At 41.0% G+C, this 72,089-nt stretch overlaps 2 protein-coding genes and 2 pseudogenes across 4 annotated transcripts in view; all 4 read right to left on the reverse strand.

The window, feature by feature from the left end:
- Nucleotides 1-10,228: 10,228 nt before the first annotated feature.
- Nucleotides 10,229-54,783, reverse strand: LOC311011964 (sodium- and chloride-dependent GABA transporter 2-like). The gene is made up of 15 exons (XM_084007218.1): nt 54,575-54,783; nt 54,307-54,441; nt 54,062-54,202; nt 53,833-53,917; nt 53,627-53,759; nt 53,383-53,517; nt 52,957-53,060; nt 52,738-52,862; nt 51,506-51,618; nt 49,575-49,712; nt 49,379-49,481; nt 48,446-48,521; nt 11,283-11,307; nt 10,998-11,168; nt 10,229-10,878 (listed from the first exon to the last, which is right to left on the reverse strand). The coding sequence occupies exons 1-15, from the start codon at nt 54,762-54,764 to the stop codon at nt 10,756-10,758; spliced, it is 1,797 nt and encodes a 598-aa protein (XP_083863344.1). The 5' UTR covers nt 54,765-54,783; the 3' UTR covers nt 10,229-10,755.
- Nucleotides 15,904-17,644, reverse strand: LOC311012472 (sodium- and chloride-dependent GABA transporter 2-like; the record flags this gene model as incomplete). Its single annotated transcript, XM_084007933.1, has 7 exons — nt 17,438-17,644; nt 17,169-17,303; nt 16,924-17,064; nt 16,695-16,779; nt 16,489-16,621; nt 16,245-16,379; nt 15,904-15,909 (listed from the first exon to the last, which is right to left on the reverse strand). Exons 1-7 carry the CDS (start codon nt 17,625-17,627, stop codon nt 15,904-15,906), a joined length of 825 nt encoding a protein of 274 aa, XP_083864059.1. The 5' UTR covers nt 17,628-17,644.
- Nucleotides 23,335-45,550, reverse strand: LOC311012473 (sodium- and chloride-dependent GABA transporter 2-like; annotated as a pseudogene). Its single transcript, XR_014599444.1, has 12 exons — nt 45,463-45,550; nt 30,234-30,318; nt 30,028-30,160; nt 29,784-29,918; nt 29,366-29,461; nt 29,147-29,271; nt 28,537-28,649; nt 25,704-25,841; nt 25,508-25,610; nt 24,768-24,868; nt 24,497-24,667; nt 23,335-23,505 (listed from the first exon to the last, which is right to left on the reverse strand). The product of XR_014599444.1 is annotated as a sodium- and chloride-dependent GABA transporter 2-like (transcript).
- A 16,284-nt stretch (nt 54,784-71,067) lies between the features above and the next one.
- LOC311011756 (sodium- and chloride-dependent GABA transporter 2-like) overlaps nt 71,068-72,089 on the reverse strand; it is a 6,979-nt pseudogene continuing 5,957 nt past the window's right edge. Inside the window, exons 10-11 of the transcript in view lie at nt 71,250-71,350; nt 71,068-71,091 (exon numbers count right to left, since the gene is read on the reverse strand). The product of the transcript in view is annotated as a sodium- and chloride-dependent GABA transporter 2-like (transcript). The remainder of the gene's footprint in view (nt 71,092-71,249; nt 71,351-72,089) is intronic.

Genomic DNA, 72,089 nt, shown 5'->3' on the forward strand with positions numbered 1-72,089 from the left:
GTGAGTGCAGCTGGTTGATGGTCTCCTGAGGGGTCAGTTGGACACGAGGCCTCCCGCTGTTTCCCTGCTGCATCTTGGCTGCAGTGGTGATGGTTTACAAGATGGTAAAATGTAAACTGACTTTTGCCGAGGAACAGATGGACGAGAAGAGCAGACCGGTGGAGACAGCCTGCTCCAGATGTAAAAGTTCTGTCACTATCTGTTTGAACGTAGATGAAACTTCGTTCCTCTCACAAAGTTGTAAAAAGTTCAAAAATTCACTCAATTCACTCTCAATCACTATCTCTCAAAAGGTCTCTCTCTCTCCAAACTCCAATAACTCCACACTGAGTTCTGGTCGCTGCTTGTATTTATACACCACAGTGTTACGTGATGTCACCAGTCATCAAAGACATCAAAGACATCAAAGCACATTGTACATTCCAAAATTGAAAAAAAAGAAAAGAACTTTCAGGTTGCCATGGTAACCACTGCTCTTCTTGTGTTTACATTGGTTTTTCATTGACTTCAGCATCCCAAAAGTTTGCCATACTTTAACTTCCAAACGTGATTAAAAGTTTAAAACGTTCACAAGACTGGACTTTATTGGGTCAAACATTCATGTCGATGGTCCATACGGTTTTCCCGATATCTCAGTTTCAGATGTTATAATGGGTGTGAATGGCACGGAGTCTTCAGCTCGTCTATAATATCCAACTCACTCCCGATGCCAAAATTGTATACAGTATATATTAAAATATTCTTCTCTCGTTGGTACTAGCTGATTTAAGTACGTGCAGTTAAAATTAGGGATGGGACGATACACTTAAACTCATGATACGATGCACCTCGATATGCCAGGGTCACGAAACGATACGTCACGATACGATATCAAAAAACAAAATAACAAACTAACAAAAAAAAATATTACTGCGTAATTACAACTTATTTATTTTTGTTTCAGTTGCACTTAAGGAAACACACGGCCCAACAGTTCAAACACAAACAAGAACACTCCCTTAGTGCTCTAACCCTAGTTTAAGTTATCTCAGCCTCTCTTAAAGGCGCTATATGTAAGAATGTGGCCAAAAACGATACTACACTCAAATTCAAAACACTGCGGCGAGTCGTATCCGTCTCCCCCTCCACCCCCTCCCCTCCAGACTCAAGGTTGCCGGAGCTGTTGGCGTATCCAAACGTGCCGAAGGCGGCCGGACAGCGGAGTAACAACGTTACTCATTTCGATCGTAGAAACAAACGTTAGCAGCACAGCTCGTAACAGGACAGTGCTAATGCTCCTAGCCGGCCGGTCTTTTCTTTGACTTTTATAAAAACAAAATACCACATTCTCCCACAATAATGCAAAAGCTCGCGATGATTTAAAAGATCATCAGTTTAAAAGATTTTCGAGAGCTTGCAGTGTTCTGTTCTGTTCTACTTTCAAATAAATCTGTTAAAATATCTGTTGAAAACATTTTGTATGGATGTTTTCTTATGACTTCTGTTCATATTTATGCTTGGATATAATATATTCCCAGTTAGTTCCCCTAAATTCCCATTAATTCCCATAATTCCCATTATTCCCATGGAAAGTTTCCAAATATGGAATATCTCCAAAATTCCCAAGCTTAAGTTCCCGTGGAAATTTACCGGAAACTTTCCGGAAATTTACCGGGAATTTTCCGCTCCTTTGCAATCCTATTTGTCGCCACAACTTTAAACACTGGAAGTGGAAAGAGAAATAATGTAGGTTCTGTGTGGAGGAATTGTGATATGGAGTTTATGTTACTATGGCAACATCTTCCAGGGACTAGGCCAGTGTGAAGAAAGAGAAAAGCTGGCGAGAAATAGCATTACTTCAGCAACCCGGTGAGTAGGAGTGACATCACACACATTGAAAGACGGCCAGCCGTGATTGGTCAGGGACCAATGTGAACACTCATGTCTCTCGGCCGAGTCACGACGAGACTGTATGACTATAGACACTTGCCCCAGCATGTGACCATCGTTCTGACACAAATATTGTGTAGTCGAAGCAGAAGTCAACCTGCTCTGCCGTGGCTGCTGATGCATCATCGCAAGCTTTTGCATTATTGTGGGAGAATGTGGTATTTTGTTTTTATAAAAGTCAAAGAAAAGACCGGCCGGACATCGGCTGGAGGCTAGCAGCATTAGCACTGTCCTGTTATGAGCTGTGCTGCTAACGTTTGTTTCTACGATCGAAATGAGTAACGTTGTTTCCTTGTGTGCAACTGAAACAAAAATAAATAAGTTGTAATTACGCAGTAATATTTTGTTTTGTTAGTTTGTTATTTTGTTTTTTGATATCGTATCGTGACGTATCGTTTCGTGACCCTGGCATATCGAGGTGCATCGTATCGTGAGTTTAAGTGTATCGTCCCATCCCTAATTTTAACTGCACGTACTTAAATCAGCTAGTACCAACGAGAGAGAAGGTGGTGAGCTAAATCCTCCCGATCTTATGTCATGCCTGTGTTTCCTTGTTTCCTGTTTCACTGGGAAATAAGATTGTCTGTATGCCAGTTAATCAAGTATCTGTATATCTCTAACCCAAAGGAGATTTAGTAATTACCAGAATTGTATTTGTTTTATGTTAATATTTCACACATTTTTTTAATATATACTGTATACAATTTTGGCATCGGGAGCGAGTTGGATATTATAGACGAGCTGAAGACCCCGTGCCATTCACACCCATTATAACATCGGAAACTGCGATATCGGGAAAACCGTATGGACCATCGACATGAATGTTTGACCACAATAAAGTCCACCGTCTTGTGAACGTTTTAAACTTTTAATCACGTTCGGAAGTTAAAGTATGGCAAACTTTTGGGATGCTGAAGTCAATGAAAAAACAATGTAAAAACAACAAGAGCAGTGGTTACCATGGCAACCTGAAAGTTCTTTTCTTTTTTTTTAATTTTGGAATGTACAATGTACTTTGATGTCTTTGATGTCTTTTATGACTGCTGACATCACGTGACACTGGAGTGTATAAATACAAGCAGCGACCAGAACTCAGCGTGGAGTTATTGGAGTTTGGAGAGAGAGAGAGACCTTTTGAGAGATAGTGATTGAGAGTGAATTGAGTGAATTTTTTAACTTTTTACAACTTTGGGAGAGGAACGAAATTTCAACTACGTTCAAACAGATAGTGACAGAACTTTTACATCTGGAGCAGGCTGTCTCCACCAGTCTGCTCTTCTCGTCCATCTGTTCCTCGGCGAAAGCCAGTTTACATTTTACCATCTTGTAAACCATCACCCCTGCAGCCAAGATGCAGCAGGGAAACAGCGGGAGGCCTCGTGTCCAACTGACCCCTCAGGAGACCATCAACCAGCTGCACTCACAGCTGCGTGAGCAGAAGCAAATCAACGCTGAAGAGTACGGCATTAGGATGGGGCTCACTAAGGAACTCAAACGGCAAAAGACCCTGAAGGAAATGCACATTAACCGGGGGAAGGCCGTCCGTGGCGAACTGGAGAGGCTCAAGAGGGCAAGTGAGCCAGAGACCCTGAACAAAATGGAGATCGCCTCTGCAGTCCATAGCACCATCAAGATCAAGAAAAAGAAAGATCTTCAGAGGGAACATGAGGACCTCAAGGTGTCTTATGTCATCCTTCAGCAAAAGATGGAACAGATGGAGAAGGCGATCCAGAGCCTCAGGCAGGAGAACTTCGAACCATTCATCTCCAGGCTGAGGTGAAGGTCGCCCAAGGCCTCAGAGCTGAATTAGTTAAACTCCAAGAAGAGCTCGAGCAGAGTACTCTGCGCCAGGACATCGCTAAAGAGGCCCTGACAAAACAAGCCTCCGCCAACCAGCATTTGGTAAATGAACTCCAGACCGCCACAGAGGACAACAAAGACCTCCAAGCTGAGTTATCTCAAAAGACCCTGGACCAGGAGCTGGCGAAGGAGGCCCTGAGAAAACAGGTCTCCACCAACCAGCAGCTGTCAAATGACCTCCAAACTGCTGAGGAGGACAATAAAGACCTCCGAGCGGAATTAGTTCAGCTAAAGGCAGAACTCCAGCAGAGGACCCTGGACCAGGAGCTGGCGAAAAAGGCCCTGATAAAACAGGTCTCAACCAACCAGCAGCTCTCAAACGACCTCCAGACTGCCGAGGAGGACAACAAGGACCTCCGAGCTGAATTAGCTCAGCTTAAGGCAGAACTCCATCAAAAGACCCTTGACCAGGAGCTGGAGAAGGCATCAGCAGAAATCGAGGTTGTGAATGGTGGTGCTCTTCAGGGAGCTGAGGAGCTGCACCAGATCTCACCCGACCAGCTGGTGACTGAGCTCCAGGTCGAAAGCCTCGAGCAGAGTCTTCCTTGTGTGGAGCCGCCAGGAGGTGCAGCTCTCCAAGAAGAAGAAATCTCTCTTCAAGAGGTTCAGACACAGTATCGGTCTGCGCAAAAGGCGTTGAACTGGTCCTGTGTCCCAATTTGGCCCTAAATTTATAATTCGGAAAATAATGTATGCTGTAAAAAAAAAAAAAAAAAAATACAGCTATATATTATTATAAAAAAAAGGGCGGCACAGTGAATTGTACTGTGTCATGTGGGTTTCCCCCCGGGAGCTCCGGTTTCACATTAAATCTATTTTACTAAGACGAAGTTATTATAACAGGCTACATTAGTTGTGTTGAAATGGATGTTTAAGTTCAATAGATTAATTAATTTCATTCAAATGTCCTGACACTTTTAATTAAGCCAAAATAGATTTGCAAATTCAAATGACGACCCTTAACAGTTCAATCAATTAATAAATCCAAGTCAGTTTAACTGAAACAAAACGTTTACACAACTGACCATTTTAATTAAGATTAAATAGATTTTCAAGTTCAGACAGCTACCCTAAGTTGTTCAATCAATTAACAAATCCAAGTCAACTTAACTGAAACAAAAGGTTTACACAACTGACTATTTTAAGTGAACTGAAATAGATAGCAAGTTTAAACAACTACCTGTAGGAGTTGAATCAATTATGAAATCTAAATCAACCAAACTAACGCAGAGGTTTTCACAACTAGGAATATTTAATCAAGATAACAAATTATTTTATTTCACTTAACTTAGAATTTTGAGGTAGCCCTTTCACTCGTATTTTTAAGTCGAAACAACATGTTAGAATTTACAGTGCAGGCTCCCATTTACATTACATTTATGCTCTCCCTCCTAAATATCTTGACCGCTGTGGTGTTCTCCCACCTCCTCCTGTCCCTGGTCGCCTTGGCCTTGTATTCTATCTCTGTCACCTTTCTGTTGCCCTTCTCTCTCTCCTTCCACCTCGTATTCGTCTTCTCTCTCTCCTTCCACCTCTTTTCTCTCTCCTTCCACCTCGTATTCGTCTTCTCTCTCTCCTTCCACCTCTTCTCTCTTTCCTTCCACCTCTTTTCTCTCTCCTTCCACCTCATCTCCTCCGTCTACCTTGCTCAGTTCATTTTCTATTTTTCTCTCCTTTCTCTTTGGTGAGAAAAAAACGAAATATGCTACCTTTCCTCTTCATTTCTGTAAGAAGTAACTTTATTACAATGTTTTCCTTGACAGACGTTAAATCAATATTAGCTTTCTTAGCCTACTTTACACAGAACTAACGTCAGACCTAGCTAACATTACATGCATGTATAGTTAGCGAAATAACGTTCTTCAACCTGATTTTTATCATCTCAAAATCAGCATCGCAACTATACTAGCACTGTGCTTTTATTATTATTTCATTTTGTGATAGATAGTTACAGTTTTTCTCAATTGTTTACACACAAATACTGGTACTTGAGACACAATGACCACAACATGTAACTCATGCACCAACACCCTGAACTAGCTCTGCTAAACTGCAAGCACAATTCCTGCTTTACACTCAAATTGCAGTATTAAAACACACTTTTTTCAAAACACTACACACAATTCTCTGCATTTGGCACAATTTTCATGAAGAAAATCTCTTGTTTTCACAAGGAACACACTGCCATTCAAATTTTCTAAAGTTAATTTCCCTACTATGCACACTGACTCATCACATGGGAAAACACCTGCAACACAGTTTTACAATTTGCAATCAGAGCATTAGCATAAAAGTGCAACAGGTGAGCTCTTCTGTTTTGGAGCAATGGATGCCAACATTGGCAACAGAGGCAGAGCCAGAGGAGTGAGAGTACGAGGAGGAGCCTAGCATGGATTTGCCATGCTAGGCGATATTTCCCCTGCTGCTCGGCCATCGCTTGCATTGCCTGTGATGTGGATGAGGTGCTGTGGCCAGACCGAAACAGAAGAGAGGATGTGGGATAGTTGTTGTTTTTTTGTTTTATTTGTAACTGTATACAGTCAATTCTTCTGGTTTTGTATGTAGACCACTGTATATGCAACTTTGTGTTGGTTTGGATGAACACTGTGTACATTACAGTATTCTTGTGGGAAAAATAAAATATATAAAAACAATATATAACGTATATATAGTAAAATATTTTACAACACATTTATGTATGTACTGTCTGTAGTGAGTGTAACACTGAACAAAAAAAGCCCTAAGTCATTATGGTAAATGGAGAAGAAGTGTTCATCGTGTTTTACATTGAGCACATCAGTGTTCAACTGGTTCTTATAAATGTCTATTCATATGATGGTTTGTGTTTGTCATTTGACAACAAAATACCATTTTGAGAAGAAATAACATTGTTTTGAATGTAAAGTTTCATTTTGCAGGAGAATTGAGGGGTTTTGCCCATTGTGTGTGTGTTTTTTTTATTTGTGTGTAGAGTTCTGAGAGTATGAGGCATGCTTTCAGAAAATGTGTGTAAACGATCGAGAAAAACTGTAATCCGTTTTTTACCTCTTTCCTCCCGTGCCTCCTTTCCTTGCGACTCCTGGCTCCAGGTACGTGTCCACAGGGGCGATTTTAAACGCGAGTGGACGCGCCTCTTCCCAGTATTGCACGCTTGGTGGGCTGCCACTAGAGGATGATTGACAGGCGCTCTCCTTCATACAATCACGCGTACACTTCATGGCTGCACCTGATTGGACGATCGCTTTCACAGCTGTCCTCTCTGCTCCGGAGTTCACGCTCGCTTGGAAACGTTCTCTTATTTTACAAAAATAGTTCACCGAAAGGTGTTTCTGAAAACATTTTAAGCGAGAAATGAGCTATGCAGCTGCTGAATCTGTCTTTATTTTAGATCGACAACATTCAGTTTAGAAGATTTTCGCGAGCGTTCCCGAGGCGGCGAGTCGAGCCCGGCGCCTCTGATTAGCATAAAGTAGATTCGACTTCAACTTTCTGCAAATGAGGAGCGGCCAACTCGCGCGCCATCTCTCGACATTCGCCGCAACGCTACCAGAATGCATTGCACGGCTTTTCACATAGACAATAGGCAAATTCGACTTGATGTAGCCGCCTGCAGCGCGCTACCTAACGTGATGTATTGTGGGTTGAAAGCGATGCATGATGGCTAGAATTCAGACTGTCCTCCTCGAGAAAACGACCACATAGGTCGTGTGTCAAGCACTGAATTACGACCATATGTTACGTTTCAAAATAGCGCGCCCTCTAGCGGTCAAGTAAATATCGACACTCCGGTGTGTCAGACGATCGCCCCCCCCACACGTCGACCTAAACCTACCCCGATTCCACGACATCTTCCCCCCACCCCCTCCCCACACCCCCCCTACCCCCCCCCCACCCCCATCCCCCCCCCGCGCGCCCCCCGCGCTACCCCCCCCCCCCCCCCCGCGCGCCCCCCGTCAATCACCCCCCGCCCCCCGCGCTACCCCCCCCCCCCCCCCCCCCTAAACCTACCCCCCCCCCCGCGCGTGCATCATCGGCAGTGACCGCCTCCACACGTCGACCTAACCCTAACCTTAACCACTACTATCGTTGCGGAAGAATCTCCGCAATACGCTCCCAGAGGTCGTATTCGAGTGCATGGACCAACGACAACTGTGGTCGTATGAGTTGGAGGACTTGTTGAATTGTGTCCGACTTAGCAGCCGACTGCAAAGACGTCACAGGGTCGCGACCATATTACGTGACCCAAAACATCGCGGGAACAAGTTTTTAAGAGCCGCTTCTTGCAGCGCCTGGCAGCGCGGTCTACGACGGCTGCAACCGGCTTGTCCACACCTCCGCTACGCTGAATGGTTCTCTAAATGATTTGCCTTTTTATTTTGGTCGCTTTGATCTCATGGCTTGATCTAAAGTTCTGTGCATTGTGTTGTGAGTAGGCCTATTATATGTGAGGTCTGGTTAATACAAACATAGAATGATAATACAAATATACTGAAAAAAAAAAGAATGGCTTCCACATGTTGCCTGGCATGTGTGTGTATGTATGTATTTATGTATATACTGTGTGTGTGTGTGTGTGTGTGTGTGTGTGTGTGTGTGTGTGTGTGTGTGTGTGTGTGTATATATATATATATAACATATCTCTTTGGTTTGCTGCTGTGTTCTATCGCTTGAGCACCATAGTCACGTTGACTTTGTTGTCCGACTTGACGGCCTTTGGCTGCCGTCTCTTTTAGAGCCCGCCCCCTCAGACACCTGCAGCTCTCGTCGGCGTGATAAGTCAAGTCAAGTCAAGCCAAGACCATCCTGAACAAGCCTAATGGGACTTGGGGAAACACCGCTGCCTGTGGACACGTACCTTCCCTCGCTTCGCGAATCGCGCCACTCAATTTTTCAAACAAAGCAGCTTCTTGCTGCTCTGACGTAATCTTGTGCTGCATTCACTGCAGTCGGACATTGAAAATTTGTGCTCGTAAATGTCAAATTGGACATAACTTTTCTTTGAATTCGTTGCTGCCAACTGGGGTGGCAAGGCTTTCTTTTAGGGTGGCATTTGATAAAAAAGAAATTCTTCACTTATGAGGATTAGTGGCAGAGGTAATTCAACACTTATGAAGACATATTTATGAATGAAGATATTGATTTTAGCAAATAAGTTACTTAAAATGTTACACACTGTCCCTTTAAGTAGGGTTAAAAGATTCTCTGTCTTAGTGTTCTGTGTTCTTCTATACAGGTTCAAACAGATTCCTTGCCCAGAACACTGCACTTTGATTCTTTATATAACTTTACTGTGACATACACTTTTGAAATTATGGGCCCTAGTTTCGTAGACTAGGCTAGTCAGCGCGCAGCACACCGGTGCCACTTCGACGGGGTGTGTCCACCTGGACTTTGCAAGTTTCGTGCACTGCGCAGGCTCGCGCAGGCACACCTCCCGTCTCGCCCACCCGCGCAAGTGGGAAAAAGGGAGGAGAAGAAGGCGTGAGTGGGAGACGAGGAGGAGACAAGGCGTGGACTGGGATTAATATAGCCGATTCAGATCTTCACCATTCAAATGAGCTCCTCTCCTCACCTTTAATGCGTTAGGGGAGGTTCAGTGCAAGTTCCGTCACTTGACAACCCGATGACAGAAGCAGCGCCGCCGCTCCCACCACGCGCATCACGCGCTGTGCGTGCGTATCATAATAATAACAATGCCCATATTATAAAAAACAGGAGAGAGAGAGGGAGATGTTTTGGTCCGAGAGGCTGAGTTTCCGTCACGCGTGCCATCCGTCTTTGATCTGACGTCAGATGTGACGGGACAATCTATATAGATATAAATTCACGTGTTGATTCAATTAGTTGCATTAAATAGTGTTTGTTGTGATTATTTATTGCATTTAAATGTGCCTGGAACTGTGGAAACCTGCCTGTGAGGTCTTGGTGATGTGTACGCACTGCGCGCCGTCAGCCAAACTTCCACTCCGCCAGCTGTGATTCGCCTTGAATGAATGGACTTAATTTGCGCCGTGCGCCGAGAGTAGACCAGGTTGGAGCTGGCGGGCTTTCAGCGCAGTCTCGGCGAGGCTTTTTGCCACGAAACGTCCGCTAGGCCAAGCTGAATCTGTGACGCCTCCCCCTGCTGCGCCGCCACACCCATCTTGGCGCAGGCGATCCAACTGCCAAACTGACCGTGCGCAAGGCTGCGTGGGTCGAAACTTGCATTACGCCGGCTCCGCCACCCTGCACACGCCACGAAACTAGGGCCCATTATGTTATAACTTTGTTCATTAGTTTTTTCTGAAATACTATACTTTATGCGCTACTATTACTTATGACATGTTTTTGACATAGCAGATATTCACTTTTTTAAGCAATTTTTTTCACCACATACAATACGATGACATACTTTATTATGACTGATTGATTTTATGACATATTATAGTTGACTCTTAATTACCTTCTTATTATAACATAATGATATTTGTGACATTTTTAAATGATATATACTATAACTTTTTCATGACACATTATACCATCTCTTCTTAAGACATTTTGCATGACATAACATACTAATAAACTAACTGTTTATGTAATTTATTTATTTAGTTTTTTCTTTGTTTTTTTGTTTACTGTGGTTTATGAACATGTTCAGGACATAGTATACTGTGGCTTTAATTAAGACATTTTTACCACATGCTATTCAATGACAATTTATATGATTTTCATGACATACCATACCTTTTAAGACATTTCTTGCAAATAATATAGGACTTTTTATGACATACTATACTAGGATTTGCCATGAAACAAATATTCATGACATACCATACTATGACTTCTTGGGACATACTATACAATCATTAAGTATGACATAAAGCATGACATTTTTCATTACACCCATCACTACTTTAAACCATTAAACTTAGGGCATCTAAATGCTGATGTCTCTGATTACAGGTGACACACCTTCAGAACTGACAATTATTGTTCTGTTTCAGTTAAAGCACACAGCACTGTATCACAGAGAGGTGTTTCAGGGTGAAGAGTCTTCTTTGGTGAGGCGTTACACAGGTCAGCTGCTGGAGTGCATAACGTTTTCAGTCTCTGCAAAAAGATAAACAATGTGTTACACTGGTTTATTGAAATAACACAATGCCTTTTTAACTTTCTATCTTTGGCAATAATCATCGTGATAACTGGGGTAGGCTGTGCTAGACACTCACCTGTTTCACTGTTCCCGGTGTCACTGCCATAGCATAGAGAATCCACAGAGGAGTCAGGAGAACTGAAGAGAATGCAAGAGATAGCCCAATGGCGTAGCCCCACCAGGGGTACTGGTAGGTGGTGTTGTATTTCAGTGGGGTGAACTTGACCAGAGAGAATAGCAATATTCCCTGTTAAGAAAGGAGTGACACACACACACACACACACACATATCCATTTCCTGTTACTTTGACTCCTGAGCTTTTCATCGTATAGACACAACAAAACTCCATAAATGTACTTACAACACAGACGGATGGCGTGAGGAACCTCCAACAATATTTCATATACGAAGATGGGTAGAAGCCAATCATTTCCTTTATTTTGTCATAATAACGATCAGCACCTTGCATGCAGGCAGACAGTCATATTAGTAACATTTAGCATGTGATCAAGCACTGCAAATTCATGAGGATATTGGAGTATACAATTTATTACATTATTAGTGTAATGCAGATGAGAAGCAAATTTTGTCAGTCTATGAGCATTTATCAACTCACATTATTGTAATACATCTGCACATGAATGTTGTCCTGTGTTCTGTATTTCTTTATATTGTTTATTCAGCATATGAGTCTGTAGTTATTGATAGAGTTTCTGGTTGTGAATGAAATATATAATAATCCAGATCATAATTGTGTCTTTTGACCTAGAAATGATTTATTCTTATAAATGTTTCTGGGAAATTTGAAATGATGCAAGTCATATCATCGTCATTCAGCCTTGTGTGAATGAATAGAATTGTTCACAAATTATGTCAAATGTGAAAAGAGAAATCTTTCTTATAGGTAATTAAGTTATTTGTGGTCCTTTCGTTGATTGGACATACAATTAATACAGATTGTTGGAGCCATTTCAGTGTGTGACCTGGGTGGTGCTGTAGGTAACCACCAGAACGTATTTAAGTGTGCCAATAATGAGGCCAGGTGCAAACACTGAGGAATATTGTGTTTGACCGGGAGACGGGAGAGATTGTTGTTTTATTTTGTTTTGAGAAAAGTTCTTTGTCTGCTTGAATAAATGGATTATGCCAATCTAAAAGAAGTTACTGTCATTTGTCACATTTGTTTTATAAAACAGAGGAACAAAGATGCCATGGAAGCATGCCATCTAGCCGCACTCATGCACATTAACGACCAAAGGGAAAAGCTGCATCAACACAGATGTTTAGCATGAAAGTGAATTAAAAAAAATCTAATATAAAGTTTGTAGTTATTCACTTGCTCACCAAATATCCATCCCACACAAATGGACTCCAAAATGCCAAAAGCCAGAACTGGCATTCCACTGGAAGCATAGTATTCAAATAGCAGAAATACATAAAGTCCTCCCTGCAGCAGAGAACAGAGAAGAAAGACGTGCACAAAAGTTTTGTTCGAAGGCACATTTTTTGACACAGAAAAAAAGTCTTACTGCCAGACAGGTGCAGTATTTGCATTGAATTTGCAGGTTAAAGATACTCTTACCTCAGTCACCATAAACAGGCCAGTAACCAAGCACACACCACAGATGACAAGCAGGAGCAGTTTACGTCGATGACCAGTCAAAAAGAAGGATGGATGCATGTCTGATATGGATGTCACCAAGGCTTCAAGATACACAAACTACGGGTGAAAGATTATTTAAACATTTACTTTTTCTACATTCATACAACAATGAATTAAATTAGCCACTACACATCTTTGTGGTGGTATGAATTAATGGTTTTAGCTTTTCATAGCCTTGAGCAAACAAGACAACAATTCTGTCTCTGTACCTCCTACCGAAACGTAAACTGATCGATGGCTTTGCTTATTAATTTCTTTGATATAAATTCTGATCATAGTGGAACTTACAAGAAAGACGCATTGACAATAAATTATAGATAATTTACAAGTGCTATGAAGCGATACAATCATTAAACATGAAAGGAAGTTTTGATGATAATTTAAATCACAAGAGAAGAGGGGCCTATAAGGTTACAATGTTGTAACCCTAGGTCTATAAGCACAGGCAGAAACCTCTAATGGATTCTCCTCCAATCACAAGCATGCATCCACCTACTGAACATTTGTATAAGCATAGCAAACCGTATCAACTGGATCGGCATCGACCATGACTCCTGCATATATATGTTCTAGATACCCCACCAAACAATGCTGCATGTAGAGTCAAGTGTGAACAGACCACAAAAGAAGGTTAACTTCCTGCTGGCTTATTGGCTTGGAAGATGCTATCGCAAAGCCATCCCACAAGGCATTTCTTGGACACTATGCCCAAAGCTCACAAATAGCTAGTGCATCTAATGGGGGCTGTGCATTCAATATAACATGCCTGGACAAAGTAGATGTAACCTCCCTGTACCCTGCTTGGAGTAGAGGACTAAAGACTTCCAGCTGTACAAACCTTAACCTGAAATAACTCCTGAAATTCTTGGGATCAGAGTGATTTCTTCTGAGGGAAGCCCCGCTATGATCAAGTTTCCTCTTGTCGAAACATCATAAGGTGGTCTTCTAGTCACAGAATGAGATCCTGAGAGCCTTGTTGGACCATCACATGTATCCCCCATATCAGGGGACCTAATCACTCATCACTGGACTTGGCCATGATGACTATAAGGTTGTTGAGAGAAAAGACCCCATGCCATGGCCATGCATGTATTTGGGTAGGCACGTGCTGATTGACAGGCAATGTTCCAAACATGAGGCGTGTTAATGATTGGAGGAACATCCAGGAGAGGACAGAGCCTGTGTGTACCAAAGTCTGACATCTATTTTAAATAAAAAATAATGTTAATACTTACCTCACTGTCCAGTCCGAGGAAAATTATCATAAGGAAAAAAAAGGCAGCCCAGAGTTGGGGTAAAGGAATCATGGCTATTGCACGAGGGTAGGCAATGAATGCCAGGCCTGGACCTGCAAGAGGTCCAAAATAGATAGAAAAGTAGGTTAGGCAATAATACTCTCGTAGGGTAAAATGTGCTAGTAATAGGTTGGTTTTGAAGTGAGCATTCGACCAAAACTTGCTGAGCTTGTGTCCCGATATGGTGAGTAATTAAAACTGAAACCTTTAATTCTGGCCCCATGTACCCCGGCTGGTTTAGGGGAGGATGCTGCTATAATCTTATTCCTGACTCACTATCTTGTTCACAATCCTGTTGTATACTGTATCTGCACCATACAGTACATCTGATACACTTATACAGAAGACAATAAGAAAGACAGTTAGAAAAGATACTGTGACAGTCCAGATAGAAGGAAAGTGCATGGTGCTATTTAAAGTGCTGTCCTGCAGGTAACTTCTTGTTCAGCAGTGCAATGCTAGTTGGGATGAAAGACCTACTAGCTCTATTTGTTTGGAAAGAGTGTAGCCTGAACCTCCTCCCTGATAGCAACACCTCATATGCCTGGTGTAGGGGATGTGACATGTCTTCACTAACGGCTTGACCTGTCTTGACCATCCTCCTTTCACAAGTCATAGCCATGCTGTTTAGTGTTTGCCCAGCAACCTTTCTGGCCATGTTAACTATCTTACTTAATTTGTTTTTGTTAGTTACTGACAGGGAGAAATACCAGGCAACAGAACAGAAAAGTAAAATGCTCTCAACAAAGGAGTGATAGAAAAGTGACATGATGGGCCCTAGTTTCGTAGACTAGGCGTAGTCAGCGCGCAGCGCACCTGCGACACGCCGACGGGGTGTGTCCGCCTAGATTTTGCAAGTTTCGCGCACCGCGCAGGCTAGCGCAGGCACACCTCCCGTCACTCCCACCCGCGCAAGTGGGAAAGAGGGAGGAGAAGAAGGCGTGAAGGTATAATATTATATAGGTTATAATGCCGATATTATATCACTATAGAAATTGGAGGTCCAAGTTTCAGCTGTGTCAATTCAGTCAGGCTGAGTTTCCGTTACGTGTGCCATCCGCCTTTGATCTGACGTCAGATGTGACGGGACAATCTATATAGATATAAATTCACGTGCTGATTCAATTAGTTGCATTAAATAGTGTTTGTTGTGATTATTTATTGCATTTAAATGTGCCTGGAACTGTGGAAACCTGCCTGTGAGGTCTCGGTGATGTGTACGCACTGCGCACCGTCAGCCAAACTTCCACTCCGCCAGCTGTAATTCGCCTTGAATGAATGGACTTTATTTGCGCCTTGCGCCTTACGCCAAGAGTAGACCAGGTTGGAGCTGGCAAGCTTTCAGCGCAGTCTCGGCGAGGCTTTTTGCCACGAAACTTCCGCTGCACCAAGCTGAATCTCTGACGCCTCCCCCTGCTGCGCCACCACACCCATCTTGGCGCAGGCGATCCACCAAACTGACAAACTGACCGTGCGCAAGGCTGCGCTGGTCGAAACTTGCATTAAGCCGGCTCCGCCACCCTGCGCCACCCTGCGCCACCCTGCGCTACCCTGCGCCACCCTGCGCCACCCTGCGCCACCCTGCGCTGCGCCATGAAACTAGGGCCCTCAGTGTTCAACTCGGATCTCCCCCCATTTTCGAGCCGATATATGACTGAAAATACTGTTGATGACTGTGTAGGACACAGCGGGATTCTGGGTCGGGCTTGGGCCTTCAGACTGGCGGTGTGAGCGGTACCGAAGCGGAACCGGAAAATGCCGCTCTGAGATTAAAAAACAAATTTTGTTGGTCGATACTTATCATTTTCCGTTTTTCATAGTAACACAACAAAGCTAATATACAGTATATACCATAATGTTTACCTACAAACCATCCCGTACCTGATTCAGCTACCATTGAGATGTCAACACCCAACTCATATGACATGAACCCGAGGACAGAGAAGACTGCAAACCCAGCAACAAAGCTGGTTAAAGTGTTCAGTGTGCACAATGCAAAAGTATCCCTGAAAATATAAAAAAGATTAATTCTGCATCACATAAAAAATGTAAGGCATAACACGTATAGAATAATCTTCATTGTCCTTACTTGTAACAGTTGTTGTTGTATTTATTGTAGCTTCCCAAAGATGGCAAACAGCCTGAGCAGACACAGTAAGAAAATAATATCTGGCTCCCAGCATCCAGCCACACCTTAAAGTAGTAAAATGAGTTGTTATGCCTTTAACTTTATTTTTTTGGGAGTTTATACTTATCTCATTTCTGCCCTCTGCCCTTCCCTGGTACCTTGCCATGTTTGGCAGATTCCTAGTGTGCCAGTGTGCCATATATTGTTCTGTAAAAGTGTTCCACACAAACACCTCACCTGAGAATCAGTCAGCCTTGTCAGATCAGGAGAAAGGTAAAATCGGATTCCATCTACAGCTCCTGGCAATGTCAGGCCACGGATCAGCAGCACTATCAACATCACGTAGGGAAACGTTGCCGTGAAGTAGACGACCTGAGACAGAAGCATCAATATCATTGAGTGGAGGTTTTCACAATAATATTTAGGATTTAATCAGTTTGGAGTTCTAACACCATGATGATATCAAGTGCATATTTCTCACCTTTCCTGACGTCTTGACTCCTTTCCATATACAGAAGTAACAGATGATCCAGCTCAGCAGAAGGTATCCAGCCAGGTCCCAGCGCATGCTGCCCATCTCCTCAATTCCTCCAGACAAAGCCAGGACTCTCCTCCTGTATGCAGGAAGAAAATGATTAAACATACATCATGACAACTCTAAATCATGTGGGTGATATGAGTACTTACTGCCAGAATTCTTTAACTGAAGACGTTGCATTTTCATTGATGTGGTCATAAACTGAATGATTCTGATTGTAATCAATGCAGTTCTCTAGCGGTGGAAGAATAAAAAGCAATAATTTAGAACGGATTGGAGTGAATCATTGCAGCATTATATAATACATTTTCATTATTGCCATTGACTGTAATTCTATACTATATAAGGTCATGGCACGATAGTAATGCAGATGTGTACCTGTGTTCCAGGTGTTGTTGCAGCTGGCCCAGGGGAGTACAGTGTGGAAGGAGGAAAAGAGGTAGAGGAAGCCCCAAGCCATGATGACAATATAATACATTGAACTGTAGAGCATTATCATGAGACTGCCGCAGCCTAAACCTATTTACAAAAACATGATCACATTTCAACATAACATACACACAGTAATGTATCAACTAAATACCATGTGCACCATATTGAATATGTAGCTAAGCTAGCAGTACCTTCCAGTAAAGGACATATTTTCCTCCAACATGTGATTCCACCCTGACCAGTTAACTGTCCCAGAGATAACTCCAGAAAGAAGATGGGGATTCCACAGGTGAGCAGGAGCAAAACATAAGGAACCAAGAAAGCTCCTAAAGAGGAAGAATAATAAGTACTTGGTGAGAAAAATACAAAACTAAATGTTAATGATTTCAATTTATTATTCCTGTTTGTTCTCATCAAACATTGTGCTGTACAATACAACAAGACTCCATCATGTTCTTACCTCCTCCATTTTTAAAGCACAGGTATGGAAATCTCCAAACATTGCCCAAACCAATGATTTCTCCAACTACTGCCAAGATGAACTCTGTCTTGTTGGACCACTGGCCTCTCTTGACACACTTGTCTGGAGCATGATTGGGATTGTTGTCATGTTTCATCAGACCCTTCTCTGGATTACTTTCTGGCTCCATTGGGACAATCTACACTGTTGAAATGTAAGTTATGAGAAATTATTTATTCAGATGTTGGGCCCTAGTTTCGTGGCGCAGGGCGGCGCAGGGTGGCGGAGCCGGCGTAATGCAAGTTTCGACCAGCGCAGCCTTGCGCACAGTCACTTTGGCAGTTTGGTGGATCGCCTGCGCCAAGATGGGTGTGGTGGCGCAGCAGGGGGAGGCGTCACAGATTCAGCTTGGCGTAGCGGAAGTTTCGTGGCAAAAAGCCTCGCCGAGACTTCGCCGAAAACCCGCCAGCTCCAACCTAGTCTACTCTTGGCGTAAGGCGCAAAGCGCAAATAAAGTCCATTCATTCAAGGCGAATTACAGCTGGCGCGCAGTGCGTACACATCACCGAGACCTCACAGGCAGGTTTCCACAGTTCCAGGCACATTTAAATGCAATAAATAATCACAACAAACACTATTTAATGCAACTAATTGAATCAGCACGTGAATTTATATCTATATTGATTGTCCCGTCACATCTGACGTCTGATCAAAGGCGGATGGCACGCGTAACGGAAACTCAACCTCTCGGACCAAAACATCTCCCTCTCTCTCTCCTGTTTTTTATAATATCGGCATTGTTATTAGGCGCATTTCCAATCATGCATGCGCATGCATTTGCCTCGCAAAACCAGGCATTCTGGGAAAAAAAACATCAGAAAAGCTGGTGATAACTTCCCTTTGCGACATGTCACATGACTTTAAAAACTTGCGGGATCTCCAAGGTACCTCCCTCCGCATGCTTTTTTTTTATTTTTTATTTTTTATTTAAACATAAGATCATACAGTGTCTCGCAGAGGATGTACAATCATAATGACATAAAAAAAACATAACACGAGGACAGGCAAAACCATACAAATAACACACAGAAAGACTAGGGGGGATTAAGTGGAAGTAATTAAGTATTCTAAACAAAAACTTTTAAATAAAAACACCAAGCATCTTAAATTTACAGGCTGGAGCGTAGACATTAAGGTGCGAATCCAAGGGCATCACTCAAAATAACAACAACCTAGAAAATTCTGCACTTATCTTATTTGCAATTTTGCTGCAATGCATTTTCTTGAGTGATTTAAAAACAACTTAAAATAATTTAGAAACCAATCAAAGGAGGGTTCAGTAGTACGCCATTTACAACAGTGTATATGATATTTGCCCAAAAGCAAAACAATATTAACCAAGTCAGAAACAGAAGCATTCAGATTATCCATGTAAAATAAAACGTGAGAAATATCAAAAATTGGGATGTCAGTAATCTTCAATAATAACCAATGTCTTATGTTTGACCAGAATCTTTGGGACAAAGGACATAAAAAAAATATGTGTTCTAAAGTTTCTTCATTTTCACCACAGAAGGCACATGGGTCCACTTCAAATCTAAATCTTTTATTAAGAAATGCAGCCGTTGGATACATTTTATTAATTATCTTAAAATGGGTTACCTTAACTTTTGGAGAAATGGGCCACCTGATATATTTGGAAAGAGCGTTATCTACAATAGACAAGGTTATTGGCTCTGGGGCCTGTAATTGTACCCTTCTCGAGTAGTCATAAAACACCCTAGATTTCAGAACAATACTAATGAATTTATTATTACATTTCTTATCATATATATTACACTCTTCAATAACTAAATTTGGTAATACTGCCTCAACATTAGCGTACATTAATACATTTCTAATTAGTAAAATCAAAGGTAATGGGACTGCTTTGCAAACCTTTTTGAATTTTTGATAACAACAATTGAAGTTATACTTGACTAGAAAAGCTTCATAATCCAAAAAGTTACCATTACAATCCAACAAATCAATTACAAAAATAAAACCTTTCTCAACCCAATCATTTATAAATAGAGATTTTCTATTTGTTAAGATGACTCTATTGTTCCACAGGGTTGAAGCGTGAGGGGAAAAATTATGAGTGAATATCATTTTCCAAAATTGGAGAATTTTTCTATGAAAGTTAGACATTTTAATGGGAATTTAACTCACCTCAAAATCACATTTTAAAATAAATTCTAGCCCACCTAATTTATGAAACAACGACCTTGGAATGTGAAACCATATTGAATTCTGCTGAAGTAAAAAAGCTTTTATCCAATTTATCCTAAAAGTACCGACTCAAAATCAAGAGCTTTAACACCACCTATGTCATATTCTTTAACCAGCTGCGACTTTTTAATGTAATGCGTTTTGTTCCTCCATATGAACTGGAAAATAACTGAGTTTGCTTTTCTAATATTACTGGGAGAGATAAATAAGGAATGGCATGGGTAAATTAGTTTTGAGACACCTTCCACCTTGGATAGAGGGACTCAACAAAAATAGTAAGATCCCCAGTTAACCAATGACTGAGGGATTTCTCCGCATGCTTTTCTGTGCAGATGGTCTGAAATAAGTGCGGTCATAAGACACTCCCCTCAACGTTGTCCTAGTTGGTTAGAATTACCACGTGGTATTTCCCACGTGAGAAAATTCCTCAGCCTCCATCAACAAGGGGAGTTCAAATGCCTCGGCTCGAATTCGTCAGCATGTATATAATTATTAATAAAGTTTAAAAAAAAAAAAAGTCCGTGAATTGCACCTGTGTCCGACTTGACGTGGTGGGAACTTGACGTGTTTATGACGAGTTCCGTCGGATCCTCTCAAGTCTCGTGCATGCATAGGCGCAAATGCATGCGATCCGAAACGCAGCCACTAATCCCAGTCCACGCCTGGTGTCCTCCTCGTCTCCCACTCACGCCTTCTTCTCCTCCCTCTTTCCCACTTGCACGGGTGGGCGAGACAGGAGGTGTGCCTGCGCTAGCCTGCGCAGTGCACGAAACTTGCAAAGTCCAGGCGGACACACCCCGTCGGCATGGCGCAAGTGCGCTGTACGCTGACTACGCCTAGTCTACGAAACTAGGGCCCGTTAAGTCAATATTTCTATGGAAGAATCAAAAAAACCTACTGGTAAGAAGGAAAAGGAGAGGATATAGTATGTGTAGCAACACCACCATCGTAAAAGGTACTACACTGCATTACATTACCAGTCAAATCCCTACCTTCACAATCACAAATCATACTTAGCTAAAAGCACAAAAGTATGATTAGCTAAAATAATTTCAAGTAATTAATACATTAACCAATACCAGCACTGAATAGATGCCTTGAGCAAATCAATGATTGGATGCAGACTTTTTAGCCCTTAAAAGTTGATCAGAGAGCTGCAGTTAATTCAGAAAGCTGCTGCTTGAGTCCTCACTAAGACCAAAAAAGTAGATCATATTACTATCGTTCTCTGATCTTTACACTGGCTTGCTGTCTGTCAAATAATTTATTTTTAAAATGGTACTGTTGGTTTACAAAAACGTAATGGTTTAGGGCCAAAATACATTTCTGATCTTCTGCTTAGCTATGAACCATCCAGACCTCTCAGATGGTCTGGGACAGGTCTCCTCTCTGTCCCCAGAGTCAGAACCAAACATGGAGAGACAGCATTCAGTTTTTATGCACCACATATTCTGAACAAACTTCCAGAAAGCTGCATGTCTGCTGCAAATCTCAGCTCTTTTAAATCAAGACTGAAGACTTTTCTGTTTGCCGCTGCCTTTCAGTGACAATACTATCTATGAACTTCTTATACTGCACTGTAATTTCTATTCCTTGATATTCTTGTTTTTAGTTTATGAACTACTAACTAAAACAAACAAACAAGCATTGTCGTCAAAAGACTAAATCTAAAATAGTTCATGCACCCGTCACATTCACACTGAAATCATGAAGATAACAATGAGAAGCACCTGTGGTCGAAGCCGCTCTCCCCCCTGAAGTGAACTCTGCCGATCCACTGCTGTGCGGGAAGCTGATGCTGCTGACCGGCGCCCGTATCCCTTCATGCATTTAAGGGCGAGTGAGTCAGGGGCCCCGGCACCGTGCTTCCTTTCATCTGTAGGAAGCTTCAGCATGAGCCAGCCATTGGGGGTGGACAAGGCAGACTAGTTGGCAGGGAGCATGTAAATACCGAAGTTGTCGGTTGCATTACTTTTTATTGCTGTAGGGTAATACATTTACGTCATTTCAAATTAGGTGGTGTTTGCATGAGAAATAAAGAAATACATTGGTCATAATCCAATGAGCATTTCCTTGAAATGATGTTGAAAAAAATGTGCTTTGTCGTCAGTGAAAAGATGCTGAAAAGTGGAAGTTTTTTTCCCTAACTATTTGAAGTTTTCAATTGAATACTCACATTTGATTATTATTATTTTGTTTTCTGGAGATTTTAATGTTTGATATACAAAATAGGAAATTAAAAGCACACTTTTTAAATTACGCTAATCCATGGAATATATGTTAGAGCCATGGATAATATGAGGCTCATGTTTGCATTTTGTGCCTAATATGTTAAGATCTATTTTGCTTTAATTAACAATAATTAATCATAACTGATATTTTGTTTTATCTTACTGTAATTCATGTTTATTCAGTAGAAGTGATTTTATAATGCTCTTATTTAGTCCTGCTGCCACAAATTAATACTGCCGTAAAGCAGAATTTACTGTTGTAAAGTTAAGTAAATTTGCCATGTGCGCACCTGTCGGCATCTAGGCTTTGTAGTTGGCTTGTCGGCGCAGGACGGGAGCAACACTTTTTTCTGACCGCAGCTTAGCGTCATTTAGACATAGAAAACTCATTTTATCCGTTTGTCAGTAAGTTTGAGGTGACGACAGGATACCCAGGATTTTGCTTGGAAACGTTTGTTTTTGTTATATATGTGGAGAATAAACCGCAGCGTTTTTTCCCCTTTTTACATCGGCCTCGTTTCCTTCTTGGATTTTCTTTGGAGTTTATTGCCTTATGACAAGCACGAGTACGGAAACTTTGTGTCCTGCAAGAGTGGCAAATAGGTTGCCATTACAATAACATTTGTATTACTTTATTACTAAATATGCAAATAAAGAGGGAAAAAGCATAAAATAGGAACATCAAAGTACAGTTCAAGATCTGCCTTTCAGCTGTGAAAGTGCTTCAAGGGAACACACAACGTACATTATTGTTGATTTTAACTTGGAGCCGCAGCATGCTCAAATTAAATTTCCAAGGTTGCACTGTATTGGGTGCCAGACCAGAAGTGGTTTGCTAATTGCCTACTTTGCTACAACGTTGTCTACATGCCTATATGCATTGAGTTGCTGCCATGTGATTGGCTGATTAGAAATTTGGGTGAACGAGCAGTTGGACAGGTGTACCTAATAAAGTGGCCGGTGAGTGTATATCACAGGCTCTCTACTGCATATGTACTATTTCCTTTTGGCACCGTCCTCATTGGTACTCTTATTTTGTTTTATGGGTATTTTATTGTTTGTTATACAAAATAGAAAATTAAAAGCACACCATTTAAATTACGCTAATCCAAGTACCACAATATTAAAGTAACATAACATTTGTATTACTTCAATACTAAATATGCAAATATAGAGGGAAAAAGCCTTCCAGCTGTGAAAGTGCTTCAAGGGAACACACAAACCTACAAACAGTGCTTTCCTGCTGGGAAGCCAGAATAATATTCATGAACTTGAATAGGTACAAATCATGTTACAAAATGCTACAACGTTGTTCCCCTTTTCTGCTTTGTAAATAAAATAATGACAAAGTCTCCAGCGAAAGCATTGTTGTCCACTAACATGTGCCGCACCACCTCACTGAACTGTTGAACTGTTGTGGCTCACACATATGCTGTCCACACAGACAGCATTGCTGCTGAGGTGCTGCCTCTCATCTTCACAGTGAAGGATAAGGTCCAGGCCTGGACTGGCCATCTGGAGCACCGAGAAGTTTTCCCGCTGGCCTGCTGCTGGCCTGGCCCGCTGCTTTTTTAGAGAATTAGAGAATGGCTAACTATTGATGCTATCTTGTTTCCACCTGGCCAACCATGCGACAACGAAGTGTCACCATTACCAGTGAAACATGAGGATATCCAGGTGACTCATTCATACAACAGTGATGGTAAACTTTACTTTACCGCAGACAGGCTGATCTTGTGGCACCAGTGACCATAAGAGGACGGGTCCTGTTATGGGAATTACTCTTCCACAGGGACAAAGAACAGAGACTTCCACCCAGGAACTCAGTTTTAATGCAGGCAGAGGTAACACACAGCAAGGCAGTCAGCAATACAAAGGTTACAGGGAATCCAGCAAAAGTCAAAAACCACAACAAGGCAGAAAAACTTACAGTACATAGGCAGTCTCTGAAACAAAAACAGGCAACGGTCATGAACAGGATTGTTACACAAGGAAAGAAGGCTGGAAAGGTCGACCGTCGGGAGCAGAAAAGCTCAATTATTCAGTCCCCAAACAAAATCACCACATCACAGTGATCCAATAACCTCCAATAAACTTAACTTAACCAATAACTGCAATCTTTTCAGGTCTCAGTTAAAGCACAAAGCTCTGTTCCAGAAAGAGGTGTTTCAGGGTGAAGAGCATTCTTTGGTGAAGCGTTGCACAGGTCAGCTGCCGGAGTGCATAACGTTTTCAGTCTCTGTAAAAAAGACCAACATTTGCCAGATCACTTACATTGTAACAAATCTCCCAGCATAAAGTAGTGTCCCACTGAAAACCTCATATTTGGCTTCTGTAATAGTTCATATTTCAGTCAGCTCAAGAAGCAGTTTACAGTCAAAACTCCATGTAACATATAAGCTGCATGTAGGTTCGGCCAGAGAAAGGTCAAGGGATTGACCTTTTACTGCAAAGGCACTGATTTAACTGAAACAACACAATGCTTCATTAACTTTAGCATTGGTAATAAATATTTGTGATGACCGGGGTTCTCTACCCGATCAGCAGTCACACTCACCTGTTTCACTGTTCCCGGTGTGACTGCCATAGCATAGAGAATCCACAGAGGAGTCAGGAGAACTGAAGAGAACGCAAGAGATAGTCCAATGGCATAGCCCCACCAGGGGTACTGGTAGGTGTTGTTTAACTTCAGTGGGGTGAACTTCACCAGACAGAATAGCAATATTCCCTGTTAAGAAAGAAGTGACACACGCACATACACACACACACACATCTTTGACCCTGAGCTTTACGTCTTATAGACAACAATACAACATAAATGTACTTACAACACAGGCGGATGGCGTGAGGAACCTCCAACAATATTTCATATACGAAGATGGGTAGAAGCCGATCATTTCCTTTATTTTGTCATAATAACGATCAGCACCTTGCAGGCAGGCAGACAGTCATATTAGCTACATCATCAAATTATGTAAATGAATATATATTCATCATATGATGAATATATATCCATTTACATTATTTGCAATATTTTGATGAAAACATATTGGCAAAAAAGTAGCATAGTTTAAAGGGGTATCTGTGGGGGTTCATTTTTATTATTATTCAATGTATATATATATATGCATGCTTTAAAAGTATGCATGTATGTTTCTGTCTATGTGAAGCTTGCACAAGAGATCAGTGATTACAGGTTTGATTTGGTACAATATGACACCTTTTCAATAAACACCTTCAGATAAATCTGTGCTTTTATTTCAGTTTGTAGAGTATTCCAACAAATTAGCTATTTAGGCATTTGTTTATTTCCATTGTCTGCATTGAAACACTGTCTAATTGGCACAAGCAAAAGCCAACTGCAGAGTAGCTGTAGGAAAATATTTCCGTTATCTCTGGGTTTAGTGCCCGGATAACCTACTGTATGTGCATTAGAAATGGAAATACAAGATAAAAAAAGATCAGAAGAATAGAGTCAACAGACAACTTAAACCCTGTTTAATATCCCATAATCCACATTATTGAAAACATACCCCCCACCTCTGACTAAAATATTTTTGTTGCTCACCAAATATCCATCCAACACAGATGGACTCCAAAATGCCAAAAACCATGATTGGTATTCCACTGACAGCATAGTAGTCAAACAGCATAAATATATAAAGTCCTCCCTACAGCAGAGAACGGCGAAGAAAGAGACGGGAAGACAGTTGCAGTATCTCTTAACAGTTTTAATTTTGCTAGTTAAACAAACAAATTCTTACCTCAGTCACCATAAACAGACCAATAACTAATGACACACCACAGATGACCAGCAGAAGTAGTTTACGTCGATGACCAGTCAAAAAGAAGGATGGATGCATGTCTGATATGGTTGTTACCAAGGCTTCAAGATACACAAACTGTGGGGGAAATATTAGTTTTACATTTTCTATTTTTTTCAAGTCAGTTGGCCACTACAAGGCCTGTGTGGTGGTATGGATGAATGATTTTAGCTTTTAATTACTTTGAACGACCAATACAGCATACATTCCGTACATTACGATGTCATAATCACACTCTAACGCACAGAGGCTAGGCCCTCTAATGGACTTTCAGGGTAAAGTGGGTGGAGTCCACCTCACCTGGGGCGGACTGGCCATCTGTGTGATCTGGAGAATCACAGAACGGCCGGTACTCCAGGCGGGCCGCACCACCCGCCACGCAGTCATCACCTGTTTTTTTCCCCCTGCTAATCTACTGTTTCACACTCCAGTACGGTAGGTGGCAGCAATGGACATTTAAGTTGGATGCCAGCTGCCCCGAAGAAGAAGAAGTAGTAGCAGAAGCAAAGAATCAAGACTTTCGGGAAAATGACCCGCTCGGTAAGTTTCAGGGCACGCCCTCTCAAATGGCCGTTCACTCGCCGTGTTTCCATTAGCCCGAGAGGGATTTACTAGACCCCGGAGGTGACGTACCACTCTGAATGGGTTTTGATCGCCGATACGATACAACTGCGCGCCGTTCTTCCTCAAAGTGAAAAATACAGAATGGATAACACCGGTAAAAAACGGAAAGAAAAAGGTGGGGCTGAGAAGGCGAGGGGGAAAAAATTGCGACATTTAGATAGCTGTTTTGTATTGGTTCAGCCAGAGGGACTGCACTGTGTTGAGACCTTCATTTATTCAAGTATTCAAGTTAAACTAGAAGAATACTATGCTCTTAACACAACATCTAGTCAACATCAGTGCTATTGCTATAATTTGGATGGTATAGTTTCATGAGCCACAATGAAAGTATTGTGACACTCATGCCAGGCGTTATTGTTGTTGCTGTTGAGTTTCCGCGTACCGGTTGCTTTGGGCCGTGCCTAGTCAAAGTCCAGGGCCGTTTTTAAGTCCCAGTCCGTCCCTGCCTCATACTCATACCAAAAGTATAACCCTCAACCTGAAAGAACTTAAGTTCTTGGGACCAAAGGAGGGATTTGGCCTTGGTGTAGCCGTGCTATGGTTACTTACCACGAAGCAGCAAGCAACTGGGATGCACCAACAGGGCAGTTTGTTACCATAGTCTCTTAGATGAGGTCAGTGCAAGGAGCAAAGCTGTCTCCATTGACAATACCTTCGGTAGTAGTGCTCTAGAGGCTCAAAGGAACCCTTCATCAAGCCCACAAGCACCAATGGGCAGTTCCTATTGGGAGGAGCCACAAATAATCGGGCATTGCCTCCTGACCTCCTGCAAGAACCGTTTCATGAGAGTGTAGTCAAAAACTATTCTGTCAACAAAACCCTCATGGTTTCTGCATACACTTTAATAGTGCCATAAGACAGACAACCCTGTTCTACAGTCTGGTTTCAGAGACAACAGGTGCTCTGTGGTCCAGAACCACACAAAGATTTGTTCCAGCGATGAGACCGGGACATCACGGGCACTAACACATTTCTTGAAGCACCAAGTCCATCCATGGAGATGAGCAGTCAGGGCAGGGCAAAAGTCCCTTAAGTCGAAAAGAGTCCACATGTATTTGTGTAGGCATGTCCTAATTGGCTACTCTTATGCATATTTTCAGTGAGTGACATCAATTATTGGATGGAGCAGAATTTTCTCCAATTAAACAAAGACAAAACTGAAATCATTGTTTTTGGAGCCAAGGAAGAACGGTCAAAAGTTAGCACCCAGCTTCAAACAGTAATGCTAAAAACCACAAACCAGAAATTTAGGTGTAGTCATGGACTCAGACCTGAACTTCAACAGCCACATTAAATCAGTTATGAAGTCAGCCTACTATCACCTAAAGAATATATCAAGGATAAAAGGACTTATGACTCAGTAGGATTTGGAAAAACTTGTCCATGTAGTTATCTTCAGGCTTCACTACGTAACGGTGTCTTTACAGGTCTCCCTAAAAAGTCAATCAGACAGCTGTAGTTAATTCAGAACACTGCTGCTTGAGTCCTCACTAAGACCAAAAAATGTGATCATTTTACTCCAGTTCTCTGATCTTCACACTGGCTTCCTTTCTGCCAAATAATTTATTTCAAAATACTACTGTTGGTTTACAAAGCGCTGAATGGTTTACGGCCATAATACATTTCTGATCTTCTGCTTAGCTACAAACCATCCAATCTCTCAGATGGTCTGGGACAGGTCTGCTCTGTGTCCCCAGAGTCAGAACCAAACATGAAGAGGCAGCCTTCAGTTTTTACGCACCACATATCTGGAACAAACCTCCAGAAAACAGCAGGTCTGCTGCAAATCTCAGCTCTTTTAAATCAAGACTGAAGACTTTTCTGTTTGCCGCTGCCTTTCAGTGACAATACTATCTATGAACTTCTTATACTGTACTGTAATTTCTATTCCTTGATATTCTTGTTTTTATTTATTTACTTTTTAAATGTTTTATTTTATTTGAATGGCTTGTTTTAATGCTTTTTCTGCAATTCTTTTAATGTTTTATGTAAAGCACTTTAAGTTGCCCTGTTGTTGAAAGGTGCTATACAAATAAAATTGCGTGCTCATGTTTGGGGGGTCAAGAAGATCACAGAGCCTGTGAGTAAGAACTGAATTTTATGAAAGTCTGATGTATATTTTAAATACAACTGAATGATAACACTTTACCTCCCCATCCAGTCCGAGGAGGATTATCATGAGGAAAAAGAAGGCAGCCCAGAGTTGGGGTAAAGGCATCAGGGATACTGCCCGAGGGTAGGCTATGAATGCCAGGCCAGGACCTGCAAGAGGTCCAAAGTAGATAACCAAGTATGCTAGGCAACAATACTCTTATAGGTCATAATATATGTTTATAGCTTGTGTGGTGTAAGCATTAAACTTAAATTAAAATTAAAGACATGCTGAGCTTGTTTCCTGAGATGGTGAGTAATTCAAACGGAAACAATTAATTCTGGCCACATGAATCCAAGCTCGTTAAAGGAGGGTGCTGCCATATTCTTAGACTTATTCCTGATTCCCTATGTTCTACACCATCCTATCAGTAAATCATTTTAGAAGCATTTCAAGGACTGTGTTGCTAATCTTAAAATGTGATTACAAAATCTGACTTCCATGTTCCATGTCACTGAGGTTTGTAAGATAATCATGTCAGGTATATTTAGGGTGGAGAAAGCTTGAGGTAACTTCTCACAGCTTCTTCATATGTATACAAAAAAACATGTTGATATATACCTATTATTTATCATTTTTCATAAGAACACAACAAACCATCCCGTACCTGATTCAGCTACCGTTGAGATGTCAACACCCAACTCATATGACATGAATCCAAGGACAGAGAAGACTGCAAAACCAGCAACAAAGCTGGTTAAAGTGTTCAGTGTGAACAATGCAAAAGTGTCTCTGAAGATGAAAAAAAAGAGGAGTATGTTTTAATCCTGCATCACATAAAAAATGTAAGGCATAACACGTATGGAATAATCTTCATTTTCCTTACGTGTAGCAGTTGTTGTTGTATTTATTGTAGCTTCCCAAAGATGCCTGAGCAGACACAGTAAGAGAATAATATCTGGTTCCCAGCATCCATCCACACCTTTAAGCAGTTAAATGAGCTGTGATTGTTATGCCTTAAATATGCATTCATTTATTAGATGTTTATACCTAACTCTCTAATTTCTACCTCTCTGTCCATCCCTTCAGACAAGAATCCAACTTCTCCAAGCCCATGCATTTCTTAGGAATTCTCAAAGAGTTGCCATTCTCCTTCCATCCATTAGAGGTCCACAGACTTTCCCACCAGTCCCAGACACCCATTACAGTATGTATACTATGTCCAGTGTGCCAGTGTTGCAAAGTATTGCCCTGTACAGAATGTCACTCATAGATCACTCATCACTTCCACGCAAACACCTCACCTGAGAATCAGTCAGCCTTGTCAGATCAGGAGAAAGGTAAAATCGGATTCCATCTACAGCTCCTGGCAATGTAAGGCCGCGGATCAGCAGCACTATCAACATCATGTAGGGAAACGTTGCCGTGAAGTAGACGGCCTGAGACAGAAGCATCAATTTCACTGAGTGGAGGTTTTCACAGTAATGTTTAGGATTTAATCAGTTTGGAGTTCTAACACCATGATGATAACAAGTGCATATTTCTCACCTTTCCTGACGTCTTGACTCCTTTCCATATACAGAAGTAACAGATGATCCAGTTCAGCAGAAGGTATCCAGCCAGGTCCCAGCGCATGCTGCCCATCTCCTCAATTCCTCCAGACAAAGCCAGGACTCTCCTCCTGTATGCAGGAAGAAAATGATTAAACATACATTATGACAACTCTAAATCATGTGGGTGATATGAGTACTTACTGCCAGAATTCTTTAACTGAAGACGTTGCATTTTCATTGATGTGGTCATAAACTGAATGATTCTGATTGTAATCAATGCAGTTCTCTGGCGGTGGAAGAATAAAAAGCAATAATTTAGAACGGATTGGAGTGAATCATTGCAGCATTATATAATACATTTTCATTATTGCCATTGACTGTAATTATATACTATATAAAAAAACTACTCAAGTACAGAGTAACTGCCGAGTAACCTCCTTTATTAATCAGGTCAAATAATGTCAAATAATGCACGGAGAATTCCCTTAGACAACTGAAACAGTTTATAATAAACAATAATAAATAAATAACTCCACTTGTTTCGGGAGACACAAATGGCAACGCATAATGTAGCTGTTTTTATTTTTTGCCTGGAGTGTGAACATTTCTTTTATGTGGGGCCAGGGGTGTTGTGCCTCCTCCTCTTCGGCTTCTTCGGAATTGCATGCCGTCTCCATCGTTTTGTTTCTGCGCTCTTTTCCGCCTGTTTGCCGCGGGGAATGTGTGTGCGGTCATGTGATGGCTTAGGCTTTGCCTGATTGGTGAAACGGAGTTAGACGTCGCTAGTGGCTACATTTGATTGGTGAGATGCAGTCATGTGATAGTCACAGAGCCTCTGGGAAGTCCCGATCTTAAATCATTGCTCTGGTCAGTGGCGCCGCCAGGATTCAATTTCAATGTACGCACAGAAACGGCAAAATACAACAACAAATGGAAAAAAAAATTTTAAGACAAAATCGAATGTTTTCAGTATCAGTGAAATCAGTAGCGTATATCATGGTGATCGGCCCGGTGCAAATATTTTTTTTGTGCCCTCCATCCGCGCCCTAAACACAAGCGCACGCTTGTGAGCACTCCACGCACGCACGCACACACACGCTTGGACACACACGCACAGTACGGTATGATAACTCTCCCGGCCCGGGGAGAGAGACGTGCATCGGCTCGGCCCACAGTGCTCAGCAGCAGAGAGGTGACGAGACTAGAGCCGAGCTGTATTGTGTAGTGGAGAGGGGCCAACACGCTATGCGTAATTGCGCACACACGCGCGATCGTCCTCTCAAATGCGGCTGCGTCTCTCCAGGTCAACTGCAGTCAAGCCAGCCTCCACTCGGAAAACCCCGGTCAAGCTAGCCCCCAGTCATTCTGTGGTGCCTGTTTATACTACATATTACGGTAATGCAGTCCAAGAACAGAATTCAGAATAAAAGACCTATGAACGCAATTTGCAATTTCAGTCTGTTCATTAAATGTTTAAGCGATTGAACTATTATTTCATTGATTTATTGATTGATTGATTTATTGATTGATTGATTGATTTTGCATTTAAGGAATTCATTTATTGATTATTTACGTAAATCATTTTACCAGCCTCATTCTGATCACATTTAAGCCTTAGCAGTTGGAGGCAATGGCAATTAATCTGTGTGAATAATTAGTCCAACATAAAAATAAACACAATATCAGGAGCTTCTGATGAGGAATTTCAAAATAAAAGCCAATTTAATGGTCAAATATTTTCAGTATATCCATTTGAATTCAGCTTGACATTACAAAGAAACTACCGGTTTCCACAGATTGATTTCACTTCAGACTGATAGTGGTCGACCTCATAGACTCACTCATATAATATCAGGAAGTTCTGATGTGGTTTTTCAAAATAGAAGTCCTCTGAAATGTCAGATATTGTCAATATTTTCCTCAAATTCAGATTTACATTAAAAGGAAACTTCCTGTTTCCACAGACTGATTTCACTTCAGACTGATAGTGGTCGACCTCAGAGACTCACCCATGTAATATCAGGAAGTTCTGATGTGTTTTTTCACAATTAAAGCCCTCAGAAATGTCAGATATTGTCAATATTTAGATATGAATTCGGATCGATATTAAAAGAAAACTTCCTGTTTCCACAGACTGATTTCACTTCAGACCGATAGTAGTCGACCTCAGAGACTCACTCATGTAATATCAGGAAGTTCTGATGTGGTTTTTCAAAATTAAAGCCCCCTGAAATGTCAAATATTTTCAATATTTCTCTTTGAATTCAGATTGATCTTGGGAGGAAACTTCCTGTTTCCACAGACTGATTACACTTCAGACTGATAGTGGTCGACCTCAGAGACTCACTCATGTAATATCAGGCACTTCTGATGTGGTTTTTCAAAACTAAAGCCCTCAGAAATGTCAGATATTTTCAATATTTAGATATGAATTCAGATCGATAGTTAAAGGAAACTTCCTGTTTCCACAGACTGATTTCAATTTAGACTGATAGTGGTCGACCTCAGAGACTCACCCATGTAATATCAGGCACTACTGATGTGGTTTTTCAAAATTAAAGCCCTCAGAAATGTCAGATATTGTCAATATTTAGATATGAATTCAGATGGATATTAAAAGGAAACTTTCTCTTTCCACAGACTGATTTCAATTCAGACTGGTAGTGGTCGACCTCAGAGACTCACCCATGTAATATCAGGAAGTTCTGATGTGGTTTTTCAAAATTAGAGCCCTCAGAAATGTCAGATATTGTCAATATTTAGATATGAATTCAGATCGATATTTAAAGGAAACTTCCTGTTTCCACAGACTGATTTCACTTCAGACTGATAGTGGTCGACCTCAGAGACTCACCCATGTAATATCAGGAAGTTCTGATGTGTTTTTTCACAATTAAAGCCCTCAGAAATGTCAGATATTGTCAATATTTAGATATGAATTCAGATGGATATTAAAAGGAAACTTCCTCTTTCCACAGACTGATTTCAATTCAGACTGATAGTGGTCGACCTCACAGACTCACTCATATAATATCAGGAAGTTCTGATGTGGTTTTTCAAAATAGAAGTCCTCTGAAATGTCAGATATTGTCAATATTTTCCTCAAATTCAGATTTACATTAAAAGGAAACTTCCTGTTTCCACAGACTGATTTCAATTCAGACTGGTAGTGGTCGACCTCAGAGACTCACCCATGTAATATCAGGAAGTTCTGATGTGGTTTTTCAAAATTAGAGCCCTCAGAAATGTCAGATATTGTCAATATTTAGATATGAATTCAGATCGATATTTAAAGGAAACTTCCTGTTTCCACAGACTGATTTCACTTCAGACTGATAGTGGTCGACCTCAGAGACTCACCCATGTAATATCAGGAAGTTCTGATGTGTTTTTTCACAATTAAAGCCCTCAGAAATGTCAGATATTGTCAATATTTTCCTCAAATTCAGATTTACATTAAAAGGAAACTTCCTGTTTCCACAGACTGATTTCAATTCAGACTGGTAGTGGTCGACCTCAGAGACTCACCCATGTAATATCAGGAAGTTCTGATGTGGTTTTTCAAAATTAGAGCCCTCAGAAATGTCAGATATTGTCAATATTTAGATATGAATTCAGATCGATATTTAAAGGAAACTTCCTGTTTCCACAGACTGATTTCACTTCAGACTGATAGTGGTCGACCTCAGAGACTCACCCATGTAATATCAGGAAGTTCTGATGTGTTTTTTCACAATTAAAGCCCTCAGAAATGTCAGATATTGTCAATATTTAGATATGAATTCAGATGGATATTAAAAGGAAACTTCCTCTTTCCACAGACTGATTTCAATTCAGACTGATAGTGGTCGACCTCACAGACTCACTCATATAATATCAGGAAGTTCTGATGTGGTTTTTCAAAATAGAGGTCCTCTGAAATGTCAGATATTGTCAATATTTTCCTCAAATTCAGATTTACATTAAAAGGAAACTTCCTGTTTCCACAGACTGATTTCACTTCAGACCGATAGTAGTCGACCTCAGAGACTCACTCATGTAATATCAGTAAGTTCTGATGTGGTTTTTCAAAATTAAAGCCCCCTGAAATGTCAAATATTTTCAATATTTCTCTTTGAATTCAGATTGATCTTGGGAGGAAACTTCCTGTTTCCACAGACTGATTTCAATTTAGACTGATAGTGGTCGACCTCAGAGACTCACCCATGTAATATCAGGCACTACTGATGTGGTTTTTCAAAATTAAAGCCCTCAGAAATGTCAGATATTGTCAATATTTAGATATGAATTCAGATGGATATTAAAAGGAAACTTTCTCTTTCCACAGACTGATTTCAATTCAGACTGGTAGTGGTCGACCTCAGAGACTCACCCATGTAATATCAGGAAGTTCTGATGTGGTTTTTCAAAATTAGAGCCCTCAGAAATGTCAGATATTGTCAATATTTAGATATGAATTCAGATCGATATTTAAAGGAAACTTCCTGTTTCCACAGACTGATTTCACTTCAGACTGATAGTGGTCGACCTCAGAGACTCACCCATGTAATATCAGGAAGTTCTGATGTGTTTTTTCACAATTAAAGCCCTCAGAAATGTCAGATATTGTCAATATTTAGATATGAATTCAGATGGATATTAAAAGGAAACTTCCTCTTTCCACAGACTGATTTCAATTCAGACTGATAGTGGTCGACCTCACAGACTCACTCATATAATATCAGGAAGTTCTGATGTGGTTTTTCAAAATAGAAGTCCTCTGAAATGTCAGATATTGTCAATATTTTCCTCAAATTCAGATTTACATTAAAAGGAAACTTCCTGTTTCCACAGACTGATTTCAATTCAGACTGGTAGTGGTCGACCTCAGAGACTCACCCATGTAATATCAGGAAGTTCTGATGTGGTTTTTCAAAATTAAAGCCCTCAGAAATGTCAGATATTGTCAATATTTAGATATGAATTCAGATGGATATTAAAAGGAAACTTTCTCTTTCCACAGACTGATTTCAATTCAGACTGGTAGTGGTCGACCTCAGAGACTCACCCATGTAATATCAGGAAGTTCTGATGTGGTTTTTCAAAATTAGAGCCCTCAGAAATGTCAGATATTGTCAATATTTAGATATGAATTCAGATCGATATTTAAAGGAAACTTCCTGTTTCCACAGACTGATTTCACTTCAGACTGATAGTGGTCGACCTCAGAGACTCACCCATGTAATATCAGGAAGTTCTGATGTGTTTTTTCACAATTAAAGCCCTCAGAAATGTCAGATATTGTCAATATTTAGATATGAATTCAGATGGATATTAAAAGGAAACTTCCTCTTTCCACAGACTGATTTCAATTCAGACTGATAGTGGTCGACCTCACAGACTCACTCATATAATATCAGGAAGTTCTGATGTGCTTTTTCAAAATAGAGGTCCTCTGAAATGTCAGATATTGTCAATATTTTCCTCAAATTCAGATTTACATTAAAAGGAAACTTCCTGTTTCCACAGACTGATTTCAATTCAGACTGGTAGTGGTCGACCTCAGAGACTCACCCATGTAATATCAGGAAGTTCTGATGTGGTTTTTCACAATTAAAGCCCTCAGAAATGTCAGATATTGTCAATATTTAGATATGAATTCAGATCGATATTAAAAGGAAACTTCCTCTTTCCAAAGACTGATTTCAATTCAGACTGGTAGTGGTCGACCTCAGAGACTCACCCATGTAATATCAGGAAGTTCTGATGTGGTTTTTCAAAATTAGAGCCCTCAGAAATGTCAGATATTGTCAATATTTAGATATGAATTCAGATCGATATTTAAAGGAAACTTCCTGTTTCCACAGACTGATTTCACTTCAGACTGATAGTGGTCCACCTCAGAGACTCACCCATGTAATATCAGGAAGTTCTGATGTGGTTTTTCACAATTAAAGCCCTCAAAAATGACAGATATTGTCAGTATTTAGATATGAATTCAGATGGATATTAAAAGGAAACTTCCTGTTTCCACAGACTGATTTCACTTCAGACTGATAGTGGTCGGCCTCAGAGACTCACCCATGTAATATCAGGAAGTTCTGATGTGGTTTTTCAAAATTAAAGCCCTTTGAAATTTGAAATATTTTCAATATTTCTCTTAGAATTCAGATTGATCGTGGGAGGAAACTTCCTGTTTCCACAGACTGATTTCACTTCAGACTGATAGTGGTCGACCTCAGAGACACACCCATGTAATATCAGGAAGTTCTGATGTGGTTTTTCACAATTAAAGCCCTCAGAAATGGGTCACTAACACTTTAGATCACAAGAAGATATTAAAATAGCATTATTATATTAGGAAATTGTATGGGTATTTTGGGGGGACATATAAGTGACACACATCCTATAGGTGGGGGTGTTTTACAACTGCTATTACTAGAAATAGGCTAGTAGTTACAATGTAACTGGTAATAATTGTTTACATTATTATTATTATTATTATTATTATCATTATTATTACTATTATTATTATTATTATTATTATTATTATTATTATCATTATTGTTATTATTATTATTGTAATATGTGATGTAATTCTTGAATACAGCTGAATAGTTAGTAGTCAATGAATAAAACTGAATAAGTCTAACATACGCTGCAAATAATTACATTTTTAATTTGCTTTATGTGTTCCACAGAGGAAGCATCAAAGGCATTTACTCATGACAAAAGAAGACATGAGAAGACCTCTTAAACAATGTTTTAAACTAAAACAAAGCATTTTCCAGTTTGCATTGTAAAGACGCAGATTTTTGTTTGCTTTGTAAACTGTTTTACAGTTTTCGAGTTATATATTAATGTATTCTGTTGTATACACAGAACTAAAAGTCATCTTATAGATATTTCTTCTTTCTTGTCTTTATTTGCATTTGTATTTGGGTAATCCAAAGTAACTTAAAGTAATCAAGTTACATTTCTTTAATATTGTGGTACTTGAATTATGTTACTGACTACATTTTTTAACATGTAATTAGTAACTGTATCTGACATTAAAGTTGACCCACCTGATGCAAAAGCAACGGACTAAAATAGGCAGATATAATACAAAAAGTGTCTATGTGCCTCAACCTAAAACCAAAAGAAAGTCACTTTGAATTGAACATGAAATTTTAACTTACTGACAAGTGGTTGATCGACATGATGTTTCAGTGGCCGAAAGTGATAATGCAGATTTGTAGATATCTAGCATCCGACAGCCAATATTACATTCCAAAATCAAAACATCCGTAATGTCATGTACATTACAATGTGCATGACATTACCAGCTGGGTGGATGAGTTGGTAGTGTGTGTTGTGAGTCCTCAACAGCAGCCATATGTTTGAACACAAATATTTTATTTTCCAGGAGAACTTTCCATCAGACGTGTTGGTTAGAAAGTTAGTTGTTAGTGAGTTTATACTTGTGTGCATCCACCCAATTTAGTTGCCATTCACTACTTCAGTTCAGGAACAAAAATGGGCCTTGTCAGTGTGGTGTTGGCAAATCTGTGTAACTTTATTCATTCAATCATGGTGTAAAAAAAACAATAACAGTATAGCATGACAAACAAAACATTACTAAAACTTAACATCCTGTAAAAATGAAAAATTTCACTTTATGGACAAATCAAAGAGTCAGGTTCACACAAGAGACACATGACACAATCTAAAATTTAACAATACAAACTTTTTTTTAAAGAGCTGATCAGTCATGTACACAATATCAGTTAATTCTAGTAAGAGAGACAATCACTGGGAAAACACTGTAAAACAATACACACACAAGGCAGAAGATTTAATTCTGGCCAACTAGGGGCAGGTGAGGGAGCACATGTGGCTGAAAGACAAGAAGGAAGCACAGTGCGACTGAAATGACAGGACATGTTAGTCGTCCGGGATGGATGGGTTTGTGGAATTGTAATGTAATGTTAATAATGTAAACCTGAATTGGCGGGAGATATCGAGGTCAATATTGACAATATCTGACATTTCTGAGGGCATTAATTTTTTAAAAACCACATCAGAAGTGCCTGATATTACATGGGTGAGTCTCTGAGGTCGACCACTATCAGTCTGAAGTGAAATCAGGCTGTGGAAACAGGAAGTTTCCTCCCACGATCAATCTGAATTCAAAGAGAAATATTGAAAATATTTGACATTTCAGGGGGCTTTAATTTTGAAAAACCACATCAGAACTTCCTGATATTACATGAGTGAGTCTCTGAGGTCGACTACTATCGGTCTGAAGTGAAATCAGTCTGTGGAAACAGGAAGTTTTCTTTTAATATCGATCTGAATTCATATCTAAATATTGACAATATGACATTTCTGAGGGCTTTAATTGTGAAAAAACACATCAGAACTTCCTGATATTACATGGGTGAGTCTCTGAGGTCGACCACTATCAGTCTGAAGTGAAATCAGTCTGTGGAAACAGGAAGTTTCCTTTTAATGTAAATCTGAATTTGAGGAAAATATTGACAATATCTGACATTTCAGAGGACTTCTATTTTGAAAAAACACATCAGAACTTCCTGATATTACATGAGTGAGTCTCTGAGGTCGACCACTATCAGTCTGAATTTAAATCAGTCTGTGGAAAGAGGAAGTTTCCTTTTAATATCCATCTGAATTCATATCTAAATATTGACAATATCTGACATTTCTGAGGGCTTTAATTGTGGAAAACCACATCAGAACTTCCTGATATTACATGGGTGAGTCTCTGAGGTGGACCACTATCAGTCTGAAGTGAAATCAGTCTGTGGAAACAGGAAGTTTTCTTTTAATATCCATCTGAATTCATATCTAAATATTGACAATATCTGACATTTCTGAGGGCTTTAATTTTGAAAAACCACATCAGTAGTGCCTGATATTACATGGGTGAGTCTCTGAGGTCGACCACTATCAGTCTGAATTGAAATCAGTCTGTGGAAACAGGAATTTTCCTTTAAATATCTATCTGAATTCATATCTCAAAATTGAAAATAGCTGACATTTCTGAGGGCTTTAGTTTTGAAAAACCACATCAGAAGTGCCTGATATTACATGAGTGAGTCTCTGAGGTCGACCACTATCAGTCTGAATTGAAATCAGTCTGTGGAAAGAGGAAGTTTCCTTTTAATATCCATCTGAATTCATATCTAAATATTGACAATATCTGACATTTCTGAGGGCTTTAATTGTGAAAAACCACATCAGAACTTCCTGATATTACATGGGTGTGTCTCTGAGGTCGACCACTATCAGTCTGAAGTGAAATCAGTCTGTGGAAACAGGAAGTTTCCTTTTAATATCCATCTGAATTCATATCTAAATACTGACAATATCTGTCATTTCTGAGGGCTTTAATTGTGAAAAACCACATCAGAACTTCCTGATATTACATGGGTGTGTCTCTGAGGTCGACCACTATCAGTCTGAAGTGAAATCAGTCTGTGGAAACAGGAAGTTTCCTCCCACGATCAATCTGAATTCTAAGAGAAATATTGAAAATATTTCAAATTTCAAAGGGCTTTAATTTTGAAAAACCACATCAGAACTTCCTGATATTACATGGGTGAGTCTCTGAGGCCGACCACTATCAGTCTGAAGTGAAATCAGTCTGTGGAAAAAAGAAGTTTCCTTTTAATATCCATCTGAATTCATATCTAAATACTGACAATATCTGTCATTTCTGAGGGCTTTAATTGTGAAAAACCACATCAGAACTTCCTGATATTACATGGGTGTGTCTCTGAGGTCGACCACTATCAGTCTGAAGTGAAATCAGTCTGTGGAAACAGGAAGTTTCCTCCCACGATCAATCTGAATTCTAAGAGAAATATTGAAAATATTTCAAATTTCAAAGGGCTTTAATTTTGAAAAACCACATCAGAACTTCCTGATATCACGTGAGTAAGTCTCTGAGGTCGACCACTATCAGTCTAAAGTGAAATCAGTCTGTGACAACAGGAAGTTTCCTTTTAATGTAAATCTGAATTTGAGGAAAATATTGACAATATCTGACATTTCAGAGGACTTCTATTTTGAAAAACCACATCAGAACTTCCTGATATTATATGAGTGAGTCTGTGAGGTCGACCACTATCAGTCTGAAGTGAAATCAATCTGTGGAAACCGGTAGTTTCTTTGTAATGTCAAGCTGAATTCAAATGGATATATTGAAAATATTTGACCATTAAATTGGCTTTTATTTTGAAATTCCTCATCAGAAGCTCCTGATATTGTGTTTATTTTTATGTTGGACTAATTATTCACACAGATTAATTGCCATGGCCTCCAACTGCTAAGGCTTAAATGTGATCAGAATGAGGCTGGTAAAATGATTTACGTGAATAATCAATAAATTAATTCCTTAAATGCAAAATCAATCAATCAATAAATCAATCAATCAATCAATGAAATAATAGTTCAATCGCTTAAACAATTAATGAACAGACTGAAATTGCAAATTGAGTTCATAGGTCTGTGCTTTTATTCTGAATTCTGTTCTTGGACTGCATTACCGTAATATGTAGTATAAACAGGCACCACAGAATGACTGGGGGCTAGCTTGACCGGGGTTTTCCGAGTGGAGGCTGGCTTGACTGCAGTCCAGGACACTGTGTGAGCGAAAGAAAAGCTCTGACTTGCTTGGGCAGACGTGGTTTGGTGTCACCCGCTGAAATTTAAATATCTAGTCCACCTTCAAAAAAAGTACGCACAGTGCGTACAGGATTCCGGCTGGCGGCGCCACTGGCTCTGGTCCCCACATAAACAAAACAGACCATGCAGCAGACAGATCGATAAAAAAAAAAAGTAGCGAGCAGAATCAGCCCAATGTAACGGAGTAAAAGTAGGCTACCGCTCCTTCTTCACAAATTTACTTAAGTAAAAGTAAAAAGTATGCTGCTTTGAAACTACTCATAGAAGTACAATTTTTCCAAAAAGTTACTCAAGTAAATGTAACGGAGTAAATGTAGCGCGTTACTACCCACCTCTGTCGGTAGTACAGAGTACTTGAGTGACAGCTGAGCTCGGTGACATGTACTGGCACTCAACTGTTTGACAGTACATAGTACCTAGTAGTTCTCAGTACTTGAGCCACAGTAGTACTTGGTAGTACTCAGTACTTGAGTTTCAGTAGTACTGAGTACTTGAGTGACAGCTGAGCTCGGTGACATGTATCATCAAATACACAATCCAACAACTCCAAAACGCTTTTGTGGCTTGTTGTGACCTGCACATTCAGCACGCTATGTGATAATAATGTAACGTTATGAGACGGAGCCATTTTAGAGGTAAATTCATGCAAAACTGCTGATGCGCGTTCCTTTCAGGGACAGTTTTTCAGCAAGTAGTCTCTGTATTTGCCTCTAAAACAACTCTGTCTCATTTGAAATCTCGAAGAATCTCATCATAATGTATATACACTCCGGCAGTAGCCCCCGTGGCCCTTTCAAAATTTTCCGCGGGGGAATTTCCTAGTTGTTATTATACCTATTGGATTAGAATTGGGTGATAATGTTTTGCTTTACAACCAGTAAAACCACAAAAGGGAACAGTAAACTTAAAGGTACAATATGTAAGAAATCTAAAGCAACTGGCTGTAAAATCATCCTAATATGTCATAGAGACTCAGGAATAATGATCATATACACTCAACAAAAATATAAACGCAACACTTTTGTTTTTGCTCCCATTTTTCATGAGATGGACTTAAAGATCTAAAATTCATTCCAGATACACAATATAACCATTTCTCTCAAACATTGTTCACAAATCTGTCTAAATGTGTGATAGTGAGCACTTCTGCTTTGCTGAGATAATCCATCCCACCTCACAGGTGTGCCACATCAAGATGCTGATCTGACATCATGATTAGTGCACAGGTGTGCCTTAGACTGTCCACAATAAAAGGCCACCCTGAAATGTGCATTTTTTTGCTTTATTGGGGGTCTGGGGACTCAGAACCAGTCAGTATCTGGTGTGACCACCATTTGCCTCATGCAGTGCAACACATCTTCTTCGCATAGAGTTTATCAGATTGTCAATTGTGGCCTGTGGAATGTTGGTCCACTACTCTTCAATGGCTGTGCGAAGTTGCTGGATATTAGTGGGAACTGGTACACGCTGTCGTATACGCCGGTCAAGCACATCCCAAACATGCTCAATGGGTGACATGTCCGGTGAGTATGCTGGCCATGCAAGAACTGGGACATTTTCAGCTTCCAAGAATTGTGTACAGATCCTTGCAACATGGGGATGTATGGCACAACAATGGGCCTCAGGATCTCATCACGGTATCTCTGTGCATTCAAAATGCCATCAATAAAATGCACCTGTGTTCTTCAACCATAACAGATGCCTGCCCATACCATAACCCCACCACCACCATGGGCCACTCGATCCACAACATTGACATCAGCAAAGCGCTCACCCACACGACGCCACACACGCTGTCTGCCATCTGCCCTGAACAATGTAAACCGAGATTCATCCGTGAAGAGAACACCTCTCCAACGTGCCAGACGCCATCGAATGTGAGCATTTGCCCACTCAAGTCTGTTACGGCGACGAGCTGGAGTCAGGTCAAGACCCCGATGAGGACGACGAGCATGCAGTTGAGCTTCCCTGAGACGGTTTCTGACAGTTTGTGCAGAAATTGTTTGGTTATGCAATTGTTTCAGCAGCTGTCTGAGTGGCTGGTCTCAGACGATCTTGGAGGTGAACCTGCTGGATGTGGAGGTCCTGGGCTGGTGTGGTTACACGTGGTCTGCGGTTGTGAGGCCGGTTGGATGTACTGCCATATTCTCTGAAACGCCTTTGGAGACGGCTTATGGTGGAGAAATGAACATTCAATGCACGAGCAACAGATCTGGTTGACATTCCTGCTGTCAGCATGCCAATTGCATGCTCCCTCAATGCTTGTGGCATCTGTGGCATTTTGCTGTGAGACAAAACTGCACATTTCAGAGTGGCCTTTTATTGTGGGCAGTATAAGATACACCTGTGCACTAATCATGATGTCAGATCAGCATCTTGATGTGGCACACCTGTGAGGTGGGATGGATTATCTCAGCAAATCAGAAGTGCTCACTATCACACATTTAGACAGATTTGTGAACAATGTTTGAGAGAAATGGTAATATTGTGTATCTGGAATGAATTTTAGATCTTTAAGTCCATCTCATGAAAAATGGGAGCAAAAACAAAAGTGTTGCGTTTATATTTTTGTTGAGTGTAACATACTGAACTCACCAACAACAACAGTACAGCCAAAATATTCGCATTTAAAAAAATCTTTTGCAGACCGCAAATCATGTTTATGTTTTGAAAACATGTTTTGGCATGTGGCGCCACCCACTGGCGTCTACAAATCATTGCAGTCAGTAGAGTCTCAGCTGCCAAGCAACCACGGGTTGCCAGTTTCGACTGAGCTACAATGGCGGATGCAACGAAACCCAAAAGAGCTTGTTATGATTCACAAAAACGCCAAGATAAAAACCGAGGCAAAGCAAGGGTCTATATAGGGGATGCATTTGAACGGTGGAGACAGTTGAAAGCTGAGAGGAATTTGAAATCGGATGCAGAATTGGCTACTCTACTCCTAGACAGGTAAGTTTAGCTTGGCTAACTAAGTTAGCATCATAGCTTGACGGGGATGGACATTTCGAATACTTTGAACTGTCGAGATACAACGTTATTCATTTCGATCATAGAATCAAACGCTAGCAGCATTAGCACTGTCCTGTTACGGGCATCTGGCTCTCCAGCTGGCAGCCGGCCGGACATCAGCTGGACGCTGGCAGCATTAGCACTGTCCTGTTACGGGTATCCGGCTGTCCGGCTGTCCAGCCGCGGCCAGCCGGACAGCACAGCTAACGCTAGCAGCATTAGCATTGTCTTGTTACGAGCTGTGCTGCTAACGTTTGTTTCTATGATCGAAATGAGTAACGTTGTTACTCCGCTGTCAGGCTGCCTTCGGCACGTTTGGATACGCCAACGGCTCTGGCAACCTCGAGTCTGGAGGGGAGGGGGTGGAGGGGGAGGTGGATACGACTCGCCGCAGTGTCTTGAATTTGAGTGTAGTATCGTTTTTTGCCACATTCTTACATATAGCGCCTTTAAACGTAGCAATAGAATACTAGAAATACTACTAGAAAACACAGTGAACTGAAAGAGGTTAGAGTTTTATTAAAAATACTTTTGTCCCCCCCACCTCTGAAATCAAAATTTTGTCCTTGCACACAACATTACGTAAAAACATACATACAGTATGCCTACTGTTCCCCCCCCCCCCCCCCCCTAATTTACACTACAAGAGTAAATATATTTATTATTTATTTTTGGTATATTGCTTAACAAGAATAATTTTATTTTGCTTAGTTGTGACCTGTTGAGGTGCAATAAATATCAAAAGTTCCAAAAGATTTATTGTGTTATTTTTTATCAATCTACTATAAGCATAGTAATTATAATATCTCCAATAAAATTGTTTAGATTTGTGCATTGTGGATTTCTGCTTTTAATGTATTGAGTATCCATTTCATTATAATACTCAGATTTATCATAAATAATTGAACACGCACATGTATTTTAAGTTCCGTCAAAGAGGGATCAGTATTTAAAAATTATTTGAAAGTAACGCAATAGTTACTTTCCAAAGTAACTAGTTACTTTTAGAATTTGTAACTCAGTAACTACTTTAGTTACTTTCCGGGAAAAGTAACTAGTACTTTAACTAGTTACTTTTTTAGAGTAACTTGCCCAACACTGCTGAATAGATGCCTTGAGCAAATCAATGATTGGAGGGAGCAGACTTTTTAGCCCTTAAAAGTTGATCAGAGGGCTGCAGTTAATTCAGAAAGCTGCTGCTTGAGTCCTCACTAAGACCAAAAAAGTAGATCATATTACTACCGTTCTCTATCTTTACACTGGCTTGCTGTCGGTCAAATAATTTATTTTTAAAATAGTACTATAGGCTAACAAAAATGTAATGGTTTAGGGCCAAAATACATTTCTGATCTTCTGCTTAGCTATGAACCATCCAGATCTCTCAGATGGTCTGGGACAGGTCTGTTCTGTGTCCCCAGAGTCAGAACCAAACATGGAGAGACAGCATTCAATTTTTATGCACCACATATCCTGAACAAACCTCCAGAAAGCTGCAGGTCTGCTGCCACTCTCAGCTCTTTTAAATCAAGACTGAAGATGTATCTGTTTGCCGCTGCCTTTCAGTGAACAATACTATCTATGAACTTCTTATACTGCACTGTAATTTCTATTCCTTTGATATTCTTGTTTTTAGTTTATGAACTCCTAACTAAAGCAAACAAGCATTGTCGTCAAAAGACTTAATCTAAAATAGTTCATGCACCCGTCACATGCACACTGAAATCGTGAAAATAACAATGAGAAGCACCTGTGTTCGAAGCCGCTCTCCCCCCTGAAGTGAACTCTGCCGATACACTGCTGTGCGGGAAGCTGATGCTGCTGACCGGCGCCCGCATCCCTTCGTGCATTTAAGGGCGAGTGAGTCAGGGGCCCCCGGCACCGTGCTTCCTTTCATCTCTATGCACCGCCCATGCTGCAAGGGCTCAGACCTGGAGAATTAACAAGCTTCAGCATGAGCCAGCCATTGGGGATGGACAAGGCAGACTAGTTGGCAGGGAGCGTGTAAATACCGAAGGTAATACATTTACATCATTTCAAATTAGGTGGTGATTGCATGAGAAATGAAGAAATAAATTGGTCATAATTCAATGAGCATTTCCCTTGAAATGATGTTGAAAAAAATGTGCTTTGTCGTCAGTGAAAAGATGCTTTCACTGACGATGATGAAAGTGGACGTTTTTTTCCCTGACTATTTGAAGTTTTCAATTGAATGCTCACATTTGATTATTATTATTTTGTTTTCTGGGGATTTAATGGTTTGTTATACAAAATAGAAAATTAAAAGCACACTTTTTAAATTACGCTAATCCAAGTACCACAATATTAAAGTAACATAACTGTTAGAGCCATGGATAAGATGAGGCTTATGTTTGCATTTTGTGCCTAATATGTTAAGATCTATTTTGCTTTAATTAACAATAATTAATCATAACTGATATTTTGTTTTATCTTACTGTAATTAATGTTTATTCAGTAGAAGTGATTTTATAATGCTCTTATTTAGTCCTGCTGCCACAAATTAATACTGCCGTAAAGCAGAATTTACTGTTGTAAAGTGAAGTAAATTTGCCATGTGCGCACCTGTCGGCATCTAGGCTTTGTAGTTGGCTTGTCGGCGCAGGACGGGAGCAACACTTTTTTTCTGACCGTAGCTTAGTGTCATTTAGACATGGAAAACTAATTTTATCCTTTTGTCAGTAAGTTTGAGGTGACAAAAGGATACCCAGGATTTTGCTTGGAAACGTTTGTTTTTGATATGTGGAGAATAAACTGCAGCGTTTTTTCCCCTTTTTACATCAGCCTCGTTTCCTTCTTGGATTTTCTTTGGAGTTTATTGCCTTACGACAAGCACGAGTACGGAAACTTTGCGTCCTGCAAGAGTGGCAAATAGGTTGCCACTACAATAACATTTGTATTACTTCATTACTAAATATGCAAATAAAGAGGGAAAAAGCATAAAATAGGAACATAAGTACAGTTCAAGATCTGCCTTTCAGCTGTGAAAGTGCTTCAAGGGAACACACAACGTACATTATTGTTGATTTTAACTTGGAGCTGCAGCAATGCTCAAATCAAATTTCCAAGGTTGCACTGTATTGGGTGCCAGACCAGAAGTGGTTTGCTAATTGCCTACATTGCTACAACGTTCCCCTATTCTGCTTTGTAAATAAAATAATGGCGAAGTCTCCAGCAAAAGCATTTTTGTCCACTTACATGGGCCACATCGCCTCACTGAACTGTTGAACTGTTGTGGCTCACACATATGCTGTCCACACAGACAGCATTGCTGCTGAGGTGCTGCCTCTTATCCTCAAAGTGAAGGATAAGGTCCAGGTCTGGACTGGCCATCTGGAGCACCGGGAAGTTTTCCCGCTGGCCTGCTGCTGGCCTGGCCCGCTGCTGGCCTGGAGAATTGGAGAATGGCTAACTATTGACGCTATATCGTTTCCACCTGGCCAACCATGCGACAACGAAGTGTCACCATTACCAGTGAAACATGAGGATATCCAGGTGGCTCATTCATACAACGGTGATGGTAAACTTCACTTTACCGCAGACAGGCTGATCTTGTGGCATCAGTAACCATAAGAGGACGGGTCCTGTTATGGGAATTATGCACAGAGAATTGTGACTGGGACACTCCTGTTCCAAGGGACAAAGAACAGAGACTTCCACCCAGGAACTCAGTTTTAATGCAGGCAGAGGTAACACACAGCAAGGCAGTCAGTGATACAAAGGTTACAGGGAATCCAGCAAAAGTCAAAAATCACAACAAGGCAGAAAAACTTACAGTACATAGGCAGTCTCTGAAACAAAAACAGGCATCGTTCATAAACAGGATTGCTACACAAGGAAAGAAGGCTGGAAGCAGACCGTTGGGAGCAGAAAAGCTCAATTACTCAGTCCCCAAACAAAATCACCACATCACAGTGATCCAATAACCTCCAATAAACTTAACTTAACCAATAACTGCAATCTTTTCAGGTCTCAGTTAAAGCACAAAGCTCTGTTCCAGAAAGAGGTGTTTCAGGTTGAAGAGCGTTCTTTGGTGAAGCGTTGCACAGGTCAGCTGCCGGAGTGCATAACGTTTTCAGTCTCTGTAAAAAAGACCAACATTTGCCAGATCACTTACATTGTAACAAATCTCCCAGCATAAAGTAGTGTCCCACTGAAAACCTCATATTTGGCTTCTGTAATAGTTCATATTTCAGTTAGTCAGCTCAAGAAGCAGTTTACAGTCAAAACTCCATGTAACATGTAAGCATGTAGGTTCGGCCAGAGAAAGGTCAAGGGATTGACCTTTTACAGCACTGATTTAACTGAAAAAACACAATGCTTCATTAACTTTAGCATTGGTAATAAATATTTCTGATGACCGGGGTTCTCTACCCGATCCGCAGTCACACTCACCTGTTTCACTGTTCCCGGTGTGACTGCCATAGCATAGAGAATCCACAGAGGAGTCAGGAGAACTGAAGAGAACGCAAGAGATAGTCCAATGGCGTAGCCCCACCAGGGGTACTGGTAGGTGTTGTTTAACTTCAGTGGGGTGAACTTCACCAGACAGAATAGCAATATTCCCTGTTAAATAATAAGTGACACACACACACACACACACACACACACACACACACACACACACACACACATCTTTGACCCTGAGCTTTACGTCATATAGACAATAATACAATATAAATGTACTTACAACACAGGCAGATGGCGTGAGGAACCTCCAACAATATTTCATATACGAAGATGGGTAGAAGCCGATCATTTCCTTTATTTTGTCATAATAACGATCAGCACCTTGCAGGTAGGCAGACAGTCATATTAGCTACATCATCAAATTATGTAAATGTATATATACTTCATATGATGAATATGATGTATGCATTCTTAAAAGTATGCATTTATGTTTATCCATCCGTATCTGTATATTTGTCTATGTGAAGGTGTGCTTGCACAAGAGATCAGTGATTACAGGTTTGATTTGGTACAATATGACACCTTTTCAATAAACACCTTCAGATAAATCTGTGCTTTTGTAGAGTATTCCAACCATGTATAACATTTACAAAAAAATACGACAGACAGTTAGCCGTTCAAAGTGATGTAGTGCTTTGTGCTACTTTACAGTAAACATTGTATTGATCTCCTAGAGGCTTTTCTATTGGTATTTATTTTTGTGACATTTGACAAAGTAGAGCTCAGGCAAGATTGTTCACACATTTCAAAATCAATTTGGTATAAGAAAACTACGACGATGTTTTAGGGTCACTATAGGAAAAAGAAAAACAGAGCCGAGAGAGGTGGGCAATATTCAGAGAAAAAACTAGCAAATTTGCTACTTTATTACAATGCTAACTACCGACCGAGTTACCAGCTATTTAGGCCTTTGTTTATTTCCATTGTCTGCATTGAAACACTGTCTAAGTGGCGCAAGCAAAAGCCAACTGTAAAGTAGCTGTAGGAAAATATTTCCGTTATCTCTGGGTTTAGTGCCCGGATAACCTTCTGTATGTGCATTAGAAATGGAAATACAAGATAAAAAAAAGGTCAGAAGAATAGAGTCAACAGACAACTTAAACCCTGTTTAATATCCCATAATCCACATTATTGAAAACATACCCCCCACCTCTGACTAAAATATTTTTGTTGCTCACCAAATATCCATCCAACAGAGATGGACTCCAAAATGCCAAAAACCATGATTGGTATTCCACTGGCAGCATAGTAGTCAAACAGCAGAAATATATAAAGTCCTCCCTACAGCAGAGAACGGCGAAGAAAGAGACGGGAAGACAGTTGCAGTATCTCTTAACAGTTTTAATTTTGCTGGTTAAACAAACAAATTCTTACCTCAGTCACCATAAACAGACCAATAACTAATGACACACCACAGATGACCAGCAGAAGTAGTTTACGTCGATGACCAGTCAAAAAGAAGGATGGATGCATGTCTGATATGGATGTCACCAAGGCTTCAAGATACACAAACTGTGGGGGAAATATTAGTTTTACATTTTCTAGTTTATTCAAGTCAGTTGGCCACTACAAGGCCTGTGTGGTGGTATGGATGAATGATTTTAGCTTTTAATTACTTTGAACGACCAATACAGCATACATTCCGTACATTACAATGTCATAATCACACTCTAACTCACAGAGGCTAGGCCCTCTACTGGACTTTCAGGGTACTCACGCCAGGCAACAAGGCCACCCACGACGCAATACTGCAAGAAGAGTGTGAGACGGACAATAATGGGAAGTTTTTTCCTGCCTGCCTATAGTCTTACACACATCTTACAAAAAATTATCCAAAAGTATAACCCTCAACCTGAAATAACTCCTTAAGTTCTTGGGACCAAAGGAGGGATTTGGCCTTGGTGTAGCCGTGCTATGGTTACCACGAAGCAGCAAGCAACTGGGATTTACCAGGTCAGGCAGGCCAGTTGCTGCTGAACACCACTCACCACTCTCTACGTAGTCTTTATCATGAGGCACTTGAAGGAGGTGTTGTAAAGATTTGTTCCAGCGATGAGACCGGGACATCACGGGCACTAACACATTTCTTGAAGCAGCAAGTCCATCCATGGAGATGAGCAGTCAGGGCAGGGCAAAAGTCCCGTCAGTCGAAAAGAAAAAGGATGGCAGACAGTGGTGTGCCCATAGTATGGAGTCCACATGTATTTGTGTAGGCATGTCCTAATTGGCTGGCTACGCTTATGCATATTTTCAGTGAGTGAAATCAATTATTGGATGGAGCGGAATTTTCTCCAATTAAACAAAGACAAAACTGAAATCATTGTTTTTGGAGCCAAGGAAGAACGGTCAAAAGTTAGCACCCAGCTTCAAACAGTAATGCTAAAAACCACAAACCAGAAATTTAGGTGTAGTCATGGACTCAGACCTGAACTTCAACAGCCACATTAAATCAGTTATGAAGTCAGCCTACTATCACCTAAAGAATATATCAAGGATAAAAGGACTTATGACTCAGCAGGATTCGGAATAATTTGTCCATGTATTTATCTTCAGGCTTCACTACGTAACGGTGTCTTTACAGGTCTCCCTAAAAAGTCAATCAGACAGCTGTAGTTAATTCAGAACGCTGCTGCTTGAGTCCTCACTAAGACCAAAAAATGTGATCATTTTACTCTGGTTCTCTGATCTTTACACTGGCTTCCTGTCTGCCAAAGAATTTATTTCAAAATACTACTGTTGGTTTACAAAGCGCTGAATGGTTTACGGCCATAATACATTTCTGATCTTCTGCTTAACCAGCCAATCTCTCAGATGGTCTGGGACAGGTCTGCTCTGTGTCCCCAGAGTCAGAACCAAACATGAAGAGGCAGCCTTCAGGTTTTATGCACCACATATCTGGAAGAAACCTCCAGAAAACAGCAGGTCTGCTGCAAATCTCAGCTCTTTTAAATCAAGACTGAAGACTTCTCTGTTTGCTGCTGCCTTCAGTAAACAATACTATCTATGAACTTCTTATACTGCACTGTAATTTATATTCTTTGATATTCTTGTTTTTATTTATTTACTTTTTAAATGTATTAATGTTTTATTTAATTTGAATGGCTTGTTTTAATGCTTTTCTGCAATGCTTTTAATGTTTTATGTAAAGCACTTTGAGTTGCCCTGTTGTTGAAAGGTGCTATACAAATAAAATTGCATGCTCATGATTGGAGGGTCAAGAAGATGACAGAGCATGTATGAGTAAGAAGTGAATTTTATGAAAGTCTGATGTATATTTTAAATACAACTGAATGATAACACTTTACCTCACTGTCCAGTCCGAGGAGGATTATCATGAGGAAAAAGAAGGCAGCCCAGAGTTGGGGTAAAGGCATCAGGGAAACTGCCCGAGGGTAGGCTATGAATGCCAGGCCAGGACCTGCAAGAGGTCCAAAGTAGATAACCAAGTATGCTAGGCAACAATACTCTTATTGGTCATAATATATGTTTATAGCTTGATGTGGTGTTAGCATTAAACTTAAATTAAAATTAAAGACATGCTGAGCTTGTGTCCTGAGATGGTGAGTAATTAAAACGGAAACAATTAATTCTGGCCACATGAATCCAAGCTCGTTAAAGGAGGGTGCTGCCATATTCTTAGACTTATTCCTGACTCCCTATATTCTACACCGTCCTATCAGTAAATCATTTTAGAAGCATTTCAAGGACTGTGTTGCTAATCTTAAAATGTGATTACACCAGAGCAGCAAATTAAAATAACTATTGTTCTTCATCGCAAAGGAACTATGTGACCTAATTACAATGACTTTTGATGTTTTGTGTGCTGTATACAGTATGTATGCTGCTGCACACAATACATCTACACAATATGGGGACAGATATTAGTTCACACCGCTCCAGAAATGTGGTACAGAAATTCAGTCCTCAAATGGTTAACCAGTTATTTTAGCTAAAGGTGCTGCTATCCACGTTTTATATTGTTTCCATTATGTGTATGTAAAAAGGGTCACTTGTTGTGACGAACGCACAGATGATTATCACGCAACTCAGCTCCTCTCAGCTCTATGGATTGTTTTAGCCTCTGTCAGTTCATTATTTTCCCAGAAAGTATCATCAGCACGACTCAATTTATTTAAGTTTTTTGTTTGAGCTCAGATGACAGTCGGCGCACATCCTCTTTTAGGGGAAAAACATCCTTATTTGGCCCCGGAAACAAGAGGCATTAGCCACACATACATCCATTGTCTTTCATAAAGATGAATCTCATATTCAGTGACATTGTCTCTTTTTTTTATGCTGCATTTTGCAGCATAAAAATAGAAACAATAGCAACTTTTCCATGACATTTATTGTTGCTGTAATCTTCTGACTTCCACGTTCCATGTCAGTGAGGTTTGTAAGATAATCATGTCAGGTATATTTAGGGTGGAGAAAAATTGAGGTAACTTCTCACAGCTTCTTCATATGTATACAAAAAACATTTTGATATATATATTATTTATCATTTTTCATAAGAACACAACAAACCATCCCGTACCTGATTCAGCTACCGTTGAGATGTCAACACCCAACTCATATGACATGAACCCAAGGACAGAGAAGACTGCAAAACCAGCAACAAAGCTGGTTAAAGTGTTCAGTGTGCACAATGCAAAAGTGTCTCTGAAGATGAAAAAAAAGAGGAGTATGTTTTAATCCTGCATCACATAAAAAATGTAAGGCATAACACATATAGAATAATCTTAATTTTCCTTACGTGTAGCAGTTGTTGTTGTATTTATTGTAGCTTCCCAAAGATTGCAAACAGCCTGAGCAGACAGCATAGGAGAATAATATCTGGTTCCCAGCATCCATCCACACCTTTAAGCAGTTAAATGAGCTGTGATTGTTATGCCTTAAATATGCATTTATTTATTAGATGTTTATACCTAATTCTCTCATTTCTACCTCTCTGTCCATCCCTTCAGACAAGAATCCCACTTCTCCAAGCCCATGCATTTCTTAGGAATTCTCAAAGAGTTGCCATTCTCCTTCCATCCATAAGAGGTCCACAGACTTTCCCACCAGTCCCAGACACCCATTACAGTATGTATACTATGTCCAGTGTGCCAGTGTTGCAAAGTATTGCCCTGTACAGAATGTCACTCATAGATCACTCATCACTTCCACGCAAACACCTCACCTGAGAATCAGTCAGCCTTGTCAGATCAGGAGAAAGGTAAAATCGGATTCCATCTACAGCTCCTGGCAATGTAAGGCCACGGATCAGCAGCACTATCAACATCACGTAGGGAAACGTTGCCGTGAAGTAGACGGCCTGAGACAGAAGCATCAATTTCACTGAGTGGAGGTTTTCACAGTAATGTTTAGGATTTAATCAGTTTGGAGTTCTAACACCATGATGATAACAAGTGCATACTTCTCACCTTTCCTGACGTCTTGACTCCTTTCCATATACAGAAGTAACAGATGATCCAGCTCAGCAGAAGGTATCCAGCCAGGTCCCAGCGCATGCTGCCCATCTCCTCAATTCCTCCAGACAAAGCCAGGACTCTCCTCCTGTATGCAGGAAGAAAATTATTAAACATACATCATGACAACTCTAAATCATGTGGGTGATATGAGTACTTACTGCCAGAATTCTTTAACTGAAGATGTTGCATTTTCATTGATGTGGTCATAAACTGAATGATTCTGATTGTAATCAATGCAGTTCTCTGGCGGTGGAAGAATTAAAAGCAATAACTTAGAATAGATTGGAGTGAAACAGTGCAGCATTATATGATACATTTTCATTATTGCCATTGACTGTAATTCTATACTTTATAAGGTCATGGCACCATAATAATGCAGATGTGTACCTGTGTTCCAGGTGTTGTTGCAGCTGGCCCAGGGGAGTACAGTGTGGAAGGAGGAAAAGAGGTAGAGGAAGCCCCAAGCCATGATGACAATATAATACATTGAAGTGTAGAGCATTATCATGAGACTGCCGTAACCTAAACCTATTTACAAAAACATGATCACATTTCAACATAACATACACACAGTAATGTATCAACTAAATACCATGTGCACCATATTGAATATGTAGCTAAGCTAGCAGTACCTTCCAGTAAAGGACATATTTTCCTCCAACATGTGATTCCACCCTGACCAGTTAACTGTCCCAGAGATAACTCCAGAAAGAAGATGGGGATTCCACAGGTGAGCAGGATCAAAACATAAGGAACCAAGAAAGCTCCTAAAGAGGAAGAATAATAAGTACTTGGTGAGAAAAATACAAAACTAAATGTTAATGATTTCAATTCATTATTCCCATTGTTTTTATCCAACATTCTGCTGTACAATAAAACAAGACACCATCATGTTCTTACCTCCTCCATTTTTAAAGCACAGGTATGGAAATCTCCAAACATTGCCCAGACCAATGATTTCTCCAACTACTGCCAAGATGAACTCTGTCTTGTTGGACCACTGGCCTCTCTTGACACACTTGTCTGGAGCATGATTGGGATTGTTGTCATGTTTCATCAGACCCTTCTCTGGATTACTTTCTGGCTCCATTGGGACAATCTACACTGTTGAAATGTAAGTTATGAGAAATTATTCATTCAGGTGTTAAGTCAATATTTCTAAGAATCAAAACAAACAACTGGTAAGTAGGAAAAGGAGAAGATATGTGTAGCAACACCACCATTGAAAAAGGTACTACACTGCATTACATTACCAGTCAAATACTTGGCTAATTTCAAGTAATTAATACATTAACCAATACCAACACTGAATAGCAGTGATGGGAATAACGGGGTTATAAGTAGCGGCGTTATTAACAAGTAATCTAATTGATTACTAATCTCATTATTATAACGCCGTTATCGTTACTGCCAAAAATCAAGCGTAGCGTTAGTTCTGGCAGGCCACGACGTCAAGCTCTACATCAGCAGCAACAGCGTAGCTGTCAAAACCGAGGAGATCAGCTGACGGCTCAGCTGACTCCCCGTGCTCGATTCCTATTGGGAAATTGCATTCAGAGCGCGCTATTTAAACTGCTCTAGCCTGACCTCCCTCGTTGCTTCCTCTGGCGGCGTTTTCAACCCACCTCCACCCCAGCTCCTATGGCAAGCCGTTTTAACATTTAATCGAACCACACTGCTATCTGTAATTATATTTTAGATATCCATAATAGCATTTCTCCTAGTCAAAATGTAAATTTGACTAGGAGAAATGGTAATTAAAGACATCCACAATACATTCTTACTAGTAAAAATGATATTTTAAGATATCTACAACTTTGATTGTACTAGTCAAAACTAAATTTAAGATATCTAAAAATCCTTAAAAAGTATAAGTGGCCGTTTTATCATTTAATAGCTAAACTGGATATGTATTGCAGATATCTGTAATTCAATTCTTCCTAGTCAAAAAGAACATTTCAGATATCCACAATGACATTCTTCCTATCCACAATTGTCATTTCAGATATCCACAATGGCATTCTTCCTAGGACAAATGACGTCACTTTTGCCATTCATGTGTATTGGGCTTTCAATTTCAGATATCCACAATTAGATTCTGGATATCTAGAATGAACATTCTGGATATCTGCAATTGAATTCTTACTAGGAAAAACTCCCATTTCAGATATCTTCAATCCACTTGTTACTAGTCATAATTAAAAATTTTTTTTAATGGCGTCCTGTCTACCTGTCAACAGATATCAACAATACATTTTGTGGATATCTGCAATTGTATTGTTCCTAGTCACAATTCTAATTGTAGATATCTGAAATTACATTTCTACTAGTCATAATATGAATTGTGGATATCCATAACGACATTTCTACTAGTCACAATGTATTTTTGGATATTCAAAATTACATTCTGGATATCTGGCATAGTTTTTCATTTTGGATATCTGAAATGAAAATTATGACTAGTAACAATTGGATTGAAGATATCTGAAATGGGAGTTTCTCCTAGTAAGAATTCAATTGCAGATATCCAGAATGTTCATTCTAGATATCCAGAATGTAATTGTGGATATCTGAAATTGAAAGCCCAATACACATGAATGGCAAAAGTGACGTCATTTGTCCTAGGAAGAATGCCATTGTGGATATCTGAAATGACAATTGTGGATAGGAAGAATGTCATTGTGGATATCTGAAATGTTCTTTATGACTAGGAAGAATTGAATTACAGATATCTGCAATACATATTCAGTCTAGCTATTAAATGTTAAAACGGCTTGCCATAAGCTCCTCCCGTCATCTGTTATGTACCTTACCATTGTTCTTGTTGGTTGCTCTGCTCTGTCTGGGGTTTTTCTTTGCTGCTACGCTCCCTGCTTATGCCGTTCATGATGGCTCATGAAGGGCAGGAAGGTGCTCTTCCTGCCCGCAAGCGCGTGGAAGAGCAGGGAGTCCCAGAACAGTACCATACCGCCAAATGAAACTTGTGCAAATAAATAAAGATTCTTTTTGACAAAGTGGTCCTGACTGAAAATGTGTCGTGTTACTTCATTGAAGCCAGAAAAAAACAAATGTTACGCTATATTAAACAGAGACGCGTCAAGCACTAGGACCAGGCGGAAAACGGCCGCTCAAGCTGAAGCCTGTGTGATTGGCCGTCCCCGCCCTCACTCCATCTTGCTTGCACACCGGTCTGCTAGTCTGCGGTCAGGAGTCCTACAGGAGTCCGCTACTGTGCGTTGGGAGTTTGTTCTGCCTGCAGGAGTCCTACAGGAGTCCGCTACTGTGCGTTGGGAGTTTGTTCTGCCTGCTTCACGTCAGCTAGAAGGATTGTGATATCAGAGGTTTCATTTACATTTGCGTTTGAATCGGTGTCCATGTGCATATGTGCGCGCGTGCGTGTGTATGTGTGTTTGGTAATTAGACGCAGCCAGGATGTCTAAAAGAAACGTGGACATAAGAGACTTCTTTAGAAGTCAAAGTGTAAGTTACTCAAAGAAATGCGTTACATCCATCCTGCAACACCTTCACTGGCTCCCAATAAAGCAGCATATCCACTTCAAGATCCTCCTCATCATCTACAAAGCTCTCAATAATCTGATCAATAAAATGTATTATTATTGTTATTGTTATTATAAGTATTGGATTAGAATTGGGTGATACTGTTTTGCTACATGATTTACAACCAGTAAAACCACAAAAGGGAACAGTAAACTTAAACGTAGTAATAGAAAACTAGAAGAACTACTAGAAAAAACAGTGAACTGAAAGAGTTAGTTTTATTAAAAATACATTTGTCCCCTCCACCTCTGAAATCAAAATTGCGTCCTTGCACACAACATAACGTAAAAACATACATACAGTATGTCTACTTTTTTTCCCCCTAATTTACACTACAAGAGTAAATATATTTATTATTTATTTTTGGTACATTGCTTAACAAGAATAATTTTATTTTGCTTAGTTGTGACCTGTTGAGGTGCAATAAATATCAAAAGTTCCAAAATATATATTGTGTTATTTTTATCAATCCACTATAAGCATAGTAATTATAATATCTCCAATAAAATTGTTTAGATTTGTGCACTGTGGATTTCTGCTTTTAATGTATTGAGTATCCATTTCATTATAATACTCAGATTTATCATAAATAATTGAACACGCACATGTATTTTAAGTTCCGTCAAAGAGGGATGGAGATGGGGTCCAAATTATTTGACACATCAGTATTTAAAAATTATTTGAAAGTAACGCAATAGTTACTTTCCAAAGTAACCAGTTACTTTTAGAATTTGTAACTCAGTAACTACTTTAGTTAATTTCTGGGAGAAGTAACTAGTACTTTAACTAGTTACTTTTTTAGAGTAACTTGCCCAACACTGCTGAATAGATGCCTTGAGCAAATCAATGATTGGATGGAGCAGACTTTTTAGCCCTTAAAAGTTGATCAGAGAGCTGCAGTTAATTCAGAAAGCTGCTGCTTGAGTCCTCACTAAGACCAAAAAAGTAGATCATATTACTACCGTTCTCTGATCTTTACACTGGCTTGCTGTCTGTCAAATAATTTATTTTTAAAATAGTACTGTAGGCTAACAAAAACGTAATGGTTTAGGGCCAAAATACATTTCTGATCTTCGTCTTAGCTATGAACCATCCAGACCTCTCAGATGGTCTGGGACAGGTCTGTTCTGTGTCCCCAGAGTCAGAACCAAACATGGAGAGACAGCATTCAATTTTTAAGCACCACATATCCTGAACAAACCTCCAGAAAGCTGCAGGTCTGCTGCAAATCTCAGCTCTTTTAAATCAAGACTGAAGATGTATCTGTTTGCCGCTGCCTTTCAGTGAACAATACTATCTATGAACTTCTTATACTGCACTGTAATTTCTATTCCTTTGATATTCTTGTTTTTATTTTATGAACTACGAACTAAAACAAACGAGCATTGTCGTAAAAAAGACTAAATCTAAAATAGTTCATGCACCCGTCAAATGCACACTGAAATCGTGAAGATAACAATCAGAAGCACCTGTGATCGAAGCCGCTCTCCCCCCTGAAGTGAACTCTGCCGATCCACTGCTGTGCGGGAAGCTGATGCTGCTGGCCGGCGCCCGCATCCCTTCGTGCATTTAAGGGCGAGTGAGTCAGGGGCCCCGGCACCGTGCTTCCTTTCCTCTCTATGCACCGCCCATGCTGCAAGGGCTCAGACCTGGAGAATTAACAAGCTTCAGCATGAGCCAGCCATTGGGGACAGACTAGTTGGCAGGGAGCGTGTAAATACCGAAGATGTCGGTTGCATTACTTTTATTGCTGTAGGCTAATACATTTACGTAATTTCAAATTAGGTGGTGATTGCATGAGAAATAAAGAAATAAATTGGTCATAATCCAATGAGCATTTCCCTTGAAATGATGTTGGAAAAAATGTGCTTTGTCGTCAGTGAAAAGATGCTGAAAAGTGGAAGTTTTTTTCCCTGACTATTTGAAGTTTTCAATTGAATGCTCACATTTGATTATTATTATTTTGTTTTCTGGTGATTTTGTTGTTTGTTATACAAAATGGAAAATTAAAAGCACACTTTTTAAATGACGCTAATCCAAGTACCACAATATTAAAGTAACATAACTGTTAGAGCCATGGATAAGATGAGGCTTATGTTTGCATTTTGTGCCTAATATGTTAAGATCTATTTTGCTTTAATTAACAATAATTAATCATAACTGATATTTTGTTTTATCTTACTGTAATTAATGTTTATTCAGTAGAAGTGATTTTATAATGCTCTTATTTAGTCCTGCTGCCACAAATTAATACTGCCGTAAAGCAGAATTTACTGTTGTACAGTGAAGTAAATTAGCCATGTGCGCACCTGTCGGCATCTAGGCTTTGTAGTTGGCTTGTCGGCGCAGGACGGGAGCAACACTTTTTTCTGACGGCAGCTTAGCGTCATTTAGACATAGAAAACTAATTTTATCCGTTTGTCAGCAAGTTTGAGGTGACGACAGGATACCCAGGATTTTGCTTGGAAAACGTTTGTTTTTGTTATATATGTGGACAGGGGCGGATCTACCGGGGTGGCATAGGGAGGCAAATGCCACCCTAAAAGAAAGCCTTGCCACCCCTGCTGCCACCCCAGTTGGCAGCAACGAATTCAAAGAAAAGTTATGTCCAATTTGACATTTACGAGCGCGAATTTCCAATGTCCGACTGCAGTGAATGCAGCACGAGATTACGTCAGAGCAGCAAGACGCTGCTTTGTTTGAAAAATTGAGTGGCGCGATTCGCGAAGTGAGGGAAGTTACGTGTCCACAGGCAGCGGTGTTTCCCCAAGTCCCATTAGGCTTGTTCAGGATGGTCTTGGCTTGACTTGACTTGACTTATCACGGCGACGAGAGCTGCAGGTGTCTGAGGGGGCGGGCTCTAAAAGAGACGGCAGCCAAACGCCGTCAAGTCGGACAACAAAGTCAACGTGACTATGGTGCTCAAGCGATAGAACACAGCAGCAAACCAAAGAGATATGTTATATATATATACACACACACACACACACACACATACAGTATATACATAAATACATACATACACACACATGCAAGGCAACATGTGGAAGGCATTCTTTTTTTTTTTCAGTATATTTGTATTATCATTCTATGTTTGTATTAACCAGACCTCACATATAATAGGCCTACTCACAACACAATGCACAGAACTTTGGATCAAGCCATGAGATCAAAGCGACCAAAATAAAAAGGCAAATCATTTCACCACAAGGTGGCCGCCGAGTGCGGACCTGAACACACGTCATTGAACTTTTAACAAATAGAGAACCATTCCGCGTAGCGGAGGTGTGGACAAGCCGGCGCTGCCAGGCGCTGCAAGAAGCGGCTCTTAAAAACTTGTTCCCGCGATGTTTTGGGTCATGTGATATGGTCGCGAACCTGTGACGTCTTTGCAGTCGGCTGCTAAGTCGGACACAATTCTAGCCATCATGCATCGCTTTCAACCCACAATACATCATGTTAGGTAGCACGCTGCAGGCGGCTACATCAAGTCGAATTCGCCTATTGTCTATGTGAAAAGCCGTGCAATGCATTCTGGTAGCGTCGCGGCGAATGTCGAGAGATGGCGCGCGAGTTGGCCGCTCCTCATTTGCATAAAGTTGAAGTCGAATCTACTTTATGCTAATCAGAGGCGCCGGGCTCGACTCGCCGCCTCGGGAACGCTCGCGAAAATCTTCTAAACTGAATGTTGTCGATCTAAAATAAAGACAGATTCAGCAGCTGCATAGCTCATTTCTCACTTAAAATTTTTTCAGAAACACCTTTCGGTGAACTATTTTCGTAAAATAAGAGAACGTTTCCAAGCGAGCTGCCATGTTGGTCTGCGTGAACTCCGGAGCAGAGAGGACAGCTGTGAAAGCGATCGTCCAATCAGGTGCAGCCATGAAGTGTACGCGTGATTGTATGAAGGAGAGCGCCTGTCAATCATTCTCTAGTGGCAGCCCACCAAGCGTGCAATACTGGGAAGCGGTGCGTCCACTCGCGTTTAAAATCGCCCCTCTGAACACGTACCTGGAGCCAGGAGACTCAAGGAAAGGAGGCACGGGAGGAAAGAGGTAAAAAACTGATTAACTATCTATCACAAAATGAAATAATAATGAAAGCACAGTGCTAGTATAGTTGCGATGCTGATTTTGAGATGATAAAAATCAGGTTGAAGAACGTTATTTCGCTAACTATACATGCATGTAATGTTAGCTAGGTCTGACGTTAGCTCTGTGTAAAGTAGGCTAAGAAAGCTAATATTGATTCAACGTCTGTCAAGGAAAACATTGTACTAAAGTTACTTCTTACAGAAATGAAGAGGAAAGGTAGCATATTTAGTTTTTTCTCACCAAAGAGAAAGGAGAGAAAAATAGAAAATGAACTGAGCAAGGTAGACGGAGGAGATGAGGTGGAAGGAGAGAGAAAAGAGGTGGAAGGAGAGAGAGAAGACGAATACGAGGTGGAAGGAGAGAGAGAAGGGCAACAGAAAGGTGAAAGAGATATAATACAAGGCCAAGGGGACCAGGGACAGGAGGAGGTGGGAGAACACCACAGCGGTCAAGATATGGAGGAGGGAGAGCATAAATGTAATTTAAATGGCAGCCAGGCCTTGGGCGACCTTCACCTCAGCCTGGAGATGAATGGTTTTCTCCAGGATGATTGAGGCCTGTAGTTTCACGTTCTCCAATTCCTCATCCTTTTCGAAGTTCTCCTGCCTGAGGCTCTGGATCGCCTTCTCCATCTGTTCCATCTTTTGCTGAAGGATGACATAAGACACCTTGAGGTCCTCATGTTCCCTCTGAAGATCTTTCTTTTTCTTGATCTTGATGGTGCTATGGACTGCAGAGGCGATCTCCATTTTGTTCAGGGTCTCTGGCTCACTTGTCCTCTTGAGCCTCTCCAGTTCGCCACAGACGGCCTTCCCCCGGTTAATGTGCATTTCCTTCAGGGTCTTTTGCCGTTTGAGTTCCTCAGTGAGCCCCATCCTAATGCCGTACTCTTCGGCGTTGATTTGCTTCTGCTCACGCAGCTGTGAGTGCAGCTGGTTGATGGTCTCCTGAGGGGTCAGTTGGACACGAGGCCTCCCGCTGTTTCCCTGCTGCATCTTGGCTGCAGGGGTGATGGTTTACAAGATGGTAAAATGTAAACTGGCTTTCGCCGAGGAACAGATGGACGAGAAGAGCAGACTGGTGGAGACAGCCTGCTCCAGATGTAAAAGTTCTGTCACTATCTGTTTGAACGTAGTTGAAATTTCGTTCCTCTCACAAAGTTGTAAAAAGTTAAAAAATTCACTCAATTCACTCTCAATCACTATCTCTCAAAAGGTCTCTCTCTCTTCAAACTCCAATAACTCCACACTGAGTTCTGGTCGCTGCTTGTATTTATACTCTCCAGTGTCACGTGATGTCACCAGTCATCAAAGACATCAAAGACATCAAAGCACATTGTACATTCCAAAATTGAAAAAAAAGAAAAGAACTTTCAGGTTGCCATGGTAACCACTGCTCTTCTTGTGTTTTTACATTGGTTTTTCATTGACTTCAGCATCCCAAAAGTTTGCCATACTTTAACTTCCAAACGTGATTAAAAGTTTAAAACGTTCACAAGACTGTGGACTTTATTGGGTCAAACATTCATGTCGATGGTCCATACGGTTTTCCCGATATCGCAGTTTCAGATGTTATAATGGGTGTGAATGGCACGGAGTCTTCAGCTCGTCTATAATATCCAACTCGCTCCCGATGCCAAAATTGTATATATACAGTATATATATTAAAAAAATGTGTGAAATATTAAGATAAAACAAATACAATTCTGGTAATTACTAAATCTCCTTTGGGTTAGAGATATACAGATACTTGATTAACTGGCATACAGACAATCTTATTTCCCATTGAAACAGGAAACAAGGAAACACTGCAGGACATAAGGTCGGGAGGAATTAGCTCACCACCTTCTCTCTCTCATTGGTACTAGCTGATTTAAGTACGTGCAGTTAAAATTAGGGATGGGACGATACACTTAAACTCACGATACGATGCACCTCGATATGCCAGGGTCATGAAATGATACGTCACGATACGATATCAAAAAACAAAATAACAAACTAACAAAACAAAATATTACTGCGTAATTACAACTTCTTTATTTTTGTTTCAGTTGCACACAAGGAAACACACGGCCCAACAGTTCAAACACAAACAAGAACCCTCCCTTAGTGCTCTAACCCTAGTTTAAGTTATCTCAGCCTCTCTTAAAGGCGCTATAGGTAAGAATGTGGCCAAAAACGATACTACACTCAAATTCAAAACACTGCGGCGAGTCGTATCCGTCTCCCCCTCCACCCCTTCCCCTCCAGACTCAAGGTTGCCAGAGCTGTTGGCGTATCCAAACGCGCCGAAGGCGGCCGGACAGCGGAGTAACAACGTTACTCATTTCGATCGTAGAAACAAACGTTAGCAGCACAGCTCGTAACAGGACAGTGCTAATGCTGCTAGCGTCCAGCCGATGTCCGGCCGGTCTTTTCTTTGACTTTTATAAAAACAAAATACCACATTCTCCCACAATAATGCAAAAGCTTGCGATGATGCATCAGCAGCCACGGCAGAGCAGGTTGACTTCTGCTTCGACTACACAATATTTGTATCAGAACGATGGTCACATGCTGGACCAAGTGTCTATAGTCATACAGTCTCGTCGTGACTCGGCCGAGAGACATGAGTGTTCACATTGGTCCCTGACCAATCACGGCTGACCGTCTTTCAATGTGTGTGATGTCACCCCTTGCTGAAGTAATGCTATTTCGCCAGCTTTTCTCTTTCTTCACACTGGCCTAGTCCCTGGAAGATGTTGCCACAGTAACATAAACTCCATGGGCCCTAGTTTCGTAGACCAGGCGCAGTCAGCACTCAGCACACCTGCGCCACGCCGACGTGGTGTGTCCGCCTGGACTTTGCAAGTTTCGTGCACCGCGCAGGCTAGCGCAGGCACACCTCCCGTCTCGCCCACCCACGCAAGTGGGAAAGAGGGAGGAGAAGAAGGCGTGAGTGGGAGACGAGGAGGAGACGAGGCGTGGACTGGGATTAATACAGCCGATTCAGATCTTCACCAATCAAATGAGCTCCTCTCCTCACCTTTAATGCGTTAGGGGAGGTTCAGTGCAAGTTCTGTCACTTGACAACCCGATGACAGAAGCAGCGCCGGCGATCCCACCACGCGCATCACACGCTGTGCGTGCGTATCATAATAATAACAATGCCGATATTATAAAAAACAGGAGAGAGAGAGGGAGATGTTTTGGTCCGAGGTGGCAGCCCACCAAGCGTGCAATACTGGGAAGCGGTGCATCCACTCGCGTTTAAAATCGCCCCTGTGGACACGTACCTGGAGCCAGGAGTCGCAAGGAAAGGAGGCACGGGAGGAAAGAGGTAAAAAACTGATTAACTATCTATCACAAAATGAAATAATAATGAAAGCACAGTGCTAGTATAGTTGCGATGCTGATTTTGAGATGATAAAAATCAGGTTGAAGAACGTTATTTCGCTAACTATACATGCATGTAATGTTAGCTAGGTCTGACGTTAGTTCTGTGTAAAGTAGGCTAAGAAAGCTAATATTGATTCAACGTCTGTCAAGGAAAACATTGTACTAAAGTTACTTCTTACAGAAATGAAGAGGAAAGGTAGCATATTTAGTTTTTTCTCACCAAAGAGAAAGGAGAGAAAAATAGAAAATGAACTGAGCAAGGTAGACGGAGGAGATGAGGTGGAAGGAGAGAGAAAAGAGGTGGAAGGAAAGAGAGAAGAGGTGGAAGGAGAGAGAGAAGACGAATACAAGGTGGAAGGAGAGAGAGAAGAGAAGGACAAGGTGGAAGGAGAGAGAAAAGAGGTGGAAGGAGAGAGAGAAGACGAATACGAGGTGGAAGGAGAAAGAGAAGAGAAGGACAAGGTGGAAGGAGAGAGAAAAGAGGTGGAAGGAGAGAGAGAAGACGAATACGAGGTGGAAGGAGAGAGAGAAGGGCAACAGAAAGATGACAGAGATTCTGTCAGGGGAGGTTCAGTGCAAGTTCCGTCACTTGACAACCCGATGACAGAAGCAGCGCCGGCGATCCCACCACGCGCATCACACGCTGTGCGTGCGTATCATAATAATAACAATGCCGATATTATAAAAAACAGGAGAGAGAGAGGGAGATGTTTTGGTCCGAGAGGCTGAGTTTCCGCTACGCGTGCGATGGCCTTTGATCTGACGTCAGATGTGATGGGACAATCTATATAGATATAAATTCACGTGTTGATTCAATTAGTTGCATTAAATAGTGTTTGTTGTGATTATTTATTGCATTTAAATGTGCCTGGAACTGTGGAAACCTGCCTGTGAGGTCTCGGTGATGTGTACGCACTGCGCGCCGTCAGCCAAACTTCCACTCCGCCAGCTGTAATTCGCCTTGAATGAATGGACTTTATTTGCGCCTTGCGCCGAGAATAGACCAGGTTGGAGCTGGCGGGCTTTCGGCGAAGTCTCGGGGAGGCTTTTTGCCACGAAACTTCCGCTACTCCAAGCTGAATCTGTGACGCCTCCCCCTGCTGCGCCGCCACACCCATCTTGGCGCAGGCGATCCACCAAACTGCCAAACTGACCGTGCGCAAGGCTGCGCGGGTTGAAACTTGCATTACGCCGGCTCCGCCACCCTCCGCCGCCCTGCGCCGCCCTGCGCCGCCCTGCGCCGCCCTGCGCCGCCCTGCGCTGCGCCACGAAACTAGGGCCCCTTATCACAATTCCTCCACACAGAACCTACATTATTTCTCTTTCCACTTCCAGTGTTTAAAGTTGTGGCGGCAGATAGGGTTGCAAAGGGGCGGAAAATTCCCGGTAAATTTCCGGAAAGTTTCCGGTAAATATCCACGGGAACTTAAGCTTGGGAATTTTGGAAATATTCCATATTTGGAAACTTTCCAGTTATCTCAGCCTCTCTTAAAGGTGCTATATGTAAGAATGTGGCCAAAACAATACTACACTCAAATTCAAAACACTGCGGCGAGTCGTATCCGTCTCCCCCTCCACCCCCTCCCCTCCAGACTCAAGGTTGCCGGAGCTGTTGGCGTATCCAAACGCGCCAAAGGCGGCCGGACAGCGGAGTAACAACGTTACTCATTTCGATCGTAGAAACAAACGTTAGCAGCACAGCTCGTAACAGGACAATGCTAATGCTGCTAGCGTCCAGCCGATGTCCGGCCGGTCTTTTCTTTGACTTTTATAAAAACAAAATACCACATTCTCCCACAATAATGCAAAAGCTCACGATGATGCATCAGCAGCCACGGCAGAGCAGGTTGCATTACGTGGCGGAGCCGGCGTAATGCAAGTTTCAACCCGCGCAGCCTTGCGCAGTGCGCACACGTCACCGAGACCTCACAGGCAGGTTTCAACAGTTCCAGGCACATTTAAATGCAATAAATAATCACAACAAACACTATTTAATGCAACTAATTGAATCAACACGTGAATTTATATCTATATAGATTGTCCCGTCACATCTGACGTCAGATCAAAGGCCATCGCACGCGTAGCGGAAACTCAGCCTCTCGGACCAAAACATCTCCCTCTCTCTCTCCTGTTTTTTATAATATCGGCATTGTTATTATTATGATACGCACGCACAGCGTGTGATGCGCGTGGTGGGATCGCCGGCGCTGCTTCTGTCATCGGGTTGTCAAGTGACGGAACTTGCACTGAACCTCCCCTGACAGAATCTCTGTCATCTTTCTGTTGCCCTTCTCTCTCTCCTTCCACCTCGTATTCGTCTTCTCTCTCTCCTTCCACCTCTTTTCTCTCTCCTTCCACCTTGTCCTTCTCTTCTCTTTCTCCTTCCACCTCGTATTCGTCTTCTCTCTCTCCTTCCACCTCTTTTCTCTCTCCTTCCACCTTGTCCTTCTCTTCTCTCTCTCCTTCCACCTTGTATTCGTCTTCTCTCTCTCCTTCCACCTCTTCTCTCTTTCCTTCCACCTCTTTTCTCTCTCCTTCCACCTCATCTCCTCCGTCTACCTTGCTCAGTTCATTTTCTATTTTTCTCTCCTTTCTCTTTGGTGAGAAAAAACTAAATATGCTACCTTTCCTCTTCATTTCTGTAAGAAGTAACTTTAGTACAATGTTTTCCTTGACAGACGTTGAATCAATATTAGCTTTCTTAGCCTACTTTACACAGAACTAACGTCAGACCTAGCTAACATTACATGCATGTATAGTTAGCGAAATAACGTTCTTCAACCTGATTTTTATCATCTCAAAATCAGCATCGCAACTATACTAGCACTGTGCTTTCATTATTATTTCATTTTGTGATAGATAGTTAATCAGTTTTTTACCTCTTTCCTCCCGTGCCTCCTTTCCTTGCGACTCCTGGCTCCAGGTACGTGTCCACAGGGGCGATTTTAAACGCGAGTGGATGCGCCGCTTCCCAGTATTGCACGCTTGGTGGGCTGCCACTAGAGGATGATTGACAGGCGCTCTCCTTCATACAATCACGCGTATACTTCATGGCTGCACCTGATTGGACCATCGCTTTCACAGCTGTCCTCTCTGCTCCGGAGTTCACGCAGACCAACATGGCGGCTCGCTTGGAAACGTTCTCTTATTTTACGAAAATAGTTCACCGAAAGGTGTTTCTGAAAACATTTTAAGTGAGAAATGAGCTATGCAGCTGCTGAATCTGTCTTTATTTTAGATCGACAACATTCAGTTTAGAAGATTTTCGCGAGCGTTCCCGAGGCGGCGAGTCGAGCCCGGCGCCTCTAATTAGCATAAACTAGATTCGACTTCAACTTTATGCAAATGAGGAGCGGCCAACTCGCGCGCCATCTCTCGACATTCGCCGCGACGCTACCAGAATGCATTGCACGGCTTTTCACATAGACATTAGGCGAATTCGACTTGATGTAGCTGCCTGCAGCGCGCTACCTAACATGATGTATTGTGGGTTGAAAGCGATGCATGATGGCTAGAATTGTGTCCGACTTAGCAGCCGACTGCAAAGACGTCACAGGTTCGCGACCATATCACATGACCCAAAACATCGCGGGAACAAGTTTTTAAGAGCCGCTTCTTGCAGCGCCTGGCAGCGCGGTCTACGACGGCTGCAACCGGCTTGTCTACACCGCCGCTATGCTGAATGGTTCTCTATTGGTTAAAAATTCAATGACGTGTGTTCAGGTCCGCACTCGGCGGCCACCTTGTGGTGAAATGATTTGCCTTTCTATTTTGGTCGCTTTGATCTCATGGCTTGATCTAAAGTTCTGTGTATTGTGTTGTGAGAAGGCCTATTATATGTGAGGTCTGGTTAATACAAACATAGAATGATAATACAAATATACTGAAAAAAAAAGAATGCCTTCCACATGTTGCCTTGCATGTGTGTGTATGTATGTATTTATGTATATACTGTATGTGTGTGTGTGTGTGTGTGTGTGTATATATATATATATATATATATATATATATATAACATATCTCTTTGGTTTGCTGCTGTGTTCTATCGCTTGAGCACCATAGTCACGTTGACTTTGTTGTCCGACTTGATGGCATTTGGCTGCCGTCTCTTTTAGAGCCCGCCCCCTCAGACACCTGCAGCTCTCGTCGGCGTGATAAGTCAAGTCAAGTCAAGCCAAGACCATCCTGAACAAGCCTAATGGGACTTGGGGAAACACCGCTGCCTGTGGACACGTACCTTCCCTCGCTTCGCGAATCGCGCCACTCAATTTTTCAAACAAAGCAGCGTCTTGCTGCTCTGACGTAATCTCGTGCTGCATTCACTGCAGTCGGACATTGGAAATTCGCGCTCGTAAATGTCAAATTGGACATAACTTTTCTTTGAATTCGTTGCTGTCAACTGAGGTGGCAGCAGGGTGGCAAGGCTTTCTTTTAGGGTGGCATTTGCCACCCTATGCCACCCCGGTAGATCCGCCCCTGCTCACAAAACGTCAAGAGATGAAATATTCAGACACTTACTTTGCTTGTTTAACAGAAAAAATATATAAGACTTATGTAACTTTAGCGAGATCAGAAGGCTGCTGGTGCTATAACACTGCTAACGTTACCCACACTGGGCAAACTATGCGATTACCGTTTAAAATGACCATTATTACACACGTGACAAACAGTTGACTAGACACGTTATTTTTTTTCCACTGCAGGTGTGTGTGTAGCGCACACCCGTCACCCTCCCCCTACTGCCAGCTCGTTAACATTACATACCGCAGGCTATCTCAACTTAATTACCGGTAGTCTAAAAATAAACATAAACTCACAAAACGTCAATGATATATCTGTATACTTACTTACTTTAATTATCAAACAGAAAAATACAAGTGCATACCTTCAGAATTCAAGTTTCTGTTTTAGTTTTTATCAAAGACTAGCTTAATTAACGTTACCTTGTTAAACCACCACAAAACATTTCTAAACTCGACAGAAAAACAAAAGAAAACTCACCGAAATGTCTTGACTCTTTTTCCACTGCTCCGGCAATCACTGTCTGTGGTGTTGTCGGAATAAATCCATAATTCACAGAGTAAAGGAGATGTTAAAATAGTGTCCACTCTGAAACAAAATGTCGTCCGACAAGGGGGATGGGAGGGAAGGAGCACATGTATCGACGGCCAGCGGCTGCCCGTAATGCATTGCCAGTCACAAAAAACGCGACCAACGTCAAGTTGACATACATTACTAATTCAGATGGACCTGGATTTTCAATTGAGCATTTATTTTGTAGTTGAGACGTTTTTAACAAGTTCATGTTATTATAACAACCTCAGTTATCATTTGTCCTACTGACATCTATGTAAAGTTAACAAACAGTCAAAATCACAATTTACAGTGTGTGCCCTTATGTAGTGTGTACATACTATTTCTCATCAAACTGTGATAACTGTGAGTAAATTCAGTATATATACACGTCTGCCATATGTTGCCACCCCTCAAAAATTCCTGCCCCCCTCTCGCCACCCAATACATATTTTTCTAGATCCGCCCCTGTATGTGGAGAATAAACCACAGCGTTTTTTCCCCTTTTTACATCGGCCTCGTTTCCTTCTTGGATTTTCTTTGGAGTTTATTGCCTTACGACAAGCACGAGTACGGAAACTTTGCGTCCTGCAAGAGTGGCAAATAGGTTGCCTCTACAATAACATTTGTATTACTTCATGACTAAATATGCAAATAAAGAGGGAAAAAGCATAAAATAGGAACATAAGTACAGTTCAAGATCTGCCTTTCAGCTGTGAAAGTGCTTCAAGGGAACACACAACGTACATTATTGTTGATTTTAACTTGGAGCTGCAGCAATGCTCAAATTAAATTTCCAAGGTTGCACTGTATTGGGTGCCAGACCAGAAGTGGTTTGCTAATTGCCTACATTGCAACAACGTTCCCCTATTGTGCTTTGTAAATAAAATAATGGCGAAGTCTCCAGCAAAAGCATTTTTGTCCACTTACATGGGCCACACCGCCTCACTGAACTGTTGAACTGTTGTGGCTCACACATATGCTGTCCAAACAGACAGCATTGCTGCGGAGGTGCTGCCTCTTATCCTCAAAGTGAAGGATAAGGTCCAGGTCTGGAAAGGCCATCTGGGGCACCGGGAAGTTTTCCCCTGGCCTGCTGCTGGCCTGGCCCGCTGCTGGCCTGGAGAATTGGAGAATGGCTAACTATTGACGCTATCTCGTTTCCACCTGGCCAACCATGCGACAACGAAGTGTCACCATTACCAGTGAAACATGAGGATATCCAGGTGACTCATTCATACAACGGTGATGGTAAACTTCACTTTACCGCAGACAGGCTGATCTTGTGGCATCAGTAGCCATAAGAGGACGGGTCCTGTTATGGGAATTATGCACAGAGAATTGTGACTGGGACACTCCTGTTCCAAGGGACAAAGAACAGAGACTTCCACCCAGGATATATAACTGTCTGTCTATAACAATACAATTTATATTGTATTGTTATAGACAACAATACAATATAAATGTACTTACAACACAGGCAGATGGCGTGAGGAACCTCCAACAATATTTCATATACGAAGATGGGTAGAAGCCGATCATTTCCTTTATTTTGTCATAATAACGATCAGCAGCTTGCAGGTAGGAAGACAGTCATATTAGCTACATCATCAAATTATGTAAATGGATATATATTCATCATATGATGAATATGATGCATGCATTCTTAAAAGTATGCATTTATGTTTCTCCATCCGTATCTGTATATTTGTCTATGTGAAGGTGTGCTTGCACAAGAGATCAGTGATTACAGGTTTGATTTGGTACAATATGACACCTTTTCAATAAACACCTTCAGATAAATCTGTGCTTTTATTTCAGTTTGTAGAGTATTCCAACCATGTATAACATTTACAAAAAAATACGACAGACAGTTAGCCGTTCAAAGTGATGTAGTGCTTTGTGCTACTTTACAGTAAACATTGTATTGATCTCCTAGAGGCTTTTCTATTGGTATTTATTTTTGTGACATTTGACAAAGTAGAGCTCAGGCAAGATTGTTCACACATTTAAAAATCAATTTGGTATAAGAAAACTACGACGATGTTTTAGGGTCACTTTAGGAAAAAGAAAAACAGAGCCGAGAGAGGTGGGCAATATTCAGAGAAAAAACTAGCAAATTTGCTACTTTATTACAATGCTAACTACCGACCGAGTTACCAGCTATTTAGGCCTTTGTTTATTTCCATTGTCTGCATTGAAACACTGTCTAAGTGGCGCAAGCAAAAGCCAACTGCAAAGTAGCTGTAGGAAAATATTTCCGTTATCTCTGGGTTTAGTGCCCAGATAACCTTCTGTATGTGCATTAGAAAT

This window comes from Eutrigla gurnardus (genome assembly GCF_963514095.1).
Source record: "Eutrigla gurnardus genome assembly, chromosome: 4".
Taxonomy (NCBI): Eukaryota; Metazoa; Chordata; class Actinopteri; order Perciformes; family Triglidae; genus Eutrigla; species Eutrigla gurnardus.

Coding starts and splice junctions, on each gene's coding strand:
- LOC311011964 (XM_084007218.1), bottom strand. CDS start 54,764: ATGGAGCCAGAAAGTAATCCAGAGAAGGGTCTGATGAAACATGACAAC. Junction 53,760..53,832: donor TCAGTTAAAGAATTCTGGCA/GTAAGTACTCAT, acceptor TCCTGCATACAG/GAGGAGAGTCCTGGCTTTGT. Junction 11,169..11,282: donor TCACGCCATCCGTCTGTGTT/GTAAGTACATTT, acceptor CTTTCTTAACAG/GGAATATTGCTATTCTCTCT.